Consider the following 61741-nt stretch of genomic DNA (forward strand, 5'->3'; position numbering starts at 1 on the left):
GATTGGCATTGTTGGTTTCATGACTAATAAAAACGAGAAAAACGTGTAGTTTAAATTATTAACTTATCTTTATTACTTATTTATCTTTACTATAATTATATGTTTATTAATCAATATAATCATGTTTATGAACGATGATCGCAATAGTGTGGTGATGCCTTTATTTTTAATTTCAAAAATCTCATATTTGTATTTAAGTCTAAGGTTATAAAAATAGTATTGTAAATTGATTAGGAATAGATTTTGGATTAGTACCTAATAAACTAATTTTAAAAAGACATTTAATTTTTTTTAAATGCATATTTTGATATTTATTGAGCATATTTGCATGTATTTTTTAGTGTTTTTAAGGTCATAAACATCCTAACCCTACTCATTATAGTTGAACTTCATTATTAGATATTATTGTTTGTATATAATTTGAAAATATTATTTACGTACTCAAATAATAAATATCTTGATTAAATACATATTGTATTAATTGATTTAAAATTTAAGTACATCAATATTTTCAGATGTGTTAAATACTTATAAATTATTATTAATATAACAATAATTATGTTTGAAGTTAAAATATAATTTCAGATTTTTAAACTTCTTGAAATCATATTTCTAATTAATGGGGTAATATTATTAACATTTAATATTTTTTTAGGAATACATTTTTAATAAATTTTTTTTAGTGAACATTTTTAATTCAAAAAACAATAACCAAAGCGAGATCTTAAGTATCATCTAAATATTTTTATCATATTTACTTATAAACAAAAACAAGTATATTTACTATTTTTGAACTATTTATAGTGACTTTTCTGGCTGTTTTTTTTAGTTATGCACAGTCATTAATAAAATAATGTACCTTTTGAGATGAAATCATTAAATTAATGAAATTGATAATAGCTCAGTGTATAAACTTTATACGTTAATATATATAATTTAAATATACACACACATTAAAAAATAGTTTGAATTTTGAATATGTATTTGTATGTTATTATTATTGACAAAGAAAATTTTTTCTATTCCTATTTTATAGAACATACCTATTAATTTCACAAAATATTTATATTTTCATAAACTTTTATTCAACGGAAAAATCGTAAATTAGCTGTAAGTGTTCAAAATAAAGGTTAATTTTATGACTAAATATAAAAATAATTTTTTTAATAAAATTGTTGTTTTAATAATTACAAAAAATTATCACTTAATAAATGATACTCATAAAAAAAATAATACAAATTTACATTTTATAACTTTAGATTTTGAACACAGTTAATATGTAGAATGTGCTTATTTTTAAAATGATAAGTTAGTTTATTGATTGAAATAAAAATACTAAAACACTTTTTCAATAATTACATTCATGCATTTTTTTTATACCTACCCAATAGAATTTTCAAAATGAGTTATAATTGATTTTAATATATTTTTATTTCAATAACTTATCATGTAATTTATTTAAATGAAAAATAAATTCGTATTTAGTAATAATATCATCACTTTGATTTAATTCACTGAATATTAAAGTTAAATTATTCTGTATGTGGTTGGAGTTACTTCCTTACCACAATTGTAAATTTAATCGTAAAGATTTGTATAATAATTATGTAATGTATATTACATAATGTGATGTATTAATATACATCTAATATTTATCTAACTAAAATACTGGTGAATTATAGACTGACGGTTTTTACTAGATGAATTGACATAATTATTTTATATGTGTTATCTTCAATAAAAATAACTACATACTTGATTTATTTAACTACTTATTATTTATTTATTTATTTTAGGATTTAAAATTCTTTATGATATTTCAAAAAGTTTAACTGAGTAGAATTTAATTTAGATACATATAATACATTTGCTAATACCTATAGTGTAGTTAGTATTATTTTTAAATTTTTTTCCTGATCCAAAAAGTTATATTGGAAAATCTTATTAACCCCAAACTCAATGTGTACAGACATGTTTTCCTTGTAATGTAACTCAGTTAAAATTAATATTATTGAGAGATACTAGCATTCCTAAGCAATTCATTATTCGTCAAGATATTTAAAAGTGTTTTATTTATATCATTGGTTAATATAATTAATATAAACTGAAGTTTAGTATACCGTACATTTTATTGTATTAGATTGCCAACGAAACCGTACATAGGTGTTAATATACTTGTCCAATTCACGATTATTGAGTACCTATAATTACCTATAATTTTATTTTATAAAGTACTGCAGTTAGCACATTTATTTATACGTGCATTAAATGTCGCTCTTATAAATATAAACCTTTATAATTAGTAAAATACATATTTTAATAGGTGTTATAAATTTAATACAAACATTACATTATTTTACAATTACATTAAATTAAAACAATTTTATTTTAAAATACATTTTCTATATTGTGTTATTTATATCACCGATTAACTAAATGCATTTAATGTGAGGATATACTCATCGACACGGAAACTCCCATGTTGGATTTTATTTTTGTGTTAAAACAGAATAATAATTTTAGGGACTTAAAGTTTTCGGAATATTAATATATATTAATATTTCTAAATATGAGATTATAATTTGTTTTATATTCTGATTATTTCAAAGTTAAATATAGAAATATTACTTTATAAGTATTTTCCAAATTATTTTAAAAGAATGACAAAAACAATGCATGTAATAAAATGAACAATTAAAATAAATATTAATTTTTAAATGCTAACGATCAACTACAAAACTAAATGAAAAAATATACATTAAAATATTCAAGGAAAAATACTTTATTAATTTAAATTTATTGTCATTATAATATTAGTTCTATATTCCAGGGGCGGCCAAACAGTCGATCGCGATCGACCGGTCGATCGCAAACGATTTCAAAGTCGATCGTACTAAAATTTATTTTTAGGCTGCGCACACGAAAATTAATTATGGTGGTATAGTAACTTAATAATAATAAAAACTTTTTTATTGAAGTCGATCCTCAAATGTGAAGTATATTTTTAGTAGATCGCGGCCGAAAAAAGTTTGACCGTCCCTGCTATATTCCATATATTATAATTAAAACCTTAAATCACAAAAGACTGAAAACAAATAATAATAAATTAAATATATACGTATCGTGTAATAACTATCACATAATATTATACATAAAAAAAAAAAAAAACAATTGAATTAAAATATTCAAGTATTCGAGTAAAAATTACAATAATTTAACTTATAATAACTCATGAGAAACTAAAGAACCTGAAAATCAAATGCTTCGAGCTTATAATAAATTGTATAATTTCAACTTCAATTTTAACAATGAACCCAAATTTCGGAACCTATGTCTAAATTTCAATAAATATACCAATATATCAATTACGAACCCAGACATTTTGCTGCGACCGATTCTTATGTTCATTCAATTTAGGATGATATATAATATCAAACCCATTTCATCAACTTTGAAACAACTCTAAATTTACTACTCAAATTTATTTTTAATATTTTTATATAGGATTAAATTCTAAATTTAACATTATTATATTATAAAAATATTTGTATTCTAACAATGTATAACGTCAAAAGACAAAGATGACATGACGATTCCAAGTCATAGTTATTCTATTCAATTTAAATATAAATCCAATATTATTGTGCTTAAAATGAGAACAGTTTTTTTGGCTATAATGTCATAAATATAAGTTTCTTTAATATTGTTATAATCATAATTTAAATTTTAATAACTTCCAAAATTTCTGGATGTATAAAAAGTATATTAATACATTATTTTAATACGTCTATGAATAAGTTCTCGTTGATATGTTATATAAAATACTTTCTTTATAACTTAGTATAATAAAATTATGTACCAACAATAATACCCTTGTTGAACTCACTCCTTTTAGATAGCCATTGGCTTTCGAGGAGATTGATAGATCTATCTTCTGTTCTAATTTTGTTAAATACTAATACATTGTAATGTCTATTTATTTTGTTTGATGGAATACATTTTTATTATTATTAAATGTAGATAGATTTGACTATGATGTTTGTATTGGTTTCGTGTAAACAAATAAAATATTTGAAAATGTATATTGTTCTAAAATAGAAAATTAATAACTAATAATATATATTTTATTTTAAATCACAAATTTATTAATTGTTTTGAAATACAATTTCACAGTTAATGTATTATTATATTTTATTACTAAAATATTTTTGATCCTTATTTCTTGGCGTCTAAATATATATTGAAAATATGCATTGAATCATTTCAAAAACATTCAATAGTCATTAATAATATAACATTTATACTAATAATAATTTCATTGTCGCCCTTATAAGAATAATAGTAATAATACGCATTTTTTTCTATAATAATTAAAATACATATTATATAATAATAACTAAATACAATATAAATAAATATAGTATTATTTAAAATAGAGTTGAATTATAATAAACTTTAATTCAAATGACAAATAACTGATAGAATTTAGAAAATGTTGTAACCACAAAGAGAACCTCTCCACAGTCCACATATATTAATAATACTAATAATATACTAATCATTAAATGTTAATATAATATAATACTAAGAATTATGATATTTTATTAAACCTCGTCTCTCGGAATTTCGTCTACGTTTGTCCCTAATTGATACACCTTAAGTTGTGAAACATCAATTTTAATTTAAATCATATACATTTATCACCCCTACACTGAAATTTACAGTTTTAATTTCTATTTGTGTACAATTAATGAGTAGCTTATTAGAATGCGCTTGGATTATTTAGCAACTTTGAGGTAAAGGCTTTTTTAGAGAGAATATTATGAACAAAGTTCCGCTAACAATGCTTTTGGGAACGAAAAAATAACAGTTTATTTTTAGGTAGCTACGATCTAAGTTTACGACTTAATATCATGTGACAAGAATTATGAAATTATCATATGCTTTTCGTTTTCATTAGACATGTATTTATAAAAAAATATTTTTGATTTTCAACATGGCAAAAACAAATTAAAAACCTATTATTTTATAAGTAATTAACAATAGTGATCATAAATATTTTAAGACAATACCATGAACATTAATATTATACATTCGAGGGTTGCATTTTATCAGCCACATAAACTGCGACCAAAGTCTACTCGCACCTATGGTGCAGCTATATTGAAAGATCATCTATTAAACTAATTTAACTTGAAAATTCATGTTAATTAATACAAATATTGATTATTAAAGACATAGCAAATAATATATAATTAGCTGTCCTTTTTAAAATATTATTTACTTTGTTCATGAATTGTTACAGAATGAATTAAAATGTTTACATTTTTAATTAAGTTAACAATTTCAGATGGGTCAATTGGTCTTAAAAATATGAAATCAAAGATGTAACAGTTTTTATTTAATCCAGAAAAGTTTACTGTTTTAAAATTACTATTTTTAATATTTATAAATATTTCTGCAACAATAATAGAAAAAAAAATATTAAACTCTCGAACTATTTACTTTTTCTCTGGGATTTTTGTACCATTATTGTTAATAAGATTAAATACTATTATTTTATTACTTTTATTAATACTAGCAGCTTCCTTGACTAGATTCCATACTTTTTTAGAGTTATTACTTGCGAGTTTAATATGTTTTTCGTAGACAGAGCTTTGTAGCTAATCTAATGATAATATTTAATACATTTTAGTATTTATTATACTTTTGTTTAAGAACAGTATTAAATGGCTATTTATATCATTTATTATATTGTTTTTTTCGATTTCTAATTTATTGAAGTAACAAGCCCTTAGTTATCCACTGCTTATCTTTTTCTTTTTTTTGTACATGCATATTTTAATGTACCTAGTATAATAAATGTATTAACTGAAGAATTACATTTTTCAATAACCGTATAATTATCGTTTGTTTCATATCATCTATCCCAATTTTTATTGTTAATTGATTTATTAAAACGACCCTAATTAATACAAATAGGTTGATATTCATTGATAATAGCTGTACAGTTTGACTTTTCAAAAGTAATAAGCGTACTAAAATAATAGGTAATACTAATTATAGTATATGAGTCATCAAAAAGTATAAAATAATTATTTATAAATATAATATGATCAATACATGTTTTGGAGTTATCGGTAACTCGAGTAAAGTCATTAATGACAAAAGTATATCCATGTTTAATAAATTATAGTATTTACATATATGTATTAGATTCATTTGAATTTTTAATAAATTTATAATATATCACAGCAAAAAAATATGATGAATTATTAAGTTATTGCACAAGAGATACTTATTTAACGAGGTAATAAATTGATTCTTGCAGCCATGAGACCTATAGACATCAATTACGGTAAAATCATAAATAATGCTGTTATGGATAGATACTTTGATCGAGTTACAATTATCTATAACTTTTGTTTCCACATTATCTAATTTATAGTTATTACTTATTACTTATTACTTAATACGATAGATACCCCATCACAGTAGTTAATTATACTTAACGAGTGAAAAGTTTAATAGTCTTGGATTGTTATATTATAGTATTTTCTCAACCAAGTCTCACTTAGTACAATAATATCAAATTTATCTTAAACACGATCATTAGTTAATTAATGTGCGCTTTAAAACATCTAATATTCAATGAGAAAATGTTTAAAAAAATACTACTTAAATTAACATAACTTATACATTCTATTTATGGAATCGTTTTATAATTTACACTATTAACACTATTAAATAAATTATTAAATCTAAACTTATTCATATTTCTAAGTTTTTAATGTTTTTAACAATATTTTACATTACCTTAAATTTTAAAATAATGAAATAATTTTTTATGCCATCCATAAACAATCAACTTTTTTTGTAATATCAATATTTAGTAATTGTGATAATAAAATCGTTCTAACGCCTATTTATTTATTTCTTAAACTAATATTGTTCAAAAATAAAAATGTGTATTTAAAAAAAATAAAAAAAACTACCGAGTAAATTAGAATGTAATGTGTTGGTAAATATGAAAAAAAAAAACACTAACAAACATCATTGTAAAATCAATTCGTCGTTTGGCTAAGAGTTTAAAAGTATTATAATTATTTAAAGTATAAGTTTATAACCTGTAGTTAATTATCTGTGTAAATTGTGGACATTTGTGATCTCATTAACGCATATTTTTATATTATTAAAAATGTAATTTTCGCTATTAAATTAGTTGAACAAATAAGCAAACATTTATATCAATAAGTACGATTCATAAGTAGCGAAATATGGCACTATGTTTATAGGTGGTGCGGTTTTTCGTTATATTTATGAGTAGACAAATATGTCTTGTATTTTTTTAATACTTCATTATTTATAAAATGTATAACTTTACCAAGTAACAACTATGAACACAATTTAAAAAAGTAACAATTATAACAATATCAAGAAAATAATAAAAGTTATATGTTTATTAGCTTATTACTTAATAAAATTGAATTTGTTTCTTAAATGTTATGAAAGTTATTTAATAAGGAATAGCAATAATAAATTAATAACTGTGTTATACACTTGTGCCTTAACGATAACTATCATCTATTAATATTACATACTTATATAAAAATGTATAATTTTCGAATTTAATAAACTAAAAATTTCATCAAACAAAAAAAAAAAACTAAACTTATAATAACGAGATTTTTTTTTTTTTAAATATATTACACATTAAAAAATTTTTATTACATGCTTAAAACTGTAACGCCTTGTGAAATTTTCAAACTCTATCTTTAGGTAACGTATTTAATAGTTACCTCCTGTATATTATTATACATATTCAAATAATATTATAAACTTGTAGCTTAAATTATTATTTAATATTATTATAAACTATATGTCTATATCTAATCATGCTCAATAATGTGTATATTACTGAAGTAACATATGTTTCCCAATATAAGCTATTATAAGCTATTCTTTTTATATTGTTAATAAAATATTAATGATGACCTATCGTTTAAAATTGATTGAATTATGATTCCATTAGAAGCCATTTTCAAAAAAAAAAAAAAATAATAATAATAATAATATAATAACAAATCGAGACCATTTTTTTTTCACAAAAACTGTCCCCCCCCCCCCCCCCCCGCCATAGTCAAAATAAAAACAAACATTTTCGTTTTCTTATTAAAATATTTTCATATTCTGGACAATATTATTGTTATATATGTATATGCATGTGTGTGAGTTTGTATTGAATAATTTCAAGTATGAAAAAAATAAAAATCATGAAATTATGAAATTAAGTGAAATAATTTTTTAAAGTAATTAAGAACTATACAAATTTCAAATTAAAATATACCTAATAATCCTACTAATTTTATTTTTTTTAATTTTTTTATTAATTTTGTATAAATTATTGATATCAGCAGGTGTATAATGCATAATATAATTTGTATAAACATAAACAATTTCATAATATAATACTATTATAATAAAAAGCTAATAATTAATTTCGAATTGAAATACCCAACTGTTATATGATTAAAAATGAATAAAAACTAATTATTAATTATATTTAACAAATAATAAATATATTCATTTTTTTATTTCGAAGAAATCGGTTTCACTTTTGGAAAAAAAAAAATGCCCGGTCCATAATATTAGGTATGTATTTGATGTACTTACGATATTACATTCTATTAAAACAATTTATATTGGTCAATAATAATACTAATGGGAATAAAGTATTATAGAATCATCGTTTTTAATATTTTATTTGTAATCAAACACATATATTTCAAAGTACACTTCTTAGCATGCTCGTAGCTTTTGTCGATCGATGAGCTTAAACTGTAAACTTTAAATCATTTAAACTATTTTTCAATTTCACGTATAATTCAACATAACATTCTTGCTTTTATTGCATTTTGCACGCTATGATTTTATTAAGGTTTGATTCGGTGAGTGATAATCTAAATGACACGAAATTATATTATACATATATTATAAACTTAACATATATCATGCAATAGTATTTATTTATTTATTTACGAACATTAAGTTAAATATAATTCACAACATTTAATATAACTAAGTAGATGTTACACGTATGTAGTATGTACTAAAATTTACCATTGCTATTTATTATAAGTACAACTATAAAATATATAATTATATAATGAATAAAATAATCAAGTACATAAAAATTTGGCAGAATAAGTATAAGTGATCACTGTCTGGACACATCATCTTATCAATGAGGTGATTTTTACCGTCATTACTAATTAGTGTTATGGGTTGGTATAATAAAAGGAGTAGATGACTAAATAAAATAGGAAGGAATATTCAAGTTTTTATGGGAGAATAGAGAAGGAGTATCAATAAATATAGATATAATATATGCTTATATATATATTTCCTAAGTAGTGAGTGGTTTTTCTAATGATGATAGTTTAAATTATATTGATTTTAATAAAATTTCCTTTAAAAAATTTCAGTTTTAATAAATAAAATAGGATTTATTAAAAATTAAATTTGCCTAGAAAATACGTTTTTTCTCATTTTTTTTCTTGATTATTTTAAAAATACCTAACATTTTTACTTTTTACATCTTTAGAGTACAACTGTGCAAACTAAATTTAATTTTATGTCAAAAACCCTCTTCAAAGTTGAAAACCGAAACATTTTATTAACTTCTTATCTACACGATAAATATTTTTTTTAAACGAATACCATTGAAATCATAATTTTTATCTCCCTAAATTCCAAACTAGATATAATATTCTATCAGATCCACCCTCAAATTAAAAATCGAATCATACTTTCAACTACTTATCATGTATTTAAACAAAAAAAGGTAAGGTAGACAAGTGGGTAATACTCTGCTATACATTCAACTAAAGGTTCCTGTTTTTACTCACAGCAACCTTAAATATTTTATAAAAATTCGGAGAAACCTCATTGTAGTACATCGTGTATTTATATTAATATTAAATAACATCAATTTTCTTTAGTTAGATTTAACTAATCATATATATTATATTTTAATATTTTATAAAAAAAAATTAAATACTTTTAACAATTATTATTAATTAAATATTATTAAATAGAGAAATTACGAAACATATTACTAATACCAAATAAACCAATTTAACTTATTTTTTTTATACAAGTCTTATTTTATTTATGGTCGAATTTTCGAAAGACTTACTCTCATTTTTTCTCCAACTAACTCAAGTTGTATTAATTTATTTGTTTTTATATTTACAAGTGTAAAAAGTTTTTGTTCACATGAGTATGACGTTTAGAATTATAGTAATATTTATAGAACTTTTTTGACGATATTAGCATACATTTTTTCAACATGAATCTAGAATTAATTTATTGAAATATATGTTTTTTCATAAAAGAATTCGACTATTTTGTATTTTATCTTTTTCAAGACTATTCAGTAAAACGGATATTTTTATCAAACGAATAATTTATCCATTCATATTTTGAAGTACTTAAATTGAGAAAATACTTGACTAAATCCCCTTCTAAAGAAATTAAATGCCCTACCATAAAATGTGAAATTTCAGAACTTTTTATGCTACAAATAATAAGAGAAACATCACTAATTATTGGTTTTTATACACACATTTTTCTAAGTATTCAATTTATCTTTAAGACTTTAAGAGTAAGTAACTTACTACGTGGTGTTAAAATATTTTCATTTGATCCTTGCGTATTTAAACTTATGTAATTTGAGTGTGAAAATATATCTGATAAATATTATCATTTTCCAGCCATTTCTCATTTGCTAACAACTCATAGAATTCGAGTACTTTTTCAAGTTTAAAAAATATTAGAAGTGCATCTTTATCTCATATACTAAACAAAACTTTACCTCAAGATTATCATCGTACTTCTGTATGTAAAATAAGTTAAGTAATTTGTGATCCCATAGCTTCATACAATAAAGAAAAAAGTTGTGATTTTGATAGTTTCGTTTTAATAAAATTAACCATTTTTTAATAAATCATCAAAAACATTTTATAACTAAGCTCTGATTATTTTTGCTTTTATAACTTCTTCATGAAAAAAACAGTGAGCTTTAATTATATTTGTATTACATTTTTTTACCAATGAAACAAAGTTTTTTATAGAACCAATCATCCTAGAAGCACTATCAGTGAAAATACCAACACAGGGTTCCCAAAAGAAATTTAATAATTTAAGTTAAGAATCAATAATATTATACGCATCAAGACCCATTTTTATTTCTTTCATTTCTTTGCAGCAAAAAAATTATTCTATAACATTATCGTTATCCATAAAACGAATAAACTCTATTAAATAACACTTATCATTTATGTCAGTTGACTAATCAATTTAAAGTTAAACATTTTTAGAACCTTTAATTTTTCTTTGACATTTTTTTCTTTATATCCTGACATATCTTGGACGCGTCTACGAATAGTATTAGGTATTGGATAGGGATATTTTTTATGTTTTTGCTTCTGCTTTACTACCAAACATAATATAAACTATTTTTCAACAGACCGAAAGTATTAAAGATTCACCTATTTTGTGAAGTTTTTTTTTTTTGTTTAAATATTTATTTTGTCACCTTCTAACTACTTTCAAAGCTTTATTAGAAACATTTACCTTTTTCTCGAAAATTGATGATTGTTTACATTATGTATTTAATAGTTGTTTAATGTAGTTAATATTTTCATTAGCTAAATTATTAATACCTAATGATTAGATTAGATTATTGTATCAGGTAGGGCACTTAATGGATGTGTTAAATTTTAATTTAATGATAAAATACGTAAAACGATTATGTGCGAAACCTAAATCACAAACTATATTTTATAGTATGTTGAAATCAAAGATTTCGTTTTTATTTTTATCTACATAATTATTTAGGATTTCCTTAATATATTGTTGTATATCATATCTATTCTATGCAACTGGTTTTTATTTTTACGCGATCGGAGGCGGCCTAGGTAGACGACAGGCCAGTCAGCAGTTTTAAAACTATTATTTTTATTCTTAAGTAAATATTTACAACAAATAAAAATGAAATATAATTACACTTTTCTCTTCTTTGATTTTTGTTCTGAGTAATTTTACCTTTAAATTTTATTAATTAGCTTCTTTTTTCTTGCCCATACAGAACTACGTCTAAATTTCAATGGGTATTTATTTCCATCAATATCACCACTACGCTAGTAAATTTTAAATTTTAGATAATACATTACTTATCTAAATATCAAATATTATTGAATTAATATATTTAAATAATACTAATATTTCGTTTTAATCTGTTACAATTAAATTTAATAAAAGCGTTTCTTCGCTAGTTTTTTTGAATCTTTAATTTGTATTATACTCAATTAAGAGCGTCACAATTATGTACCTATTATTCAATTTTTAATAAAAAAAAAAAAAACAATAATATAGTGTAATTAATTACAAAATTAAAAATTCAATATAAAAATGAATTTAGTTTTTAAAATTGTTGACATTATGTAACAAAATTCCATAAGTCAATTAAAGTTCAAATAAATTAAGCAAAGGGAAAAAATTAACATTTATTTTATATTTTTCCATTTCTATAATAGTTTAATTTTAGTTTAGCTCTCGTACCGAACACTCATGGTTGACACTGGGAATATAAAAAATCTTATAAAAAACAAAAATTTTAGAAATCTATAATTTTAGACGTAAATATCTATGTATAAAATATATTGTATGAGTTCAATTATTTAGAGGAATTAATTTTATTTCTATCATTTGTATAATACATTATGATTAATTTATAAAATTAGAGTATATACATGCTAAATGCAAGGCCTATTTCCGCCAAAAAACAAGTTTCCTGATTTACGCATAGGGCATAGTACTTTTCCACTAAAACGAAAAAATATGATTCCCGTTTCCACCAAAATTTATTTTTGTGAAAAGACATTTTCCCAACTATTTTTTGAGAACCACATGTACTAATGTACTTTTTGTTTCAAGTATAACATAAATTCTGTTTTAAGAATGTTATCAACTGTTTGATAAACAGAACAGATACTGAATCGAAATATGAGAACTTTTTTCAGATAATTATTATTTGCAAATTATAAATACAGTAAGTTTATACTTCCCTCCGTTAAAAACGAATAACAATCATCAAAAATGATTGAAGATTATCGCTGTATATACTATTGTACCTATGATCTTCGCAATTATTAACGAATTATTAACCTAACCTACATGTTAAATTACTATATTTTATATTTATCACAACATAATATATACTTAAAAATTAAAACCATTGATTTCCGAAATTATTTTGATAGAAACGAGTAACTCTCACATGCTAATATGAAGAAAAAAAGGATGTTGTCCAGTTATTTAATATATTACTCACTTGGGGACAAAAAAATTTCACTATGTGACAGTAATTTTTTTCGTTTAATCAATTGACATAACCACTGATATTGCCCTAAAACAACAAAATTATTAGTTTTGTATATAACCATCGAGTATTATCCAGTGTTTATAGTTCACCGCATATAAATATATTTATATTCATAATATATATTTTATAATAATGTATTTTAATGTAATACATATATATTAAAACATGCATTTTTGTTTGTTGTTATTTATTCTTAAAAATAATGTCGGGTCAAATTATATAATACAAGTGACCGGCCAGCTCGCGATCACCATATAGCTAACTGAGCCAGACCACCCCTGTACACGCTTGGAGTACTATTTGGTGGAGAGTGTCGTATTTCCGTCATCCATTATAAATATCGATAATTGTGTTTAAATATGCAAATTAATTTATATTTTTTTTCCCCAAAAAAATGTTTTTGAAAATAGTTTAGAGAAAAATATCTGTGTAAGGTAAAATGTCTTGAATGTTATAGAATTATCACTTAAAAAACTTAAAACAAAAAATTTAAATAAAGATTAGCGCACATTTGGAGTTAACAAAAAATTGCACAAATACAAATCTGTGTTAATACTGTAACACTATTAGCACAAAATTGAGTACATTATTTATATTTATAAATTATAGATGATAATGTACACTTGAATACTTTTTTCTGTTTAGTTATTTTGTACTATATTTAGAATTGCATGTATTAATAATTAAACAACACATAAATAGTTTATTATTAATTTACTTCAAGAGTTTGAAAATGTAAATTTTACTTCAAATTCATAGAATATAAAATTAATATTATTATACACTTTAAATATTTTGTCATATTTATAAATCTAATTTAATAATTAATTTGAATATAACTACTGAATGTATATTTTTTTCACTTTGTTTTATATAAATTTTTATGAAAAAATATTTATTTTATTTATTCACTCTGTTATATGTTTTGTTTTTATTAATAGAATTATATAACTTTTTAAATAAAAACAATGTATATCAGTATTTCTTTTCTGTATTAATAAATTGGATATGGAAATACATGAAACACCTTATTGGATTTTATGGATTTTAAGCTAGAAAAAAAGCAATATTTTAACATAATTCGCAAAATATTAATCAAATAATAATTTTATAATTAATACTGAAGAAATCAAAGCATTAAAAATGTATACTCTCATGTTTAGAAAATGCTTATATTTATATTTGGAAAATTTCAAGTATTTAGAATGATGTATTCTGTTTTAATACCAAAACAAAATCCAACATGGAAGTTTCTGTATCAGAGATATTATAATTACAGGTAATGCAGTTAATAATATGGTTATATAAAAATATCATGTAATATTTTTTTATTAAATAAAACTATTTTACCTTGATGTGAATGTAAAATAATTTAACGTTTGTGGTAAATTTATAACACTTTAATATACACTAGATTGTATAATCAACATTTAGAGAATAATGGGTACATTTATTATCATTAACTAAACATGTGTATTACCTCTTTGTTTTTTAAGTCTCATTTGATAATAATATCTATGTTTTGTAAAAGGTTTAATTCTGCCAACTCATTACACAATTAAAGCAGAAGTCCTTCGATGAAGTAACATTGCCCCATTCCTTTACTCGGTTTTCACTCAAGATATCCTTAAGAACTTATATACATCTATAGGTATATATTCTGACGATACACTAATATAACCGCTTTTTATAAAAACCTCGTTACAGTCGGTGACATAATTCAAATATGATAAGCTTCTGAGCGAACAGGTAGAAAATCAAAATAAACAAATTTTAATATTCAAATAACTTTTTCACTTAGAAATCTCAACTTGTCACATGTTACGTTAATAATTAAAAAGTTCCAAAGACAAACGCAATTAAATATCTTAGTCTAACGCTAGATAAACGCTTAACCTGAAGCCCATACATAAAACTTAAGGCATTGTAGTAATGTAAAAATAGAGCGTGTCTGTTTTATATATGTATTTATATTTTTATTTAATTCATTATTTATTGTTTACATATGTATATATTACGCGCTCACTCAAATTTACTACTTTCTCATGTATATTTGTGTGTATGCATGAAAGTACATATATATACGTGAGGATTTAGTTATATGATAAATTAATTCACCCTAATTCAATTTCAAGCTTACCATATATTAGATGAACTAAGGAAGAAGAAATAGATTAAATATTAATACATTTATAATTGAATATTAATTAAGAACACAATTAATTTATTGGAAATACTTGAAAGAATATTTTATATATTAAAAATATAAAATACTACTAGTTTTTTTATATAAAGACATAAAAATATATAATCACAAATGTCTATATTATAATTTAAGCATTTATGTGACTTTTTATACAATAAAATAGGTATACATAGTAAAATTCTGATAGTGATACGCTTTTTAGCTATTGATTACAAGCAGTGGCTATCATTAAAGCGTAAAACAGTTAACTCTAAACTCCTACTCTTAAGGCCACCACTCTATAAATTCAAATTATCTCTATCTAATTAACTTACCATATACAAGTCAATAATTCAACTAGTCTGAATATACGGTAGGTATTTACTATTCAACTATGGGGTTTTGTGAAGCTCTCTAATACTAAAATACATCAAGCGTATCAATCCATCTGCTTACGTCTATGCTTACGATCTCTCCTTAGTATTTCAGAAACACAAATCTCCATAAACATCTAAAAATTCCAAGTATTAATAAATTAGCCAAATTATATTATAATTTACACCCTTGCAGTAACACATTTATCAATTAACTATCTCAGTAACCTACTAAAAATAAAACACAATAGTACCTAAAAAGTACTTGGTCGGGCGGCACTACTGAGTGCTTGCCCACTAATATTAGCCTCTTTTGATTTACCTACCAATATTAATGATTAAATGTGTGTATTATATTTTAATAAAGACTATAAATATGATTATTTGTTCTAATAAAGTAGATCGCAATTTTTTGTAAATAAATTATTTGTAAGTAGTTTATAAAATATGAATAATTAATTAGTAAATAAAGAATTAATCTATAATTTTGTATAAATTTACTAATATGAGTGATCTGTAATACATGATTGAATAACTACTAATTCAGAAGTAAATGATACAACATTTATTATTTAGAATTATGGATTGATAATTTACTATTTCTATACATAATAGAATAATAATAATATATTTTCATATGTCAATATTTTTTTGATAATAATTTACAAAAATTTATCAAACGATTTTTAAAAGTGAATTTAATAACAGTTTATACGCTGTATTCATATCAATTTTTCAATGTATATTAGTTTATTAATAACTGCTTAAATAAAAAAACAGGGGAATTCGTTTTTAACAGTTCAAAAATTATATTCTTTCGAATAAATATTATAAAACAAATATTTGAGTAATGTATAAAATTTCTTCTGCTATTTATTTGTGAATTGCATAAAAAAAAAAAAAAAAGGTCAATATAGAAAAAATCATATAAATATCTAATTTTAAGAATATTTGAACTTAAAATGCTAATAAATTACTAATATATCCAGATATTTATATTGATTGTTGAAATTAGTTTCAGTACAACTTATAAAAAATATTAAATAAAATTACATTTTCAGACTTTTTGAAATTTTATTAAATCACATACACTGAATTTATTTTTTGTTGTTTTAAATTTTGAATATTGTTTATTATATAATTTGTTTAAATAAGTGAAAAAATAAGTAAATCCGATGAAATAAAGAAATAAAAGACATATTTTACAGAATGAAAGGGTTTCCTAGTAAAGGAACTTCGGCATAAATATGTTATATACATTATCATATTAAACAATACATTATTATTATTATTATTTGTTATATTACTATTTATAGTGCTCGAATTGTGGGAAGACGCAGGGTGGCGGAGCTCCTCTTCAATTTTTTGTATTTTAATAGCATCTCTTCTAATTATTTTTATTGGAAGGGGAAGATGGACGTTATATATTTTTTAATAATATTATAATGCCTAAATAATATTGTGCAATTGTTAATACTTATCCATTAAGGTTAAAAATAAGAAGTGGACATTTTTTTTTTTTTTTTTTGATGAAGACTAATGTAAGAAGCAGCTTAGAGTCGTAATTATTATATTTATTCATATTTATATTTAATTATTATAATCGTGTATTATATTTGTATACTTTATTATTGTTAAAAATGTCTTAAGTCATTACCGATTTACTGTAGTACAATGTTAATAGGCTCTTGATATAAATAGGAATTTTGTTTTAAGTTTAAATTACTATCAGTTATCTATTTATGTAGATAGGATTAATTTTTATCGAAAACATTGGATTAAATTGTATTCAAGTATTAAAAGTCAAAATTTCTATTATATATTTAAATCATAATAAATTGAGTTATCTGTTTATTGTACTAAATTTCAGAATCAGATAACTCAAATTTTGTCAATAATTTGATAAATAATAATTAGAGTGATGGATTTATAATATTTACAACGATTTAAAGTTTAAAAAAATAAATAAATTATGTCTATCATCACCTTTTGGAGCAATACAAATGATAGAGATTTAAATAATTTTACAACAATGATAATATTTAAAAAAAAATTATAAAACTTATTCGTACTGTAAAATCTATTAAAATATATTGCAAAACAAAAATATTCATTAAGTTATAACTGTTTTGAGTAACCTTGTATTAATTATAAATAAAAATTGACCATGGAATCATCAATGAAAAAAAAAATTAAAAAAGCACAAATTATATCTAATAATCGGTAAAATAGGTTTTTGAGTTTTAAACATAACATGAAATAAATAAAATTAGCTACCAGAAACAGACCTCATTGTTGAATATTAAAACATTCATTTTACTGCTCCAAAATAAAATGTTGAATAAAAAAATAAAAACAAACATCATCGTATGCGTAAAATTTAAAATATGTTAATGTAAGTTTGTCGTTTTATATTTTAATGTTAAATTATTTATATCAAGCATAATATTTTATAATTTATACAGATTATTATTCAATTCCAGAATCAGGGTAGAAGTATGTAGCTGAATTTTAAACCGATAAAAATATATTTAAATAATTTTTAATAAACCTCGTAAGACGTGTTGTAATTAATTAATTATATTACGTATTAGATATGAATGGTATCTAGGCGCAGTTAACAAGTTGTATACTGATAAAATTACTGGTACACGAGCTGGGTCCTAACGAATAAAAGGATAGACTCATAAGTAATGTCTTGATGAAAAAAGAAAAATAAACAAGTTGAGTCCCGACGGAAAAAAATGTTCAGGTACACAAATTCTGTTCAAGTTAAAATAGTAATACATTATAGCTAGAGATTTTACTATCTCTATTATATTTTATTATCGTGAGGGATATTTAAATACACGTAGCATACCTACAATAATTAACAATTGACTAATGACTATTAAGATAACAAATTATATATTATATTAATGTATAACATAATAATATTCTAATTCTGCACTTAATTTGTCCGTGAAAATTGATAAAATAATACATAGAAGTTCTAGTAAGCAATACAATATTATACGATTAGTATTATTAATAATTAATACGACATAAGAAAATGCATAATTATAATATATCTGTATAATATTGTAATGGATAATGTACCAATTTTTAGATTTATTTAGATTTATATTTTTTTTTTCATTAGGACACAACTCATATATATTCAAAATACATTTACCGGACACAACTCATACAACCCCAAAAAATTCAACGCATACAATTTGTATAATCTGAAAAAATTCCTTATTTGAAACACAACGTGTTCGCAGCAAAAAACAATAGTTTTTGCTCGTTATCTTTATTCTCTATATTGTGCTATTTAGGATTCATTTTCATGAAAAAAATAATAGTGTTCTATTACCTATTAATTTTTAAAGTTTAAATTGCACCTATCGCTACTTTTTAAAAATATATTTTATTTAATAATTTTATCACGAGTACCTCGTGTTGTTTTTTATACAACTTTATAAATTCATTTTTTCTATACAATGTATAGTATATTTTATACTCAATTATACACAAAATGTTTTAAGTCAAGAAACTTATAGGCTATAGTTTTTTGTTTGAAACTAATTTTAATCGTCTTATTGTAATGCTTTTTACTTTTTGTTCGTACATTTGTTTAAAAATGTTTATCCACCGCGTACGATTTTATCATCAAAATCGCGACTATACATTTTTTTATAAACCTTATAAAAGAAAAAAAGAATTTAAATTAGTAATTAGTGATATATTTAAGTAATTTAAAGTTAGGCAGTAACTATAAAAACACTCAATTTATAATGTGGTTATTATTAAAAATTAGTAAACCATACTTTGCATTTTCGTACAATTAATGAATTTTATTAAAAATTCTTAATTCAATGCTAATTTAATCTCATATAGTTGAGCAATAATTAAAAATATTTTGAACTTATCATTTAACTCACATTCTGGTAATACTTCTAAATGAGTCGAAAGTAATTGGCAATACCTCCTGAGATTAAAAAAAAAAAAAAAGATTTTTTTTTTTGTTGAGTTACAATAAAAGATGTTATTATACCTAATTATTATTTATTATATACTGTTATGTGGCTGTTTAATTTATAAACTCATTTATAATTTTAAATTAAAACACTATAAATATTACAATATCAATAATGTTTTAAATAATGAATAAATGTTGTTTGGTGGTGGATCTAGCGAGACAGCGCCGTCTATTATTACTTGTCTGTCGATCGACGACCAATTTGTATGTTCGTACGCTCGTGGACGATTAGAGCGACGACGTTCAAGTGTGGCGTCGGCGTTCTGCGACGTGTATTATTAATTATTCATTTTATACATCCATTTCTTTAAATTGTAATAAATGCCTCAACATACATTTTATTTTAATTATTAGTGACCTGTTTACTCCTTCCTTTTTGAGTATCGGTTGTGACTGTGGTATTTATAGCGCCTTACACTATAATATAGCGTTTGTATTTATGTATTTATTTATTTATTTATTTTTCTTGTTACATCCAATCAATTGAAAGAGTTGAATGGTAAGTTATTTTGTTAGTTATTAAGTATTTATTGTCAATAACATAAATCTTAAAATTAATTTATTTACATAAAAATTGTATCAATATATATTTTGATAAATTATTTTAAATTACTCACTAGAAGTATAATATAAAATATATTTAACATGGTATCTGTTTTGTTTTTTGTTTATATTTTCAATTGTTTAGTTTTAAATTAATAGGATACTTAAAAATAGATAATCTAAGAAATATTTTATGTAGGTAATAGAAATACCATCTTATACATAATGATACAACAAAAATTAATTTTATTATTATATTATTTTAGACATTAACTATTAATCTAATCATTATTTTAATCCTTTAATTTATAAAAAGAAGAACTTCACTTAATGAGTTAAGGTTGTCTAGACAGTGGCATAAGTATAAAAATACGGCCCGAATGCGAAAAACTTAAAAATCTCTTCTCTTTTTTGGAATAAATGTAAAAGAAAAATGCATATTTATATGAGATGTCTTTAATGGTTTATTTTTAAAGTCAGTTATAACAGTTAAAGTTTTATTTTACAAGCTTTTAAGTTCACAAAGTTATCAATAATCTACTTAATGTTCATGATTCTATTTTTTTAGCGTCTATTCGATAGTAATTCTTGCCCCATGGAATTTCTTAAATAATTTTTTATAATTCTAAATTTTTAAAATTACCATTTACCTGTAACTGCCATTACAAGTATTGTTAAAAACATAACTAATAATGAATACACCTCCGGAAAACTACTGCTCATATCATAATATGAATTATTAATATTTCAGTAAATTATCTTATAATTTTAATTTTTTTTCTATGATACTTCTTAATGTTTTTTACACAAAGTACTATTTGAATTTGTAACGATTTAGAAAAGTCGTTTGGATATTGCGGTTATAATAACATTGTTTTATCTCTAAGTTCAGTATCTGTTAAAGTCAATTTTATTTTAGATGATAAAAACAAAAAATAAATCTAAAACCTTCATTATACCTAAAAATCTATTTTTTATTTGAAATTTTACAATGTTTAAAATATAGTGGCAAAAAAAAATAATTTTAAATAATTTTTTTAAATTGTCAAATTAATGATCCTATGCAAAGATCTTATAATTTATATTACAATATTAATAGCGTCTATAAATTACTTGTAAAAATATAATACGTTAAATAAGAACTTTTGAGTTATCTTAAGGCTTTTTTTATGGTGAAAACTGTATATTAGGAACAATGTATTGAATAGTTTACAATAAATTCACTATTTTGTAATTATTTATGGATTTTTTATTTAGTAAAAATACCAAATGGTAAAATTTATGGTTTTTCTAAGAAAGCCATTATTCAATGATATCCATCTTAAATATAAGACGTCCGTTTTACTCAGGCTTTTAGGTTTCACGAAAGCGTAAATTTTTTATTTTTAACTTAAATTTATCATTCATTTTTTTCACGCTGACAATTTATCGTCATCTTACTAAGAATAGATAATCGCCCGGTGTAGATAATCATTAAAAAAAAAAAAAATACTACTTTTTAATGCTTCATATGTCTGTTATATATTGTCAATATTTGATAATATTTAAATTGTTTTTTATATTTGTTTATAAATAAAATATATTAACAAATAAAATGAGTATTTTATACTTTAATGTACATCAAGTTTTTATCCTTACATAATTATCATATAATATTGAAACTTAGAATAATCCTATCACTCAGTCGAGACTATGTGAATAGACAAAAATAACGAAATTAAGGTATTCAGAGACAGATGTAACGTTGCGAAGTATGTCAATAAATTGACTAATGTTTTATTAACGTATATACACTCAGGATAAAATATTTTCGAGAGTATTCGCATGACGATAACGATACTTTTAATACATAACTTTATCTTAATGATTATGTAATGTTTATGAACTAAAGTATATTTACAATAGATTTTAGTTACATTTAATTTTATCCCGTTTTATCTCCTCTAATTAAACTGTTGGTGCTTGTTCTAAGAAATGTCTTGAGTGCGACATGTGTGCCTGGATACTGTGATTATTGGAACAACATAGTTTATTCCTAACGGTTGTAACTTGTTTAACTATTATGAAAGGGTCATTTTTAAGGGGAAATTGAAAGATATTTGCTTCACTACTTTATCACTGATAAGAAAAGTCGACTCTAGTTGTTCATTATAATTACTTAATTGTAAGTTTGAATATTAAAAATGTTATGAATTTCTAACTAAAAAATAATTTACAATATTTTCCAATTTGATAATTTTTATCGAAATTTTTATTTTAAATACTTATAAAAAAAAAAATTGTGGCTATATATTTTTCGGTATTTTTTTTTTTTTTTTTTTTTTGATAATATTTAAATAATTCTACTACGCGTAGGAAATGCAAACATATATATATATATATATATATGTTTGGTAAATGTTTCAAGTATCCATAATTATTGGTTAATGAAATTACAACAAAAAACAAAACTAGTTAAAGAAGAAATAGTTATTATACGGGTGAATATCTAATATCGATAATATTTGAATTTCAATCGATCATAAAAATTAATGCTTGAAAATTCCAATTTTTCATTAACTTATGTTTGTTTTTCTCGATTATTTAAAAAAAAATATATATTGACACTTTTTAATACTGTTCTCTGTACAGTACAATTTAGATTTAATTTGTTATCAGATATTACTCTTAAAGTTGAAGTCTTATGAATTTTATTCACTTTTTATTGTGTAAACATAGGACATACATTTCACTGTAGTATAAATATATTCATCGATCCGCTCAGAATCTTAAATTATTATTTACTATAATATCTAATACTACACGGACAGTTTCCTTAACTTCAAACGGAAAAAAATTTGTATTTTGACGTTTAAAATGTTTTTACAGCTTATCCTGGATGATTTTTGATTTCTACTTCTATACTTAAAAAGAAAAAAATGTGTTTGTTTATGATATAAATCAATAGTAATAGAGCCGTCTCCTACGCTGATACAAAAAACACACCCAGATGATTCTATACCTCAAATGACAAACTCATTGGATAACACAAAAAACAATATTAAGACGAAACCATTTTAAACCACCTTCGAACAGGGCATATATAAATATATAACACATAACTACCTCATGGCCAGAAATGATCCCTTGTACGCGAATCATATAATATAACGGAACGCCTCAAGTTCGAAGAACTCAAGAACCAACCACCACATACCTCATATTTTAAGAGAAGCCCCACAACTCGACCTCCAATCTAATAAAGATATCATCAACTTCTTAAAGGAAATCAAATTATATAACCTAATATAAACGTAGGTAAATTTATCTTAACGTTAATTAAAATGTAAATACAATGTTAACTATAACTAATGACCTAGTAACTGATGTAATTTGATAAAAAAAAATTTTAAAAAAATAGTATACAATGTATAACCGCAAAAATGACGATGGCATATTAAATGGCACTATAACGAGGCCTTTATGTAATATTATGTATTTGTTGTTAAGATAATAAAATATTTTATCAAAATTATTATCTTATATAATAGTCAACACCTAATATTATTTAATGACAGCATATCTTCTTAATAGAATTATTATTACCCACTATAATATTTTGACTTTTCTGTTTTATAGAATTTTTTTTAATCATAACAAATCGGTATAACCAACATTCACCGATTGCATACATTCAGAAAGGAACACTAGTTGGCTTATAACTCAGTTAATGTAGATTTTCTGTTTTGTTGTATAATTATGATATTATAAAATCTATATGTATTAATTACTATTTATAATATTATGTTATAATCCAACTTAATGATTTTAATTCTTAGCTTAAAATATACAATATATTCAAAGTAATATTAATCGTATGTTTTAATCACAAACAATGTAACTATTTAATTATGAAACTAACTGTTTTTATAATTTTATTTCTAATTATATTTGAATAAAATCTTTCAGTAAATAAATAAATAAAATTGTTGGTTTCGAAAAAAAGTGAAAATTCAACATAAAACTCTTGATATAATTAATGAAACATTAAGAAAAAACATTAAAATCATTAGGTATAAATATTCTTGTATTTATATTATTATATATTAATATGCATATAATATATATATATACAAGTATTGTACACAAATATAATTAGTTTATCACTCGTATATATTTTATCTGATGATTAAACTCTAACAAAATAATTATTAATACTAAAAATGAACATTATAATAGTTATAATCACAATTCATATTGCTTACATAATATTTTTATTTTTATTCTCTTGCAAAATATTATGGTAAATAATTTAGGAAATTTTAATTTGATTTCATTAAAAACTCGTATGGGAACTTGTAAATATAAAGTTGTACCATAAAATGTATATATATAGGTAAGTATATTATTATAATTTAGTATTGGGTATGATAAAAGATAAGCTGACTAAATCAACTGTGTTTGCAATAAAGAAATTTAAAAAAAAAAAGAGTTTTTTATATCTTATCAGTATAATTATGGTACATTATAAATACTTAATAAAACATTGTAATAATGTTAAATGTAATTATTGGTAAAATGATTGTTATGATTAGTTTTCTTTCTGTTTTTTTTTTCTTATCTCCCATCATATCCTCTTCTTACGGAATTGTTCTCATTGATATCCTACTCGTACTTTTAGTGGTCTCTGATCAAACTCATTACAATAATTTAATATTATCGTGTTAATTATGTACAACGGTCATAATTTCAAGAACAACAATAAAAGTCTTGTAATGTAAAAAACACGATAATAAACAACAACATTTATGTGCGTAGAACATAAAACTGATTTTCAATACTAACAGCCATCGTTTTTCTCCCTAGTTATTTATTATGTTTGATACAGTCGTGATGTTATAATAATCGTACTAATAAATATAAAAATGACGGTACCGTAATTTATTATTTTTTTTATAATATTAATTTACGAACATCGTGTTTGAATCACGTAGATATTCCATTGTGACAACAGTAATTTTATTATTTTATATTTTAAAAAACTGTAAGTTTTCGTGTCTTGCACTATTAAATTATGTCAAACAACAGGGAGAACATTTGTATTAATAAATACGATTCAAAAATATCAATCTATGGCAGTTTTGATACAGGTAGTGTTTGAAATATTTTTTCTTAATAGTATAAGATTTATTTTTTTTCTATCACCTAAGTTTTTTTTTGTAATCAATGATAACAAGGCAATAAATGATGTGTCAATAAAAAAAAAAAAAAGAAAATCATATTTGAACGTGCATTAACTTTTTTTTAAATCCATTTTTAGTTAATAATAAATGATTATAGTAATATATTATAGATTTTGAGCAGAATAATGAAAATATAAATTATTTTTTTTTTGTTTGTATCTATCATCACTTTTCGAGGAACAGTAAAAATGCCTTGATTTTCTACTCGTACTTTGAGGGTGATTTTTGGTTGTAAATTAAATCTACTTGGAGAATCAAAAGTAAAAATTTCCAACAATAAAAAAAATAAAAAAGATGAAACGAAAATTTTTGCATCGAAATTAGTATTAAACAAAATCGATTTTGATTTTTGGTGTACTTCCAAAACGACTAGCCATAGATTTTCAGCAAAGTCCATGTTTGTATATTCTACAAAAATTATATATTTTTCTAAATGTTTCGACTGTTTTTGAGCTATTTGTAGACATTTAAAAGTGTTATTATTTCCATTAAAAAATATTTAAGTTACATGAGAATTTAAAATTTATGTATATATTACGAATTTTTCTATACTTCATACATTTTTAAAATATGTAGATTATAATTATTTATGCAATGGACATATTCACATAGTATTACGGTAACATAAAATTAACTCAAAATTTAATAATAGGTAATAGTATCATAATATATAATATATAATAATTAAATATTAATAATTTTTATAAAGGTAATTTTTGGAAAACATTAAATCAACCTACTCTAATATTATTATTATAGCAAAATAAATTACTTCAATAGCAATATCAAAAATCATTATGAAAGTGATATGGCTGGCAGACTCTACGCCCAGACTCGTTTTTCATGTACAAATGATGACGCTATGCTTTCTTTCCAACACGATTCACTGATTCAGAATTTAATCAAGAGATTGCTTTTTTCTTTACATATGGCTTAGGATATATTTAACTACGCATGTAAACATGTGACTTTATTTAATTTCTCAGAATTTTAAAAATTATAAATTGTCTGTTACAGAAAATGAGTTAAGAGCAGTCAAACCTTATTTAACATGTCTGTTTTACTATATTTATAGCTCCTCCATTTACAACGTGACTTAGAATTTCAAAGATATACTGAAAAAAATAGTAACATTCACCAATAGTTTAACTGCTCTTGAATAAGTCTGTGGATAATCACGTAAAATTACTATAACGCAAAAGAATAATCAAATATATTTATTTTTAACCTAATCCGATAATAATCGATACAGAACATTGTATCTATTAAAAAATAATAAAATAGAAAAATAAAAATATAATAGAAAATAAAACTATTAAAATGTTATAATAGTTATTCTAAGAGGACGTTACAGTAAAAATTAATAGTATAAAACTCTTATGTTGGTTTCTGTATCGTGGTATATCACATATTCGTATACGTATGCCTTAATTTCACCACATGTCCACATCTGATCATTACCATGGTCCACTGTCTTAACGGCCGGATCACGCGTGTGTATATTACGTTTATAAATGTTTTTATTGTTAAAGGAGACATGGTATTATTTTATAGACAGTCATATCGAACATTTGGCGTCAGTGCTTTTGATTGTCTCAAATATATTAATTCTCACGATATCATTCGAACACTCGCATGCCCTCAAATTATAATTATTAGTTAAAGTTACTGTTTGCTTTATTTATATATACTAAATAATAAATATGTACCAATACATGAATAATAGAAATTAACTTACAATATACAGCATGGATTAAATTCTTAATTTTTATGAATCATGATTTTTTTTTTTTTTTATGATACACATAATATAGTAAGTACTTATGTAACTATGTCACAAGTTAATAATTGAATAAATATTTATTTTATAATAAACGTAATGTTATGTGACTGTTTAGTTATAAACTTATATATAATATTCAAAATACTATGTTATGATACTACTATTGAATAATATAAGTGCTTATTATATCCTATTTTATACTAAAATATATAATAAAAAATTAAAAAATAAATAAATACTTAATTTATTATAAACACCTGTTTAATATTCTCCCTCTTTTATAATATTTTATCTTTCTTGTAATAAACATTTTAAATATCAGATTTTATTATACTTTTTTTATACAGTGGTTCAGCCAACTTTAATATAAGACATTTTTTTAATATGTTTTTATTTATAGCTGATCCATTTTAAGGTCAGCAAACTGGGTACTAAAAATATTTGAAAAGCTAATACTAACCAACCAAAACACTTTTACTTGAAATACTATTAACTTTTCCAGGTCTATATCCATTCAATAATTTACTCATTTTATTTTGTATTTTTTATGTTATGTACATTTATAAAATTCAATAATTATTTAATCAGTAGGTACTGACTATTTAAGCTTCATTTTTCATCACAGTAGCATATACGTGAAAAAGCTTTGATTAAATTTTTTACATATTATATACTCAGATGTATTTATTTTATTTTTATTTTTTATATTTTATAATAAAAAATTAAATTATAATAATGAAAAAACAAAATAATTCCTTAAGGAAAAAAAATTGTATAAGAAATATACTACTTATATAAAAATATGAAAATAACAAATATTTCATATTTTACTAATTATACTACTCGGTGTTGCTTATGGTCATGGATAATTGAAATTGAGAAGAGTAATCCATCCACTTGTGATACATAGTATTAAGGAAGATTTTTTCTAATGCGAAATATAATCAAAAGCAAAATAAACGAATATACGATTATAATTTAAACATTATTGATAGTGTATAAGTCACTTAATGGTTTAATTATCTATCTTACTTACCTTGAACCAATCAAAAGCGGTCGAGTATTCTTTTATTCTAAAAGCCTCAGCCATATATTTTTCTTCTATTATACAAACAAGCTGTTACTTTATCTTACATTTATATAATACAGCTTTATTTGCCTAAATGACAAAATATATTAAAATACAAAAAATTATGTTCAATCATTATAACTATTTGAATATCTATAACCAATGTTAACTATAAACAAAATATATTTTATTTTGTGAGCCGAAACCAAATTCATGTGTGGTTTAACTTGTTCGACATATATGGGTTAATAACAAAATTACAAATCCTTCATGAGTGTCAAGAAATCTGTTGATATAACTGTTATTAAAGGCTATACAGTAGTTTTTGTGTCTATAGAGGACATAGAAAGAAACATACATACATATCTATATATAAATTATATAAGTACTAAGAAAATAAATACATTAATTATAATATCCCTGATTTAAACACTAAAGACTCAAAACATATTTTGTTTTATAGAAATTATTGTTTTAATATAAATTAATAACTGCAAACATTATTAATAATGTTATGTATTGTAAATGCTAAACTTTGGGCTATTGAAGTATATGATTTACTGGATTTTTGGATTTAAATTGAGATCAAATTGATGTATAAAAATTGAAATACAACTTTAAATAGTTTAATTTCCATAGAAAATGACAATCTCAAAACCTTAACTCATTAAACATTAAACTAAACATATATTTGTCTTGATAAGTTAAATAAATAAATAAATCGATAAAGTGGCCCAGCCTTACCAATATTATAACATCGTAATACTCACACATCGCATTTATTAGCACTTGCTTACAGTCAGTATCTTGACATGCACTCCCACCACGTGTTTGTTATCATCGTATTCTTTATTGTTTTATACTGTCGTCTTAAATCATTTTTCCCCCATTCTTTCGGTTCTTATGAGACTCATAATAATCCGTGTCATATTTTGTAAACGTCGCTCGTTCAACATATACGCGTAGTGACGTCTCCCTGACGCACATTAGCAAGTACCAATGTACAAAAATAAAAGTCCATAATATTTGTTATACATCTTAATATTTTTCTAGTTTTTATTGTTATTATTATTATTATTATTTTTTTTTTTTTTTTTTAAACAAGAAACTATCCGAAGACGTAACACTACCTACCGTCTAAACCGTAATACTAATCACATAACATTAAAATATTATAATTATTACTTCGAATAATGTTTAGAGGACACGCCACACCCGCATGTATGGCTGCTTTCGTCTCACAAATATGTACAACATTACGATGACTTTAAATTCTACAGTAAATTTAAAATTTTAAAATGCTCATAACTTGCTTCAATATTGAAATATCGATAAAAGCCTCAAATATTCCCTAAAATAACAGTTTTAATTTTGAATTTTATGACGTATCAGTTCACTCTTATTTCGAAGACAGCAGAGTAAAATCATTAATCAATCATAATTCATAATATTGTCGTGAATGTAAAATTTGCGACGCGCTAAAGACGTCTGCAAGTCGGAGACAACGCATACGGTGGTGACGTCTTCTCAATGCCTAATCACATTAAACCAATCGTTTTCTTTCCACTTGTTCGCCGCAGGAGGACCGCGACCACGAGAAATGGGAGACGAGAACAACGGCGGCAGTTCGGCGGCACAACCGCAACCAGGTTTGCAGTCATTGAAACAGTACAACGTGCGCGTCGACCACGCCACCGACAACGGCCGCGGCCGCCGGCCTTCGCACCCGTCGTCGCTTCTGGCCCGATTCGATGACCGGTGGCCGGCCACCGCGGCGGACGCGATCGCCGTCCTGTTGTCCGTGGCCGTGGCCTGGTGTCTGCTGTGCGTCAACGTGACGCCGGCGCTGATGGCCGTGCCCGGCGGCAGCGTGGCGTCCATATTCATGCTGTACGCGGTCGGGCTGGCCGCTGGTCATGCCGTCGACGTGGTGGGCGGCCTCCCGCCGCTGCTGGGTATGATGGTGGCCGGCATCGCTCTTCAAAACCTCGGCCTGTACACCGTCACCGCCGAGTGGTGCGTCCAACTGGTGGCAATCATGCGGTAATGATAAAACGAGATAGTGTAAGGTTTTTTTGTTTTTTTTTGTTTTTTTTTATTTATTTATTTCTCGAGTGCAAGTTTAAAGCAAACGCGTGCTTAAGCCAGCTGTGTCGTAGCGTTTGGGGTGGTCGGCTCATACAGTAATATGCCAAATCGTGATCTTAAAAACTCCAATTTGAAGATTTTACACTATTCAACGTGAAAATTCTATTAAATTTATTAAACGTAATGTCCTGCACAAATCTTCAGATGAATATCAGTGAAATCATAACCATACTACGTTATTTATGAATTATAGTGATAGTTTTTACCGCGTATTACTCGTAATAATTAATATTATTATATAAATATTAATTAATGTTACAATGATAAAAAATAATAAAAATATAATAATAGATCTTTTTTTTATCCCTCTTGAAAATTAATTAATATAGAGCTAACGTAATAAATTGCCTAACAGACTGACGATATTATTTTACTTATTTTGTTATAAATCTGCGCCTACACTCCACAGTATTCAGTATTTGGTTACACTTTCTTCTTAATCCAATAAATATTATAAATTATAATAATAAAAGTTAATAAATTAAATTAATTTATTAATAAGCATTTGTTTGTAAGTGAATCCATGGTATCCATGATTTTGAAATTTGATACATAGGTAATCTTTTACTTGAAGATAAATAAATTTCAAAGTTGAATTCTAAATTTTAGGAATTGTTGTTTATTTTTGTTTATATCAAGTTGCTATTGGTGACAACAAATAAAAAAGTAATCATAATTGGATGAAATTTTAGACTTGAATTTTAAAATTTATTAAACTCGCTCAAATAATTAAGTTAAAAATCTGTGCATCTTAAATGCACAAGAAACACTGTGTGTAAACAAATTAAAAAAAACTGATAAATTAAATAGAACATATTTTTATATGTTATTTTTGATAGTGAATACTATCGTTTCATATACATATTTTACATTAATTGAAGTCAATAAACAACTTTTTTAAGGTTTTCAATTTTTTAAATTAAAACATGCAGTTTTATTTTATATTATTTTTTTTGAGATTTATATATATAAAAGTTAAATGTTGAACTAGTATAATTAATTAAATATAAATATTTTAATTTGAGACAAGTTTATTGGCTTAATATAAGGATACTACGTAAAATGTTTTTCATAAAGTAAAAAAACAGATGCATTTCCCTGGCACCCCCACCTCCGAATTTCGGATTCAAACCAAGAGCTTTCGTTTGTGCTACGTTTGTGCTGGATTGTGCTCGAATTTCATCGTTTGTGCTGCAACCCTTCAGGAGTTATAAGGGATTTCTTTTGGGGGGTGCTGGTGAAACGACTGCACCCCCACCTCAGAATTTCGAATTCAAACCAAGGGCTTTCGTTTGTGCTACGTTTGTGCTGGATTGTGCCCGAGTTTCGTCGTTTGTGCTACAACCCTTCAGGATTTATAAGGGTTTTTTTGTGGGGGTGCTGGCGAAACGACTGCACCCCCACCTCAGAATTTTCAAATTTAAATTATGCCATTCGTTTGTGCTACGTTTGTGCTGGATTGTGCCCGAGTTTCATCGTTTGTGCTACAACCCTTCAGGATTTATAAGGGATTTTTTGTGGGGGTGCTGGCGAAACGATTGCACCCTCACCTCAGAATTAGGTTAGGTCAAATTTAAATTATGCCATTCGTTTGTGCTACGTTTGTGCTGGATTGTGCCCGAATTTCATCGCTTGTGCTGCAATCCTTCGGGAGTTATAAGGGATTTTTTGTGAGGTCATAACGCACCCCAAATTCAAAATTTTGGAACTCCAAATGAGCCATTTTATGTTGACACACTACCATTAACAATTATTAATCCAAATCAGTCTCGTTGGTTTTGACATTGTTAGTGATTATTTGTACTCTTTTTTCCATCGTTATTGCTTTACTCGTTATTCGTAAAAAAGTTTTTAATCTTTTTTATAAGTAGGTGCTCTGGAAATCCTAAAATGAGTACAGCCCCTAGAGTTTTGTCGGAAACTGTTTGTTGTTAATAGGTAAATGTTCTATATGAGTCTTTTGATTATTTCTCGTAGTTTTTAGGTTCAAATTTAACTTTACTCTAGAAGTTTGATTTTTGTAATATTTACGTAAATCAGCGATTGGTAACCCGCAGCCGGTGAAGCAATTTTTCATTACCCACGCGTTAATTTTTGTTCAATAATATTTTTCATATAATTTTTAGTATTAATTAATTCTTTTGGCTTTATAAATAAAAACTAGTTTAATCGTTAATACTTAATGTTTATACTATATAGTTAATTTACAAGTGGAGGTCATTGAACTTCAAAATAACAAAGTTTTAAACAATTTTTTTTTTGAGACGCAATTCGCTTGCTTCAATTTTATAGTTGTCTTCATGTATGTCTACATTTCCGGGAATCAGACAATTGGCACAAAAACTTATAGTGACGTTTGCAAGTACATATGTATGTAAGCAGACATTTTCTATTGGGAAGTACAGAAAAAATAAGCACTCCTCAAGCCTTAGTTATAAATATTAGTTATAATATTATTTTGAGAATTTCGCTATTAACCTAATCATTTTGATAATCTCAACAAAAATATATTATCTTGTTTATCAATGACATTTTTTTTATTACATTATTCATAAAAAGTCAAGTTAAACGTGATAAACATTACGGAATGCTGTAAACCTATATTATTATAATAATAAGATAGTTTACAAAGACGGCCTTTATAAAATAAATTATAAAAAAGAATTTAAGGAATAATATATGGTCGACATTAGATTATTATAAGTACAACAGTCACAGTTTCACGTCTGTCAAATGTAACTGACAACCAATACTTATTTAATATACGTACATAAGTACATTTCAAAAGTACGTTATATGATAATATTTCGTATCAGTTGGCCAGGTAGCTAGACTATTGTTATGCATTACTACTTGTGAGAATGCAATAGGTAGATACAGCCATACTTATTGGTATGGATAAAGAATATAGTTACGTACATACCAAAAAATATTGATAAACATTAAACCATTATTAACTACAAAAAAAAATATACTTTTTATACAATAGTTAATACGTAGGTAGTTCATAATAACACCTACGCCTAAAAAAATGTCAAAAACTTAATACAACTCACATAAAATGAATATATTATAATGATACCAATCATGATCAACGATCAACGCAAAATAAAAACCTATTTCATATTATTTACTATTCAGTATTCTATAAATTCTTATCTGATAATTAAAATTAAATTTCTTGTAATATGGTAGATAATAAAAATAATATCAATATGACAACCATTAATAATTGATTAATTTTATCCGAAATAGCAAAATTCTCAAAATAATATCAGATAGAGGAAATATTTATTATCTATATTGTCTGGAACATGAGATATAACTAATATCAATAATACAATTATAGGTACATACAAATAATAATTATATTTACTGAAATAAATTCAAATTGTAAAATATTTATTGCAAACGAATAGCATAATTTAAATTCAAAATTTTTGGTGGTGGAGTCGTTAATTATATTAATTATTGTTGATTATTAACAAATATAACTATTATGTAACATAGAAAACATAATTATGTTTAACAAAATATATTTAAATATGTAACATCTTTAAACAGTTGTACAAGTGTTTCTGTAAATAAGTATCTTGTAATTTGTAACTACACAAGTATGCTAAGGTAGTTACAAAAATAACAATATAATTTAATATTTAATTTATTAAAGTCAATATTTATTACTATTTACTACACGACTTTTAAAATACTTACTTAAATCTCTATCCATATATTGAGAAGTGATGGGTAATAAATAAAAATCAAACCTATAAACCTAAAGAAATCAGGTCAATAACTGCTTTGTTAAATTTTAAACTCTATTTATTTTACATTTTTTTTTTTTTTTTTATTGTAATTTTTGGTTTTTAATTTTAACATTCAACGGTTAAAGATACAGATTATTTTGTAAAAAGAAATATTATCTATTGGCGCCATTTAGTTATATATCGTAGTAGATGTTCACAATAATTACGATTACTTGTAACCTTTTTAACTAAGTAAGTCATATTTTTTTTCAATTTTTCATCAAGGGCCACCATTAACAAAAAAAAAAAAAAAATTACATACGATATAATATTATATAACAATTTTATTGCTATTACATTTTATCGTTTTACGTGGAAATATGAGTAAAAAAAGATACAAATTCTACTAGAAAAAATTTTATTGAATAAAAAATTGTAAATTTGTAAATTATGCGATTTCTGTGCTTGCAGTTTATTAGTTAATTTTTCGATATCAGCTAGCTTGAAAACCTGTTGTTAACTCGTAATACAGCGTGTAAGCATTTATAACTAAGGCTTGAGGAGTGCTTATTTTTTCTGTACTTCCCAATAGAAAATGTCTGCTTACATACATATGTACTTGCAAACGTCACTATAAGTTTTTGTGCCAATTGTCTGATTCCCGGAAATGTAGACATACATGAAGACAACTATAAAATTGAAGCAAGCGAATTGCGTCTCAAAAAAAAAATTGTTTAAAACTTTGTTATTTTGAAGTTCAATGACCTCCACTTGTAAATTAACTATATAGTATAAACATTAAGTATTAACGATTAAACTAGTTTTTATTTATAAAGCCAAAAGAATTAATTAATACTAAAAATTATATGAAAAATATTATTGAACAAAAATTAACGCGTGGGTAATGAAAAATTGCTTCACCGGCTGCGGGTTACCAATCGCTGATTTACGTAAATATTACAAAAATCAAACTTCTAGAGTAAAGTTAAATTTGAACCTAAAAACTACGAGAAATAATCAAAAGACTCATATAGAACATTTACCTATTAACAACAAACAGTTTCCGACAAAACTCTAGGGGCTGTACTCATTTTAGGATTTCCAGAGCACCTACTTATAAAAAAGATTAAAAACTTTTTTACGAATAACGAGTAAAGCAATAACGATGGAAAAAAGAGTACAAATAATCACTAACAATGTCAAAACCAACGAGACTGATTTGGATTAATAATTGTTAATGGTAGTGTGTCAACATAAAATGGCTCATTTGGAGTTCCAAAATTTTGAATTTGGGGTGCGTTATGACCTCACAAAAAATCCCTTATAACTCCCGAAGGATTGCAGCACAAGCGATGAAATTCGGGCACAATCCAGCACAAACGTAGCACAAACGAATGGCATAATTTAAATTTGACCTAACCTAATTCTGAGGTGAGGGTGCAATCGTTTCGCCAGCACCCCCACAAAAAATCCCTTATAAATCCTGAAGGGTTGTAGCACAAACGATGAAACTCGGGCACAATCCAGCACAAACGTAGCACAAACGAATGGCATAATTTAAATTTGAAAATTCTGAGGTGGGGGTGCAGTCGTTTCGCCAGCACCCCCACAAAAAAACCCTTATAAATCCTGAAGGGTTGTAGCACAAACGACGAAACTCGGGCACAATCCAGCACAAACGTAGCACAAACGAAAGCCCTTGGTTTGAATTCGAAATTCTGAGGTGGGGGTGCAGTCGTTTCACCAGCACCCCCAAAAGAAATCCCTTATAACTCCTGAAGGGTTGCAGCACAAACGATGAAATTCGAGCACAATCCAGCACAAACGTAGCACAAACGAAAGCTCTTGGTTTGAATCCGAAATTCGGAGGTGGGGGTGCCAGGGAAATACACCTTAAAAAAACATAAAAATAAAAATGTCATTATATTTAATAATTTGTATTTTACATCGAATTATGTAAGCATTACCATTTATAAAATCACTTATACTTGATAAGAGATTTTTATTCAAAAGAATCAATTTTAACCATTTTAATATCAGTTTTTTTTTATATATCGTTAGTATTAATTATTATTTGTACTATAATATAAACATTTGCATCAAAGGTTTATTATGTTGTTGATGTTTTTATGATTTCAAAGAAAATCGTGCACGATTCCCATCAAAGAGTATAATACAAATATGTATATATATAATGAAATATAAAACTAATATTGTTAGATACTAGAAAATATAATAATATACTAATAATATTCGTTGATTAGTTTAGTACGTATAATAACTGTTATGTATTATAAATTACAATAGTGTATTATTGATGTGATTTATAGTATTTTGTGATTTATATTGAGCTATTAAATACTTTTCAGTTATCTGACTTGAATATCGAAAGTTTGAATAAATTCAATCATCTCTATTTACCAACTCTGATAAATATAATAATCAATATATTTTTTAATGAATGGGCAAGAGAAGAGTTGGGTCCAAAAGTGAAAAAGTTTTACACGTGAATCTTTAAACACAAATTGTACTTCTCAAACTTTATTTAATCTGAATTGATGATAAAAAATAAACTATTTTCAATCCTACGTATATAATTATTAAAATTGTAAGTATACATTTAGTGTCAAAAGTAGAGACTATATACGGCTTAACACTTGCAGAACTTTTGGATTTTCATCCCACCGTGCCGTCACAAAGACATTAGATTGAATGAGTGGTAAACCTACACAAGACACATAGATAAAGTTACTCTGGACAAGAATATTTTAATTTTTTTTTAAAAAAGGACTAAAATAAGTTTTGATAGAATAATATCTAGGTGACTATTTTTAAAAATTGAACTTGTCTAGTAGAATAAACGGTGTAAATATGTTAAATAAACCGAACATTAAGGAAACGTTTTCAAAAGTATTCATCACATGTCAAATGCTCACATAGTCTTTTTATAGCAAACCAAAATCATAAACCGAAACAAAACTTTTCTTTTTAAAATTTTTAACTTAAAACTCATCATTTTTTGAACAAAATGATCAAAATTTATTATCTAAAATACGTTGGTTAATACAATATTTATTTTATCACGCGTCTACAAAGAACCAAATCCGAGGACATCGTAAAACTTTTTAGTCAATATCGTTGCTATATGTATTACTGATTGTTCGTCACGTGTCATCGATATTGTTCACAGAGAGGCTGCGCTGTCGGTGATCTTGATCAAAGGTGGCTTGGAAATGAACGCGACCCAGTTACGTCGGCTAAGCGGTGCCGTGACCAGACTGGCGCTGTTGCCGTGTATAGCCGAAGCAGTGGCAGCGGCCGTAGCAGCCCACTACATTTTGCACGATTTCTCCTGGGAATGGGGTCTGATGCTCGGGTGAGTATGTAATAATAGTGATATAGTTTATTATAGTTTATGTCCATAGGAAAATATTGTTTCGATTAATTGTTACTGCGATAGATTATCTTGTGATAAGTTATTAATGATAAATCGACATGTGATGAATTATTTACGATAAAATGACGGAATGCCTGCAGCTAGTAGCTACTGATTTGGTAAAATTACTTGTCACAGAATGATAAAAAAACTACCGATTTAACCGATAATGTCGATTCGAACTAATCGATTGCTTCAAGAATAGCCATCTGTTGGCATTTACACGAACACCCGAGACAAGAAAAACAATGGGAAAGCTGTGCTTTTTCGAATTAAAAATGTAAACGACCGAAGTCGGTTCGTTTTTTGTGGAACAAACTGATCTATTATGACTAAAGACCGGATTTTTGTGCAGCTAACATCTAAAAAATGTGCAATTAAAATGTTAAAATGTACAAAATTGTGCAAAAACAAAATATTCATGATAGGTCCTTTATTTTTAATAATATTTATTTTTTACATTATTATTATTATTATTATTATTATTATTTATTAGTTGACATTAACTATTTAATTACCTATTATATTAAAATATAAAATTTCATTTCATTCAAATAAAATAATAATTAACTGACAATAGGTATACGTATATAAATGGCTTTACAATATTTAATTAAAATTAATAATCATTTACATTTTCAAGTTTTTTTCTATAAAACTATGTTCAATTTTCGGCATTTTAAATAAAATGATATGAAGTAATAAGTATCAACTATAAAATTGTTTTTTAAAACACAAGTTGACTATGGTTGCTGTGGATAGACTGTAGTACTATATATGTAGATGATTAAATTATTAGATATAAAATTCCAATATTTCACATAACAACATAATATAGTAGTGATAAAGTATATAGATGGTAATATAATATAGATTATACAGCAAAAATATTTTTACAAAAGTACCATTTAGTGTATTTTTATAAAAAATAAAAACCAAAACGTGCAATTTTCTGCAACATAAAAATATCTTCAAATTAATCTACATCTCTTGATTAAGATGTGTAGTTTATTTTTATAGAATTTAGGACACGCCATAAAAAGATGCAATAGCATGGTAATCCGGTCTTTAATTTTGATAATAATATCATAACTGATATATTATATATTAAAAGTATCGATAAATCTTGAATGTGTATTTTGTTCTAAAGCCCCACATAGGTATGCACTTAATATTAATCGTTAAATACCGGTGATATTTTTAACTACAATTGAGAAAATTAAAAAATTATTGCACGGGCGGACACGATTTTACTGTATGGAAGGTTTATGAACACCGGCATACACATAATCATATTATATTATTCATTTTAAGGTATTTTGAGTATTTTTCTAATACTATTTAAGCAAGTCAACCGTACATGTAAGAAAATGTGTCTATAGTTGTACCATGTATAACATTAAAGCTTAATACTGTGTTGAATTATTATGATTGTGATTTTATCACCTGATCGCAAAAATTAAAACGATATTTTTGTTAATAGCCAACGCGTCAATCTGAAATGATTGGATTGTGTTTCAATTATACTGTATATTATTGAATTCATTTAAATTGTCATTATGGTTTTAGTATAACTAAATATAATATCGGAAATTAAATTTACATCAAAATATTAAATTAATTAAAGAAACTACAAATAGCAGTAGCATTTTTACAATTTTAAATCACTTGGACAATTAAATGTAATATATGATACATGATATTTATCAATTATAAATTAGTTATGAATCATCGACATAATTCAATTTAATTTTGTGGTCAAATAATTTTCAGCGAGAATTATTATTTTGGGTTTAATATTATACATTCAGTAACCAGTAGTAAAACTTGTTATAAATAATAGGCTTATAATATATATATATATATATATATATATACTATAGTCTATATATTCTATTTACTGTTTTATTCATAACATTTTACTGAGTTAATAGTTAATGGCGAACGTTTCAATATTCATTTTAATATAATCTAAAAATATATTATTAAGCAAGAATTTTTAACATTATACAATACAAAAGACCATTAAAATATTTAAATGTAATAAAGATAAATAAAAAATATAAAATACCACAAAGCATATTAAAAAAAACGAAATAATCAAAACTATTTTATAATATTCTGTATCATAAAAGTATTTTTATTGTATTTTTTGATATTAGCTATAGATTTTAGAGATCAGAGTATAGAGATTTATTACTTATATCTTAGCAACAAATCTAAGCATACCATTTTATATCTGGACTTAACTGATTAAATATAATTGTTAAATATTTAATATTATCTGTAATTTTATTTATAATAAATATAAATTTAATATTACATTCTAAATATAATGTGAAGAAGAATTTGTTATTATTTTTAATATTATAGTAAAGTAACCCGTATAAAATTTAAAGATAAGACTATTATTTAAAGTACTGATAGTATAATTCTTGATATATTAATTTTAAACAAATTAAAACCATTAAACCTGTATACAATTTTAAAATTCTCATAACTTGATTCAAAACTTAAATATCAAAAACAAATTTCTCCGGGTGTCCTAGATAAAATTATTCCTTTTAAATTTGTTATTAAATCAATTCGTTCTAACATTAAATATATTAGAGTTAAATGGTAAAATCTACCTTGTTACATATAAGTAAGATTAAGACAATCCATATGGATATAATGTTCGTCAAATTTAAAAATCCTAACGTTTTAATCCTAGAAAGCGATAAACGCAAAATGTGTACCAATGTTTTACCTATATAAATAATGTAAAATGAAAATGTTTCTCAAATTTAAGTGTAATTATTGTTAAATTAATTATATAGTATTTAAGATAGGATAATATGTACACTTACATAAATAAAGTAATTACTAGAGTATTCCATATTCTATCCTTATAGCTATATCATATTATATTGATATTTACGTTTTAATGATGTAGTCAAAATAATTATATCAAAATCGTATGTATATTTGATTTGTAAGGTTCGTCTTGTCGGCCGTCAGTCCAGCTGTATTAGTGCCAAATCTATTAAAATTGAAACATATGGGTTATGGTGAAAAAAACGGAGTCAACACACTGGTGATAGCTGCATCGAGTTTAGATGATATCGTGTCAATCAGCGCTTTTGGCGTTTTGTCGGGTATCGTTTTTTCAACTGGTACGTCAATGCTGTATAAAAATATTTAATATTATAATATTACCTACGTTACACTAAACAACGCAAATGATTATATTCCTTTGCATTGACTTAGACAACGACGCTTTAAGAATATTTTAGAATAAACATTTTTGGAATATTGTGAACCGCACGTTTTAAATAAATATGTTGTAGACCATTTTGTAGCATTTGTTCCGTGTTTTAAATAGAAATGTATAGATAAACAGGTATAAATTATAATATATGTACAACTATATGTAAATAAATGCTATATATCTTTGCTATTTGTAAACAGGTAACTTAACCAGTAAGATCGTCCAAGGACCTGAGGACGTCTGTATTGGGACTGCATTGGGACTTGTGTGGGGATTCCTTTTAATTTTTGTGCCACCCGCACCATGGGCAAATGTGTCCTATGCCGTTCGAAAAGGTCAACGTAAAAATGACGGGAGAAATGATGAAGAACAAGTAGGACAATAAAGCGAGAGAAATGTGAGATCGATAAGGAGCAACAAATTTTCTAAATTTTTAACATTTCATTCAGGCGGACCAATCGTTAACAGCAAAGAGGGCATTTTTGTTAGGCGCCGGTGGTTTTCTGGCTGTAACCGGCAGTCAGTTGTGCGGATATCCGGGAGCTGGTCCTTTAGCTTGTATCATATCATCGTTCGTGGCGGGTACCGGTTGGAAGTGGAGAGAAGAAAAACAAAACTGTGACAGACCAACCACAGTTTCATCACATGATGACGAAGACGATAGTGCCCATAACAAAGTAAACCCAGTTGAAACGGTGTTCGAGTATATTTGGTTTGGACTTCAACCGGTTTTGTTTGCGTCTATAGGCACTGAAGTCAAATTTGAACTTCTCAAGGGTAGCGACATAGTCATCGCTGGATTATTAGTACTAATTTGCGGATTGATAGTAAGATCTATTCTCATGCAATTAAATATTATTAGCAAATACTTTCGTATGATAATATATACATAGAAATTAATTTTTTATACAAAATGTTATTATTCTAATTTAATATTAATATTATGAATAAGACAGATACTTAATACTATAAAATAAACTATAAATTACAATACTACACTTTAGGTGCGTTTGATTGTGACATCATGTGCAGTTTGGGGAGCAGGACTCAACATTAAAGAAGTAATATTCATTAATATCGCGTGGCTTCCCAAAGCAACTGTCCAAGTTAGTAACATTCAGTTAATACCATTATATTCATAATTCTAACCCCATTAGAATCTTTTATGCAAATAATACAAGATGTTTATAGGTTTATCATAAATTAATTTACTATCAATTATTCATATGGATGTTTTGTGTAGGTATACAATGTAATATATTTTTTTTATGCAGGCTGCTCTTGCTCCGGTAGCGTTGGATATGGCGAGAATGATGGGGACAGACGAGGATAAGGAAAGTGCTAGTCGATTGTTAACTATCGCTGTAATATCCATACTAGTTACAGCCCCTTTGGGGGCATTCGGCATTCAATGGTTTGGCCCCAGGTTGTTATCCTACTCCAGATAATAACTAAATTTACTAAACTGTATGTCTGTACGTCTTGAAATGTATGAAATATCCGTACTCACTCAGTTACCTGTTTATTGTTATACCATTTATTGGATTAATTCTATTTATTATAACGTATGTATTATATGATTCTATCATAAAATTATTGCTGACAAAAACATGTATTACTTACAAATGATAATCACGTAAATCAAAGTACGTTTAGATAAAAACACTAAATTCAACTACAGTCAATAAAATCTTATATAATTATATAATAATATAACTATATTTCAATAATAATGATCTTCTCGAAAAATAATCAGTTTTCGTGATTACAGCTTAATAATTATTTCATGTAACTTTTTCCAACTGTATATTATATTGTAGTAATATTATATTTTATATATCTTATTAACCACCAATTACGATGCTTAAGTAATCGTACACGTTCATTGATTTTTTTCACGATCAATATATAATATCCTTTTAAATCCTATTAAATTATAAAGGTATATTAATATTAAAACTAAAAGCTAGTCCTACAATCATCACAGCATGTATATAGATCTAATCTAGTCAAAAAATATGAATGATATACAATTAAATATTAATTACATTTTTGTATTAAAATCTTAAAACTAAAAAAAACAAACACTATACCTAGTCATACAATTGTATAAAAATATATTAATTAAATAATCAATATAAAATGTTATTTCCTATTTTAGGTATTTATTTTAATGTGCACAGCGTAAGTATTATATATCTTTCCGATTATTTTGTTTACAAACTATCTCACTTTATATATTATAAAACGATAATACTATGATTTTATGATATTTACATAATATAAAATGATTCGCTGCGATATGTAATAACGTGAAAATATAGGTTTTTAGTGCTTAATATAATATGAGATGAACAACACTTTTTAACGTAAGACACTTATTATTAAACACTCAAATAATTCATGTCTAACATAAAATCGATCATCTCTTAGATCCACATTTTTCGAAATTTTTGTATTAGTTTATGAAACTGAAGATTAAAGATATTATGTACACGATAAACACTGAAAAAAGAAGTTTCAAGCGTAACATATTATGCAACGGTATCTATTTTTTTTTACCTATACAATATTCCTAGTAACATATTATACTTTTAAAAAAAAGAGAAAGTTTGTACAGTTATAGAGTGTTGAAAAATATTTTTGGATTTATTATTGTTGTATTATATTTGAAATAACGATAAATCAAATTATTTTGAAAATGTATCTTGGCTTACCACATATTTTTTTTTGTCCTAAAAATAAAAACAGTCAATTTATATAAAAAAATTTTCAACATCTAGGTACCTATAATATTATGTTATGAATATTCTTGGTTTTAATAATTTTAAATAAGGAGCTTATACATTTATGCAATTTAAATTGTAAAAAACAACATCATAATAATGAGTCTGAAAATAGTAAATACACTTTTTTTTTTTAATTATAGATCATTAAGTCATTAATAAATATTTAATTATCAGTAAAACTATTCGCATCAGTTTCCAATTTACATCGTGTACTGCTACTAGGTAAATTTTGATATAATTATTATCATTCAAATATTGAATACAAAATATACTTCACGAGTAGAAAGACAAATTAATAACTGCCAATATTTATAATAGCCAGTGGAATTGACGGACAATAGTTTAAAACTACCTTAGTAAATTCTGTATGTCGTATGTATCAATTTACAAATAATATTTTTTAACATCAGTGCTATATCACAGTCACCAACAATATTAACTAGATTAAACACTGTTTGTGGCGTAGAAATGGTTGAAATAAATGTATATATTGAGCAATAAATACAACAGCCTAATAATTGTTCTAACCGTGAAAATTGTAGGTGCATCTATACTTTTTATATTTTAAATAACATTTGTGCAGTTTTATTTTCCTTTTAACTTGAGTATTAAAAGTATATGTATAGTAGTATAGTGGCGTCGTTCGTGATTTTTTATAGTTGAAGGTTTTTATTTTTTAACTGTGAGTTTTCATGTACGCGGGGTCGTTCCGGGAAGTGGGTAGGAAAGAAAAATTTCTCGATCAAAAAACAAAAAAAAATAAAAAAATGCTAGAAAATTTTTTTTAAGGCATTGACGTCTCGCCGCACAATTTCGTTTTGTTTTCACGGCGCGCGCAAAACGATAAAGGCGGCGGTCGAGACGTCGGTCGGTCACGGGTTTTTGGTTCCGCGGAATGCGATTTCATCAGCGAGAAAGCTATCCCGAGAAGCCCTCCTCTCCAGTACCCGAACCACTACTTCACCACTACCTCGAGTACTATCGCCAAGCTACAGAAGTTTTTTATAATACGATTTTGCGTATTTCTATATATATATATATATATATATATTTATATATCCTTTGTCAGTCCACCCACTTCAGCACTGACGTAGTGCGCGAAACGCCACATACTACTCTACACTGAGATACGCAAACTACTCTGCACCCGCAAATGGGGAAAGAGATCGCGGATGAACCTTCCACGAGAGGACTGCCGCGTACCGTTGACGGATATAATATGAATAAAAGAGGCAGCGGTGGCGTCTGCGAACAGAGATTGCTTTCTAAACGTTAAATTCCTACGACGTGTGTGTGTGTATGTGTGTTTAAACGCGATTTTAATACGTGCAAAAGAATAATACGCCGTTGTTGTAGTCACAATATCGAAACTATAACACTACTACAACTCATGATGGTGACATTCTTTTTTCGCCTACCCTTCGGTGTATATTATTATATTTAATACCAATGTCAGTTTGATATGTCGTGCTGAATTACCAGCATCGGTGTCATTCGATAAATCTGTTATTTCATAGACTATGATTTATCTATTAGGTACGTATATACGTGTAATGTAAACGAATATACCTGTCTAACCTATATGTATAATTTTAATAAATCATAAAATAAAATAAAATAAAAATACCTAACACCATAATAATTTCACTATTTCATACACAATAATTGCATATAGGTATATTTAATTCGTCTTTGTAGATAAAAAATAAATTGTTTTTACGAATAAGAATGATACGTTTAGCAACTATGTTGTTATTATAAGTTCAAGTCCAGTTTTCAATTTATTTTTGGATTATCCTTTAGACAATTACTAAAAAATAATGCCATTCTTTACTTTTGTTAACATTTTGAAGTTAAGTTTATAGATCTCAGGTATTGCAGTAAACAAAATAAATTTATTTTATTGCTATGCATGGCAATTGATAATTACATTACAATAAAAATGAATATTATTTATAATAATAATAAAATAAGATTAAATACTTCATACTCACGCTTTCCACTTCATAATTTTACCGTGAAAACGCAAACGAACATATAATACTACTATCGTAGTATAACCATCAACAAAAATGTACAGACTTCAGTATAGGTATAGACATTTTCGAAATCGAAGAAAAATCCCGTTATATTCTCTGGACACAATCGAATATCGATTTATTTAAACACCCTTCTTCGTTTCAAAGTAACGCAGTACTTTGCAACTTTGGCTTAGTGACGAAATCTGCAAAGATTGGTAGTCATCAACGGATCTCCCGCAACACAACAGTAAAAGTCAAAACTTTCTACGACATTTTCTAGAGACCGTTATCTCGGTCTTTATCGGTCGCGTTAGCCATTGAAATCGCTCTGAGAAGTTAGAACTACGTTTCGTTTGCGCGGATTGATATTTTGCGATAAAAACGCTTCCATGTTAAGTCACGTGTGAACAGTTATAGACAGAATACCGATAATAACATAAACCTCGAACAAGTTTTCTACCCCGGTTGTCGTGACATAACGACATGCGCAGTGGCTATAAATAATTAATAGTAAGGACGCACAGTCGTGTGTGCATTTTCTCTGTTTTGTCGTTCCGCTAAACAGTATCGCGAAATATACATGTGTTAATCGTCTCGTGTGCCTGACACTGTACACAGCAGCCACACATACGTAGAGTACGCATGCACATACACACCATGACAAGATTGTACATACGGGAATCGTTACAATGTACAGGTTGTTTGATGCCCTTTGTTTGATGAAAATTATTGATGACTGTAACACCCTTCATGAGTCTACACGCAACAGTGCACAACAGTTATCCTGTGCGGGGGGCAATAGACAAGAACACTTTCTGCTGGGTATAATCCTGACGAATCGCTGAAGAATAAATGTCAAAATAAAAATCATTCAATTTATACTCGTATTTACGTATATACTCATACTTTCTCAATAATAATTATTAATCAACAAAACAACTTCAACACTAAAATAAATACCATTGCACACGATATAGTAAATCAATAAGTATATTCCTCGTGGTATTATTATTAAATAGTATAGACAGTATAGTTATTACCTTATTGGAAGTGTTTCTTATTCAGATACTGAGTACACAATTTGAGATAATAAACTTGTTCCGATTTTGTGCAATCATAATTTATCGAAATAGAACTTTAAAAATTGGCAAAAACCGCGCTACCATTAAACATCAGTTGATCGGTTAGTGGTAATAACATTGATTAAATATAATACAATAATATGTATATTTAATCAATGGTAATAGGTAGCACGCGAGGATTATTAGGTCAGGTCGCGCGTTATATAATTGTATACATCCGACCACCCTAGTTGTTAGCCACGTGACGATTGGTTACATTATAAAAAAAAGGGTTGTTGTTATAAGCCATTTCCCATTTGCATAAGTATTATGTGGTTAGATTTTATTATAGATACGTTGATACCTGTTATTTTGGTTTAAATTATATCTAGACACATAATTAAGAGGTTTCTAATTGTTATTACATTAATTCAACCTTATTATAAATAAATTATAATTTTAAATTACACCAGAATTACAATAATAGTTTAACACTCTGCTCGTTTTATTCGTTTTGTCATGGTTGACTTGTGAATATTGACGCCCTACTACGTATAATTGTGTTCATTTATTGTTTCTTGTATATAATTTTGTTAAATACTTATTGCTTAAAATTTACGTGATCATTAAACGTAAATATCACGGAAATATAAGTGTACGCCAATAAAATAATATATTATTTCTCAGTTATTTAATTTTACCAATAAAATGTTTAAAAATAATCTTATGATATTATTTCAATAATATCTGTTGCAGGAATTATGTTTTACTATTCAAGTCAATGACATAAAACAACAAATTAATAGATAATCATTTAATTGATGTATATTAAAATACTCTATAATAGTAACAAAATTAATTATGTACTCAAAATTCGAATATTATGATTTCCAAATAAATTCCTATAGTTTATTACCAGTGTTTTCGATTAATGATTACATTTCTTATTTACTTGTACTATTTTTAATATTATAAATATCAATTTAATTGATCAATATATTATAGTATTTCTTTATTTAAATTAACACTCCTGATGTCAATAAATTTATAAATTGTTGTACATATTAAATATATATTGTTTTAAGATTTTGAGTTTTTTTTTTTTTTTATCAACTTTACTTATCCTATAATCTTTAACACTCTTCTGTAGCTCTGTAGTGTTTTTTTTACATATTATTTTCGATATGGTATTATATATATTTAGGTATTAACTATTTTTATTTTAAGACTTTAAGCAATAATTTAGTTTTATTATAATGTATTATTGTCTCAAATAATCCGTTGTCGGTTAATTCGTTTTTCACTTCTGTGAACAAACATTTGTACGCACGAAATGTTTAAGATGAAAAGAAAATTTACGGATCGCATCAGGACATCAGACACCGGGCTAGAGGGTGAAAATAAATATATAAGACACACGTGCGTATATTATACGGAGCGTATACGTCGTGGTAGGACCACTAGGACCTTGCGATGATGGCAGCGGCAACGGGAGAGCTCGGGATCTAACATGGTTGAGATTTATTGGCCGTCAGACCACCACGCGAGCGGTCACCGGTGTAAGAAAACACCCTTAAGTCATACCACGGTTATATATATAAAGGTATATAAATGTATTAATTTCAATTTAACGAAAATTCGTCGACGTTTCGCACGTTTTCGTGGAACTCATTTTTCACGCGGGTTATATACCTGCAATGTTTCCAGGCGGAGGAATGGCGAGCGGACTAAAATAATAATTCTCAACCCGCTTGTCCGCCATTTGACCTATGTATAACTATACAGCGACGGGTATAACTATAATAACAATAATTGGGATTAAGACACACACGCCGCACGCACACGTACGCGTTATTTCAACTTCACACCGAAGCTATTCGGCGGCGGTGGTGGCGTGCAAATATATGACCGCCTCCTCCCTCTTGCCGTGTGTCTATTTGACTTGGTGATTAAATTAACGACGCAAAAGCCCGCAATGTGAGGCAGAGAGAAAGAGAGAGAGAATCTTTGTGTGTTCTCGACGTGTGCTTTTATGAAAAAAAAAAAACACAAGAGGCCGTGCAGTTGCGATTTAGTACCTACCTATACGACGCGACGATATTATAATATTATACACAATAACATACCAACAGGATTTATTGTATTAAATAAGCTTATCAAAAGTTTGACGAATAATTTGGGCGACGAAGGCGAGTAAAATTGATAACTTCGGCGCATGCATTATTTATCACGCAGTGTTTAAAATTCGTTCGTGTATAAATTGTACGAATTACACGCGTGATATACCTATATTACCTATACGGTTTACGTCTACACAGGTATATACACTTATGTACGTGTATCGCACGTACCTTTTGAATAAATAATGTGTCACCCCCCCCCCCCCATCTTTAGGTATTATTATTGAAACACACTCGTGTGCGCACACCACAGTCGCGTCGTATAGGTGTAAAAGTGTCTCCGATTCCTCATGTCCGCCACAGCCATCGTTGTAGACCGACACGGGTCACGTAAAATGCACGATTGTGGATAGTATTCTCTTACAGGTCTTACACACTTCGACAATGTACAATAAAGATAATAATATTATGTATGATATATTCATAATAATAATAACAATAATATTATTATTGTTATTGATGTAAGTATATTACGTTTCCACACGCACACGTGTCAGTCAAATATTATAGACAATATAGAATTATTTTTATTGCGTATACATGTAATTCAAAGGTGTATATCTTATAAAATATAATTGGAAAGTCGTAATAAAAAAAAAAATTAAAAATTAAATTGTGTAGATTGACGATTTTTTAACCCATTTTACCATTCGGCATCTGCTTTAGCTTCTTCCTAATGCGTCATCATATATTAATTTAAAAATAAGTATTAAAATCAAAATTCGAACGAATAGTTTTTGATATATTTAAATTTGTATAATAATGATATAATAGATTATTATAATAAGTTTGAAAGATAGGGGCTTATGAAAATTTTAAGGATGAATAATAGTTTATCAATTTTAATAGTTTTTAAAAATGTCAGAATGTATATAATATATAAGTGTCTACTAGATTTAATAATACATCATTTTAAATAAATTAATTTTTAAAGGAAAATTAGGGTAGTGAGCATGCTTGATATTCTATATCACATTAAAGGGTAAAATAATTTGTTTTTTATCGTAATATCAGGTATATTAAATAATTCAGGAATAAAAACTGTAATACAAATAATATAATAAATGTGAAAATAAAATTTTTTTTAAAAGCTCTCGTGGAAATTAATTCATGAATTGATTTTGTTATAGTTTTTTATACACGTATAAATAAAATATATGTAATCAAAATTTGAAGCTAGGAAAATTTTATTAACAGTATGTATTATGGTATACGATATTTTCACATGAACATTTTTGAGATCCTTCCATATTCATTAGATGGTTATGAACATATATATATATATAGTACATTCTTACATATTATATCAAATTTAAAAAAACTACAGATTCAATGCTAATGGATAAAATATTGTTGGTAAAAATAATTATTTTCTGGAATATGTTTCCTCTTTTACTATACATGTTCATTAACGTACGGTAATATTTTTTCTCTACTAAGTACTCCTACACTCCTTTAGACATACATAATAAAATTAAAAATGAATAAAACATGATTATCAAAGCTTGTACAGTGTACACTATACACGCTTTAAGTGAAAGCACCTGGTCTTACAGCAATTCATTCAAACTATAATTTTAATAAGATTATCGGTTATACAAAAAATATACTCAAAAAGTTTCAAATATGCAATAAAATTGTATTCTAATAAAGTTGTAACAAAGACGAGTAAGTTTTAATTTTTATATGTGAAATTCAATAATGACAACATATTATCTAGTCCATTGTAATTTATAAAAACAATTAATATTATGATTTATTTTATATTGTTTTATAATATAATAATATATCCTCAATTATTGTCTACAAGCAATTAATTTTTGAAATTTATCGAAATTTATCATTTTTTTTTTTTTTTTAAAGAATGAAATACCTTGCTTTACGAATAATTATTGAACATTTCAAGTCTCTAGTAGTAGAATGAAAACTCTCAAATTTAAACTCAAATTCCTCACACATCAATGAAAAATATGTTTTTTTTTTTTTTCATTTAAAAAACATTATGTTTTCTATTCAAAATATTTAAATAATGTATCAATATTAATAAATTAATACTGATTAGCAAGTCGTTTTCAAAAATATGTTTGTCAAGTTTGAGTTTTTAAAAGACAAAAAAAAAGCTCTCATAAAAATACACACACATACAATAACAATATATGTTGCACCACAATAGTATAATATAATAACCGTGGTTGTCCTGTGCTATAGACGATTTGTTAAAATATCCTCTTTTTGCGACCAGTGTGATAAAGATAAGACGATGTTCGCGCGTTCGGTTCAGTTATTTTCCAACAAACGTATCAGCTGTAAACGATGGCGACGGACCGACGATTCATCTATTATTATTACTATTATCATCATTATTTATATTACATAATATATAACAGTTTATATTGTTATTATTATTATTATTATTATTATTATTATTATTATCATTAAACTATTATTACTAAGTTATAATAGCAGCGTTATAATGTGCATTTGTGTTCACAGCTTATCTCATGTGATTTTTCGCACATTTTCGGCAAATCAACTTGCTATAAATTATAATATCTGAGCGTGCGCTATTTTTATTATATTTTTCTCCCTTTTTGTGAGATACATTTTGTACAAAATGGATTACATATTACATATAGAAATACACCTTAACCAGGATATATAGTAAAAATATATGTGTTATTTGTAGACAATATTATGAACTGAATGATAATAATTTTTTACTATGTAGTAATATGTACCTACATTACAATTTTATTATTTTATATCAACTGATCTGGTCGATAAGTTAATAGTTTTGATTTTGAACGCGTGCATATACGTTGATGTTCAAATTATTATCATGTCATAATACCTACTTCAATTATTATTAAATTATAAAATATTTATAACGACACGTGTGAATTGTAATCAAACATGTGTGAATCCCAAAAAATTAAGCCATTAAAAAATGTCTCTGTATTTTAAAACATTTCTCTGAATTCAGAGTTTCGCATTTAATAAAACTATTCGATCCGAATTCCAATTGTCTAAACACAAAATGAAAAATAAACAAATACTTCGAACATTTCAGTATTACTCAAGTTTTAGGTTGTAGTTTGACATTTTCGGCGTTTTTAGTGGTTTTTTTCTTTCTTTTATTGTTTGTTTACAATAAAGCTTTAGAAAATTCGTAATTTTAAAATACTCGAAATACCACGAAAACTAGTAGGAGTCGTATCTTTCTGTATATATTATATGTATAAATTAAAGAAAAAACAAGAGAAATGTGGCCAAAAAAAAGGATTCATAAATGTGTATCTTATATGATATAAAACACCTATGAAATTGTTATGGTAAAAATACAAACTATTGCGTACGTCTTTCATTTTACAATATTTTTTTAAAACAAAAAAAAAATTATTATTTATTTTAAAACCAATTTAGTGATTCAATGTTTTTCGTATCAATACGTAACAGATTACACCAAATATAAATACATACCTCCCTACCTTATTGCCACATTCATTTGACAAATGATTGTTTGAAATAGATTACAACAAACACCCATGAAACGTGTTTAAAGAAGCTGTTTAACTATATGTATTTTTCTTAAAGATTTCCACGGTTAATGTACTTCCACAACCACATAAATTCGTACACAGTAAAATTTCGTGAATAAATCATACACGTTATTATTATTATTATTATTATTATTATTATTATTATATTCTGCGACGTAATTGAACACAATGAATGTGTTAAATTCACTATTCGATAGAAAGTAAAATTATTTAATATTCAATTGAATAATTTGTTGCGCTTCAAAAAGTCTTAAATCGAGTAATTTTGAAATTATAACTATTCGAGTAATAATAATGAAATCCGTGCAGGCACATGCATATATGTAGTTAACCAGTATCTAAATTTAAATCTTACTACTCTGTTTAAAACAGATTGTTTCTGTTATCATCTAGTTGAATAAATAAAGACCTATGCATCCAATTTTCATAAAAATTAAAGTATATACCGTTAAATAAATAGATACATTCACATCATGCACTATCTGCAATTATTTAACTATTATGTATTTGTAATTTGTATACCATTTCGATAATTACGGAAGTAAACTTTTGTAAACCAATATAGAATTACGTTTCACGGAGAATATTTCATTATGATTCAACGAATTTTTCAAAGAGAAATAATGGCTTAAAAATTCGGAAATAAATTCCTTTGACAAATGTCTAGAGTCACTCATGTTGTCAAAGTAGAAAAAATAAAAAAAAATTAAGAAAAATTACTAAAACGCACCAAACCAATAATTAAAATAACTTTTTATTATTATAATTAGATATGAATATTTTTTAACTTTTTACTATTTAAATTGTTTGTAATACACCTTACGCGTGTAGTGTACGTGAACATAATACTTTCCGTGTAAAGACAAATATCGCGCAAGACAAACCAGTCAGAAATATGTTTAAATCCTACAAGTTTTCCTAAATGTCAATTTTATATTTACACGCGTACTATTTCATAAACGAATGAAACAGCCCGTTCCAATCTCGCATTAAAACGCGAACGTCTAAAGTAGCCTAATGTTCCACCAAGTACATCACTTTACTAAACTGTACATACGTTTATGCCGAATTAAACAAACATAACACTAAGAAAATAATAATGAATCAATAGTGCGATAAATGATCAATCAAACATTATTTTGTGCGGCCCATTAAATCAAACACATTTGTATGCAACTCAACATTAGCATATTATTGACGGCACGAATCAACATCCTCTGCGACCACCTACGCATTTTGTGACGACCACCACATACGAACGCATCAATAAATATTACTGCAATTATTGCATAACTTACTAAAAACAACAAAAAGGCGTGTAATGATGTGCGTCTAAGCGATCATATATAATTAAAATTAAATATTTGAATACAGTATAATAAAGTAATTTAAAATAATTATGATAACCGATAGTTATAAGTTGTTAGTATTAAATAAGATAAAATTATAAGAACAATAGATAGCACACGTACACACACACACACATACAGGACATTAGTTAAAAAAAGGCCGATCAAAGGGCAGTGTTCTTAGGTACCGTCTTTTTTTATAGACGATCACAAACAAGTGTAAAAGACTACGCAGATCGGATATACAAGAAGACGTAAGTGTTAAAATTATTTATAGTTAAAATTAAATATATGTAAACTAATTCATGTATTGAAAAATTATAATAAAGTTTAATAAATGTACTTGAGTAAAGAAAGTCTTGTAATTATTTAATATATACTGGTTACCTTACTACATACTCAAAACCTTCACTACAGCATCAATAGAGAAGTCGCTGTCAGGAGAAGAAAGGTAATATACTGATTAGTGATTTGTAATTAATTTAAACTTATAATTGAACACCCCGATATAACATATATTTTAAATTATTACAGGCGTATCCATTTAAATCAAGTATATTACTTTTTGTCCTAATTTGACAGCGACGGTTAATAGTAAAAAAAGTATACGAAATGCATTTTTTTTGATTTATTGTGCAGTTACCTGAATAGTACAAATAAATTTTCAATATTTTTTTTTTTTTTCAAATAAAATTAACATAGCAATTCAACTGCATGGAATTGTTAATACTTTTAATATAATGCTATCCGTTATGGTGGTGTGGTCTTTAATATTAATTTTGATTCAAATATCAAATTCTATTCCAAGATCTGGAGATCATATAAATAATATTATTTGGAAATGCGTTCTCGGCCAACTCGTTAGCGGCTCCATCTGGACGACGGATAGTATGCACTCGGCCGTCTCTGTCGAAATATCTCCTCCGGACACGATCAAAGTGGCAGTACAATTTTTTGCCGATAGAGAACGCCGAACGAATGACTGCCCTCCGATCGGTCCACCGACATCCCGACATTTGGTGGACAGACGTTGGCGTGTAACTTGTATCAACCACCCTATTTGGAGGTCTAGATGTCAAAAACGATACCCCTGACTGCCCGGACGAGGAATAACCACTAGAGAATTGGTTACCGTGGACATAGTCGGATGTGCAACTGTACATCGACCATAATTATGGAACAGAATTAGATGGTCCCAAACCGAATTTATCATTAGCTTTGCGCAGTGGTAATATCGTAACCAATGAGGTTCATCGGAGGTGCGATTTTTGCTAGTTGAAAACTTTAACCGATACCCCGCCGTGTGGACATGAAACGGGTGGACTGTGTTTGCGCCTAAATACTGCATTTGCGCCTATATGCAAAAACCTTTATTGCGCTTAATAAAATTAAAATACGTTAAAATACTTGTTTGCGCCCATTTACGTTACAAATCAATAAATTTGGCAACAACGTTTTCCCAATTATTTTCATTTTTTAACCATTCTGCTACATTGGAAAATTTAATTTCTATATCAGTCGTGACTCGATATACCTTCATAGGCACTTATCTTTAATCATATCTAACGTTTTATCTTTGCTATAGATAATTTTTATTACCTAGATAGTCGATATACAGTATTTCTGAAATCTCGACTGCAAGTTAATCAGTCGTTGCCGTACTTCATTTACATTTCAATTACACATTTCTGTTTGATGTATTGTTGTTTCAAAAATGTCAGAAAATAAAATTATATTTGCAAAAAGTGCAAGTAACAATTTTAAAGATTTACTTATTATCGACAGTTTTAAATTTAGAAAAGTTTATGAAAGTATATCTGGTAATGTAACTTGGCGTTGTACAATGAAATCGTGTTTAGCAAGACTAATTAAAAATGGAAATGTAACTGTAAGTAGCAATTTAAATCATAACCATAATACTGATATAAAAAAATTAAATCGTCAAATTATTCGAAGTGCGTGTAAAAAAAGAGCCAAAGACATGACTGATCGCCCAATTCAAATTATACGTTTTGAAATTACAAAGAATAATTTTTACACGTTAGATTACGGTGACGTTAAATTAATTCGTGACAGAATGTACCCGTGTAGAAACATACAAACAAATATTCCAAAAAACATTGTTGAAGTTCAAGAATTTTTAGTATCAAAAAATATATTATCATCTAAAGGAGATTGTTGCAGTAAATGATATAGAAAAAAATATTGTGATTTTTACCTGTACCACAAATTTGCAATTTTTAAATTCGGTTAATACTATATACGTTGATGGTACATTTACTTATTTCACACAATATTTTTGTCAACTTTTTACAATTCAAGGATTTTATAATAATCATTACATACCTCTGGTGTTTTGTTTGTTACCATAAAAATGTGGTGAAGTCTATGAGTATGTATTCGAAAATATTAAGCGTTTATGTTCAAATTTAAACTATGAGTTTTGTCCTGTTAAATTATATTCTGATTTTGAAAAAAGCATTTTAAACTCTGCATCTAATATTTGGCCTGAAATAAAACTTTCCACCTGTAGATTTCACTTGGGGCAATGTTGGTTCAGAAAAATTCAAAGTCTTGGATTAACAAATATGTACAAATCTAATAGTCCAGAAGGAAAATGGTTACAATATTGTTTCGGTCTTTCATTTTTACACCCACAAGAAGTATCAGATTGCTTTTTAGAACTTATGTCTGAAATTCCAGTAGAAAAAAAAATACAATCATTTGCTGATTATTTAGTTGACAATTTTATAAGCGAAGATAGTCTATTCCCTCCTGAATTATGGGCAAAAGGTTGTAATAATGTAACACAGACAACAAACGCATGTGAATCATTTCATAAAAATTTTAATTCATATTTTTTTAACGCTCATCAATCAATCATAAAATTTGTGGAAGTTTTAATAGAATTTCAAACAGATACATATTTAAAAATAAATCTTGCTAGAACAACAATAAAACAAACAAAAAATAAAGCAGTTACAAAAAAACACCAGGATATTAACAATTTAAGAGATACATCAATATCACCAATTAATTTCATAAAAAATATAAGTAACAAAGTCAAAGTAACGCGAAAAATTTTAATTTTAATTTATTAAAAATATAATAGGTACAATAAAAAATAATTACGACGCAACAAAACAGTAAAGAAACATTTTTAACCACACCAGAATAATCCAATAAATTTTATTCTGTCAGTTCGAAGTCTGAAAAAAGTGGGACGAGAAAATTAAGTTTTACTGCAATGTTGCCAAATTTATTGATTTGTAACGTAAATGGGCGCAAACAAGTATTTTATAACTTATTTTAATTTTTTAAGCGCAATCGAGGTCTTTGCATGTAGGCGCAAATACGGTATTTGGGCGCAAAAACGGCCCTCCCCATGAAACACTGTTCGCTCAGGGAATTTTTAAAGGCCCTCATGGGCTCATATCACTAAAATATCAATCGTGTATCGAACACGGACAAAGGCACATTCGGTGACAATGACATTGTTCGTGATTAATAAAAGTAAATTGTTATCTCGTTGACTTTTGAAATGCTCCGATGGCATTTTTAATTCTTTACTTTCACTGATGTAGAGATAAGCAATTCTCGATAATGAATCGGTGACAAAAATTCAGAATTGTTGTGTTTGTACACACTTGGAAGTGAATAAGCTATTGCGGCCATAGTCAATAGTCATTTTTAATTAACAATTCGCTGATAAATGATGTAATTCGCAATTTGGTCTGAATAATTTGCGTATATTCGAATTAAATAATATGATATTAATTAATTATTAAGATGATATATAGGTATAACGAACGGTCCGGACGGATAATACGTTGCAAGAAACGAATTTAAAACATATACGCTGTAAATAGTAATACACTAATATAATAATGATCCTGACGAAAATCATTGATAACAAGTCTCAATACAAGCGAATAATCCTCTGTTTTTCACTTGCGATCTTGTTCACTAGTACTTGACAGTACCCTACTGTAGCTTCGTCTATTTAAACTCTACTTTGTCAGCAATAATTGCCATTACTCATTGTCCTGTATCGATTGATTCATAAATCGAAAAAAAAAAACAAATTATTTCAAAAATTTTCAAAAAATATTACATTTATTAATATTTATATAGTTGTAATTTGTAAATCGTCACAAAACGGTATTTTTTTTTTATTGTCTAAACTTTTATTTTCTATAATTATGACATGCATTTTAATTCTTCGTTTTAAAGCAGAATATTTTTCACGTTTTTTCGTTACCTAAAAACCAAATTTTAGAAGAGCAGTTTTTAAGTTATACCTAGTACTAATGTATTTTTAACATGTTTAACGACGCTGCGAAATCATGAACATTGCCGCCTATAAAAAAAAAATAATAACAAATGTCGACTCTTATTGATATAATCAGCAAAAATAAACGCATATATAACGTAAACCATATTTCGGTTCCAGGTTTTGACTTGTAAATGGTAATGACTAATGAGCTAATGTTTTAAACTTATTATATGTAATTATGGACTGAGTTAACAATAAGTGTGTTCAGAATTTTTTTTTTTTTTTGAAGGGGTAAAAAAAAAATAAAACAAATTAAATCTTTTTAAACTTTGTGAGTTTTTCATTATAATTATTTTTATTATTATTTTATTACTTTTTTTACGATTTGTTTTACAATTATAGTAGAAGTTTAAATATGTAAATATTTATATTTTTAAAACTATAAATATATATTCATTTTTTTTTTTTTGTTTTAATATTTTGACAAAATCATCAATCTAAAATATTGTTTTTTAATTCTTTGCTCATTTTACTTAAGGTGTTAAATGAATAATAAAATGCTAATAAAAAATATATAATTTTATAAATGTTATCATTACAACACAATAGTTATTCCGCGATCGGTGTAATCCTACAGACTACAGAGTACAGACTGATTGGTGACTGAATAAATATTTCAGCATAGAAATATTACTATGAAAAACGTTATCGAAATTCAAAAAAAAGTCTTGACTAGAAATATTTGAGTTTTGAACAATTATTGTAAATCGTGGAATGGTTGGATGATTATAAAAAATTTATAATATATACCTTTACACTTTACAGGTATACTATAATAAAAAATAGTAAAATGGTAAAATAATCTACTATTTAAAACAATATTAAATTTATGACTCACATAATTAATTGTTCATTGTATACGATGTTTGGTGGCGACGATGGGTGGTTTCTAGGAATACTGACCGAAAACGATTCCAGATTAGACTCACACACACTTATATTCGTTTACATTTCACACACTTACAAGTCACTTAAATTCGTGTTATATTGCCTATATTAATTTCCTTAAAACACAACCTGCTGCGGCCTCCTTAATAAAAAAAAAAAGCAAGAGGTTTATGAATTCGCCTAAAAATGTCATATTTTTATAGAAACGCAATGTTATACACATTTTTGTACTTTATAAAAACTGGATTAACTAAGTGTATTCATACTCTATAATACATATTTGTAGTGGATTTACATTAATTATAATTTTAATCAAGATTAATAATAATAATAACATTAAATTAACATTTAAGTAGCAAACAAACAGCAATTCTGCAGCTGACTTTTTGAAAAATGCGAATCGTTTCACAAACTTTAGCTGTAATGTTTTATATAATTTTTCATTTTTTCCTTTGTAGTAAACTATATATTAATATACGTATAATATATATAAATAATGATATTGTGATCCCGGAAGGTATTCGCATTGCAATAATAACAAATTCGATGATATTTAACTTTTATATTTAATGTTTTCGTTCAATCTCATTTCGTAAGTAAAAAAGTCTTAGGTAAAATATACGCTTTAGTTAAAAGTTGTAATGTAAGTGCATCTCATCTTTTGTTGAATTTCAACAAAAATCCCAGTAATCCAGGAATATTGCTCGGAAATAATAAGAGTAAAACACAGTCATTGCATAAACGTAACACTTATCTTCGATACCAATTGATTAACATTGTTTATTGCATTCTAATGTAATAGAATTATTATTCTTACGACTTACTCGATATATTTTTTCATAATTTTATTCTTAAACAAATGTAACCTATATAAATATAAGTGATAGCTTAAGCCTTAAATTGAGATTTTTAAATAGTATCAAAAAAAATAAATCAATCACACAAATTTAAAAATATTATAGATTTGATTTTTGTATACTTGCGAGAAACCACGCGTCTTAAAGAAACACGCAACAAAAACCTCTAGTTGTATAAACAGCCAGTGACTCATTTAATATACATTATTACTATTTTATTTATTTAGTGTTTTTAAATAAAAAAAATTTTGTTCTTTTATTCTACTATAACATGTAGTTTATGTTACCTAATTGAATCGCGCATTTAACTTATCAGCTTAAACTGATAGGAGTTGAGCGTATAGTATTGGAGGTAAAAACATAAAAAGAGATTTTCACGTACTTTCCAGTACTTTTCTTTACATAATCCGTACCTTTCCCTATATCCGAATCTTTTCGCATAACTGCAATTACAATATGTATGTAATAATATGAATATTTATAATAAAATATTATTGTACATATTGATTAGATAGATTAGTGGTTCAAATATGATATGCAGTTAGAACGTTTTAGTAAAACTATTAGATACAGACATGAATAATAATTTAATCAATATAATTTTATTTTTAAAAATCTTTAACGTTTTAATAAAAATTAATGAAGATGATTGCAAAAAGTTTTAAAATGTATTTTAAATATTTAAAAATGTTCAAAAAGTGCAACAAATGCTGTTTGAACCGACGCAGATTTTATTAGTATTAAATATTATACATAGATTATTTGTAAAATATCCTAGCTATTTTATCAATCAGATATATTCTTAAATAATATTGAAGAACAAATTAAATTTACTGAGTTTTTTCTTATACAGATCTATAATATATTTCCTAATACTCCACAAATGTTTATAGAAACAGTTTTATATGACTGATTACCTAAATATATTATATGATAAGTCATTTATATTTTTTATTTTTGCTATATGAAATAAAAATATATTATGTATCATTTTTTATTAGGTATTACAATTTACATACTTACCTATTTTATACTACTCATAGTGGTAGCAATATTCTATTTATTATATACGTATTCATATTTCACGCAAATATGAAATATTATAGTAATATGTACCATATGCTAGTATACAATATGTATGCTGAAAAGTGAAAACACGTTAAAATAGGTAAGAAATAAATTATAATTTACATAATTATAAATAACAAATTATTAGAAATAATCAATCAATTAGAATCGTAGAAAACGAACATTAAAAATGTAATGCAGATCATTTATGTTATCTTTATTTGAAAAAAAAAAAAATGTGAACTGCAGTATTATTAAATACTTTTAAATGAATACACCTATTCAATTGTATAATAAATCACAATGCATTAATTATGCATTTTTTTTTTATTTTCAACACCATTTGACATAGTGACCGACGAATGAGGACAAAAGCTAACAATCTTCATACTCATATAAATGAAC

At 25.9% G+C, this 61741-nt stretch overlaps 1 protein-coding gene and 1 non-coding gene across 4 annotated transcripts; both read left to right on the forward strand.

Annotated features, from left to right (window-relative positions):
• The first annotated feature begins 25472 nt into the window (after positions 1-25472).
• Positions 25473-42931, forward strand: LOC112599718 (sodium/hydrogen exchanger 9B2-like). 3 transcript variants are annotated; one of them, XM_025346753.1, is made up of 8 exons: positions 25473-25702; positions 30228-30690; positions 37732-37917; positions 40957-41132; positions 41428-41600; positions 41677-42054; positions 42232-42333; positions 42502-42931. In XM_025346753.1, exons 1-8 carry the CDS (start codon positions 25627-25629, stop codon positions 42673-42675), a joined length of 1728 nt encoding a protein of 575 aa, XP_025202538.1. In that variant the 5' UTR covers positions 25473-25626; the 3' UTR covers positions 42676-42931. The 3 variants fall into 3 exon arrangements, with proteins under 3 accessions (XP_025202538.1, XP_025202540.1, XP_025202541.1); XM_025346755.1 differs by lacking the exon at positions 25473-25702 and adding an exon at positions 29566-29791; XM_025346756.1 differs by lacking the exon at positions 25473-25702 and adding an exon at positions 29815-30160.
• A 12470-nt stretch (positions 42932-55401) lies between these two features.
• Positions 55402-55550, forward strand: LOC112599798. Its single transcript, XR_003114968.1, has one exon. It is a non-coding gene; the product is annotated as a U4 spliceosomal RNA (small nuclear RNA).
• Positions 55551-61741: the final 6191 nt, after the last annotated feature.

Source organism: Melanaphis sacchari, unplaced genomic scaffold (genome assembly GCF_002803265.2).
Source record: "Melanaphis sacchari strain LSU unplaced genomic scaffold, SCAv2.0 Contig54_pilon_pilon, whole genome shotgun sequence".
NCBI classification, from domain to species: domain Eukaryota; kingdom Metazoa; phylum Arthropoda; class Insecta; order Hemiptera; family Aphididae; genus Melanaphis; species Melanaphis sacchari.

Bases quoted from the DNA above. Each gene is read 5' to 3' on its own strand.
- LOC112599718 (XM_025346753.1), top strand. From the start codon at position 25,627: ATGTCAAACAACAGGGAGAACATTTGTATTAATAAATACGATTCAAAA. The intron at 30,691-37,731 runs GTAATGATAAAA...TATTGTTCACAG, and splicing joins CAACTGGTGGCAATCATGCG to AGAGGCTGCGCTGTCGGTGA. The intron at 41,133-41,427 runs GTACGTCAATGC...ATTTGTAAACAG, and splicing joins GGGTATCGTTTTTTCAACTG to GTAACTTAACCAGTAAGATC.